Source organism: Pinus tabuliformis, chromosome 4_1 (assembly GCF_031772625.1).
Source record: "Pinus tabuliformis cultivar Carrire ecotype Pingquan chromosome 4_1, CPIR1, whole genome shotgun sequence".
NCBI classification, from domain to species: Eukaryota; Viridiplantae; Streptophyta; class Pinopsida; order Pinales; family Pinaceae; genus Pinus; species Pinus tabuliformis.
In genome coordinates this window covers 176,880,256-176,952,344 of record NC_142303.1, presented here as the reverse complement: position 1 = coordinate 176,952,344, position 72,089 = coordinate 176,880,256, and the positions used below count along the sequence as shown (strand labels likewise).

The 72,089-nt window shown below is 34.7% G+C and overlaps 1 protein-coding gene and 1 pseudogene across 2 annotated transcripts; one reads left to right on the top strand and one right to left on the bottom strand.

Moving 5' to 3' along the window:
- Positions 1-42,173: 42,173 nt before the first annotated feature.
- Positions 42,174-56,500, top strand: LOC149174763 (cysteine-rich receptor-like protein kinase 15). Of its 2 annotated transcripts, none has more exons than XM_089422686.1 (6): positions 42,174-43,244; positions 43,513-43,652; positions 43,861-44,071; positions 44,183-44,420; positions 55,600-55,750; positions 55,901-56,500. In XM_089422686.1, exons 1-6 carry the CDS (start codon positions 42,248-42,250, stop codon positions 56,249-56,251), a joined length of 2,088 nt encoding a protein of 695 aa, XP_089278812.1. In that variant the 5' UTR covers positions 42,174-42,247; the 3' UTR covers positions 56,252-56,500. The 2 variants fall into 2 exon arrangements, with proteins under 2 accessions (XP_089278812.1, XP_089278813.1); XM_089422687.1 differs by lacking the exons at positions 55,600-55,750; positions 55,901-56,500 and adding exons at positions 44,614-44,764; positions 44,915-45,500 and having other exon boundaries at positions 42,176-43,244.
- A 6,288-nt stretch (positions 56,501-62,788) lies between these two features.
- LOC149174762 (small ribosomal subunit protein uS13z/uS13y/uS13x pseudogene) lies at positions 62,789-63,320 on the bottom strand (annotated as a pseudogene).
- Between the last annotated feature and the right edge of the window lie 8,769 nt (positions 63,321-72,089).

Below are 72,089 nucleotides of genomic sequence, written 5' to 3'. Positions count from 1 at the left end.
CACCTTTCCCCAGTTTGAGGTAATGAAGTTGCTTGTGCTAAACTGCCTTCTGTAACTGTAAATTTCAGATCTCCAATCTCCACTTTGTTGTCTTTGAAAGAACGAGCAAAAGCCTTTGTGACTTCCTTATGGTATCCCTTGAATTTTTGAATGAACTGGAGCCAATTGGCCTTTTGCAAAGCGTCTTTAGTTTGGGGATAGCCCTCTAAAAATTTAGAGCCCTCAGGCTCTGCCCTCAATAGCTTACCCATCAGCTCTCTGGCTGCCTTAACAGCACTGTTTTAACACTTGGTGAAAGAGTTATACGGGAGAAAAGCTTTTGGACAGTGGGTTTACGGCTACAGCAAAATAGCCGTGATGCACTTACAACAGTGGTCAAGGTTTTAGTGGAGAAATGAGAAGAAAATGAAACAGAGAGTGCTTACGGTGGACAGAATAGTGAATAAGACAGAGCAGTGAAGAACAAAGGAAATGAGGGAGTGAATCAACAGCGGGAATGGAATTATGTATGCGTTGGAGGGTTACGCGTAATGGGTGAAAACGGTTAAATCCCATAGACATCGGTTATTGGTGTACATCTGGCTGCGGAATTATAACTCAGAGTGCCGTAGCACAGTTGTATACGTCACTCTGGTACGAGAGTTTTAATGAAAGAGCAGCCGTGTTTGGGTTTGAAACTGTAATGAGTAGGGACCGTTAAGGCTGAGAGATACGTGGATTTCCGGTCGAGTAATGGAAAGGATTGGTAATCATTACATTAGATGGCTAAAAACACAATCCGGAAACCATGCAAAATGTTATAACCGTAGGTTTAGAAATTAGATCATACCTTATGTATCCGCGCTTTGATTCCTTTTGCTCATATGACACTAACCTTTCATTTTTTATTGCTGCTACATGACCTTTTTTCAATTATTGCTGATGACTTTTGGACTGCAGACTCCTTCTTAAAACAGACTGTGTTTTTTTCTATGCAGGTGCAGAAAGTGTATCGGCTGCGGAATTGGGATGTTGGCTGCGGAATTGCTCCTTAGCTGCGGAAACTGCAGTGATACCCTCTGTCTGCACAAAACAACTTTAGCTGTGTGAAATAAATCTGACAATGACTTTATTGGTGAGATAGAATGTAATGGATGGATGGATGGAAAGAAATGAGGTGGAGTGAGAGTGATTGGATGAATGAGATGGTGAATGAAGTGGGCGAAATGAGATGGAACAAGGAGGAGAGAGAGATTTTTTTTATTATTTTTTTTTTTTTTTGGAAAATGTGAGGTGTCAGGTGACCCTGATTTTCACCTCAGATTTTCTGCATAGGACTGCCAATCAGAGACTGGTTTTCAGGCCTATACATTTGTATTTTTTATTTTTTTTTCTCTTTTTTTTTTTTTTTTTTTTCAAAAACCAAAGATTAGGCTGATGGAGGAGAAGAATCCTTCTCCACCAACCTGATTGCAAAATCTTCTTTAAACAACTTGACAAATTCCTCTTTTGAGAGTGGCTTCTGGTAGATCTTCAAGCGATGGCCATTCACAATAAGAGGAGTATGAAATTCATCAATAGTTTTCACTCGAACTGCTCCATTGCTAAAGACTTCATCAATCTCATATGGCCCAAGCCAATGAGTTTGAAATTTTCCTTTGAAGTCTTTAAACTTTGAATCAAACAATAGAGCCCAATCTCCTTTCTGAAACTTCTTCTCCTTGATGTATCTATCATGTCATTTTGTTCTTTGATGCTGAACTAGATCGGTCCTTAAAATGGCATCTTGTCTTATCTCATCTAGTTCATTTAACTGCTCCATTCTGTGCTTCTAGGCTTCTGAAAGATTCATCCCCAACTGGACTGCCATCTTGAAAGTTTTGACTTGGAACTCAATGGGGAGCAGGACTTCTTTCCCATAAACAAGTTCATAGGGAGAATATCCTGTAGTACTCCTCCATGTAGTTCTATAGGCCCATAAAGCTTCAGGTAACCTTTCAGCCCAATCTCTTCTATGCAGATGAACAGTCTTGGTGATGATATTCTCAAGGACTTTATTTGTAGATTCCACTTGACCATTTGCTTGCGGATGGTAAGGAGTAGATGTTCTATGCTTGATCTTGTATTCCTCCATCAGCTTCTCCATCAGATTAGATGTAAATTGGCTTCCTTGATCTGTTACAATTTCTCTTGGGACACCAAAACGGGTGAAAATATCCTCAAAAAGAAATTGAACAACTGAATTTTCAGTGGCAGAAGGCAAAGCTTTTGCTTCTACCCACTTAGTAACATAGTCAGTACAAACCAATATATACTTCTTTTGTTTAGATGGCGGATTAATGGGTCCAACGAAATCTAAAGCCCATTTTTCAAAAGGTTCGATGAGTACCTGTGGCTGCAATGGCATCTCACTTGAAAGAGTTGGTCTCCCAATTCTTTGGCAGCTGTCACACCTTCTGACATATTGCTTTGCATCTTTGAAAAGAGAAGGCCAATAATATCCCAAAGAAAGGATTTTATAGGCTGTTCTCTTGTCAGCGAAGTGTCCACCGCATGGCTCGTCATGGCATGCCTTAAGGATGTCAGGCATTTCATCCTCCCGAACACATCTTCTAATCACACAGTCTAGCCCTGTTTTGAACAATTCATTAGAAATCCATGAATAACTTGAACTCTGCTGAATAATCTTTCTCCTTTCACTAGGAAAAAGATGTGGAGGTAGTTTCCCTGTGACCAAATAATTAGCAATATCTGCATACCAAAGGGTTTTAGTAGTTATTGCAAACAAATACTCATCAGGAAACTTATCCTCTACAGGAGAATCTTCGTTAGTATTTTGGATTCTAGACAAGAAATCAGCTACTGTATTTTGTTTTCCTAGTCTATCTAACACAGTAATATTGAATTCTTGTAAAAGTAAGATCCATCTGGTGACTCTGCCATTAGTAACAGGTTTGTTCATTAAATATGTTATGGCAGAATGATCATTATGAACAAAAGTTTCATAGCCGGTTATGTAGTGTCTAAACTTATTGATCGCATGTACCACAGCTAAGAACTCTTTTTCTGTCACAGTATAATTTAACTCAGTGGGAGTCAAATTTTTACTGGTGTAATAAATGGCATAAGGGATCAAATCCTTTTGTCCCAAAACAGCTCCTAGAGCTGTATCTGAAGCATCTGTAGAAATATGGAAAGGAAGTTTCCAATTTGGCCCTCTTAGAGTGGGTGCTTCAGATATTCTCGTTTTTAAAGCTTCAAATGCAGATTGGCATTCAGGATCCCATTTGAATTCACAGTCCTTTGTAAGTAATTTGAAGAGAGGAGATGCTATCTTGGTGAAGTTTTCAATAAATCTTCTATAATATCCAGTAAACCCAAGAAAACTTCTAACATCTTTCTGGCAATTTGGAATCGGTAACTTAGAGATGACTTCAACTTTGGATCTATCAACCTTAATCCCATCTCCTGAAATATGATGTCCTAAAACAATCCCTTCAGTAAACATCATAAAACACTTTTCATGGCTTAAAGAAAGATTTGTTTCCTTACATCTTATCAGTACTTTTTCCAAATTTTCCAAAGCTTCTTCAAATGTATTACCGTAAACTGTAAAATCATCCATATAGACCTCTACACAATCATGGATTAGATCTGAAAAGATACCTAATACAGCCCTTTGAAAAGTAGCAGGTGCATTGCATAATCCAAAAGGGAGTACTCGGTAAGCAAAAGTTCCCCATGGATAGGTGAATGTGGTCTTATCTTGATCTTCAGGTGCTTCTTGAATTTGATTATACCCACTAAAACCATCCAAGAATGAGAAATACTTTTTACCTACTAAAGTGTCTAGTACCTGATCAATAAAAGGTAGAGGGAAATGATCCTTTAAGGTTGCCTTGTTCAATTCTCGATAATCAATGCAAACTCTCCATTTACCATTCTTTTTGGGCACTATAACCAAGGGAGAAACCCATTGGCTATCTGAAATGGGGTAAATGAAGTTTACCTTGAGTAATTTCTGGAGTTCTTCTTTCACGATTTCCCTAAGGTTTGGATTCATCCTTCTCTGCGGTTGCCTAATAGGTCTGTTGTTTTCTTCAATATAGATGTGATGAATACAAGTCTTAGGATCTATTCCTTTCATGTCAGTGTATTCCCATGCAAATGCAGTAGAATGTTTTTGCAAAAGTTTGGTTAATTTTTCTTGTTGTGGTCTTTCCAAGTTTCTATTAATGTTCAATGTTTTTCCTGGAAGGATTTCAACTGTAGAACTACCAAACTCTTCCATTGAGAAAAGAGACATCTGTCTAGAGGAGAGATATTCAATGTCCGCATCTAACTGAAACTATGTAGAGTCATATTCTAAAGATATTTCAAAATTTTCTAATGTATTTAGGATTTGACTGTCTTCACTGATCTCAGAGATGGTTAGAACAGGTTGTATAGTATCCTCATCATCGACCCACTCATCTTCTCCTATTTCTGTTATTGCCTTTGCTGGAGGATACAAGTTGAATTTCTTGGTGGAATTACCATCTGATATATACATGTCCCCAGACCTACAACTGATAAAAGCATCATCCGTTGCTAGCCAAGGTCTTCCTAAGATAAGAGGATGTCCTCCTAGATTGTTCTTGGGAGTTAAAATCATAAAATCAACTGGATATTCCCAAGGGTCTAGGGAGACTGGAATGTCTTCCAATACACCATCAGGTTTAATGATTGATCGATCTGCAAGTTGCAGTAAAGTAGGTGTAAAGAGAAGGTTAGGAAGCTTTAACTGATCCATGGTCTGTCTACTCATGATGTTGATAGCGGCTCCTAAGTCAATCAAAGTATTTGGGATTTCAACCCCATTAATATGAGTTTTGACAATAGGGCTACCGGGATCCACATACTTTTGCATGGTAGTCTGACCCATCATAATGTCTGCAATTTTTCCAACCAGATGTATCCTTTTGGTATCTCTGGTTCTCTTTCCTGTTTTCTTCAAAATCAACTCCTTTATTGTCTTTGCTAGAATGGGAATTTCCTTAATGGCTTGTAACAAGGGGATCTTGATACAAACATTCTTCAATCCATCTAGAAAATTATAGTCAGGCAACCAAATTTGCTTTTCCACTCCTTCGTCAATTTGTAATCTTTCAGGAAAAGGAGGTGTAGCTAAAGATGTAGGTTGCTCAACTATGGGAGTTGTGGGGGTTGATTCTTTTTCTTTTTCTTTTTGGATATTTTGGTTTTGAAGTGATACTTCAGAACCCTTATTGACTTTAAGAGATTCTTCCTCAGAAATGCTTGGCTGTTGAACATTTATAGAAGGTTGATCTAGGATTCTACCTGATCTGAGTTGTACTTCATTGAGAGGAACAATCATATAGGTAGGGAATGGTTGACCTTCCATCATGTAAGCATTTTGAGGGTTCCTATTATTGGGATTTGGTAATGGCTGAGAGGGAAGTTGATTTGACTTCTGTTGGGATTGAAGCAAGAGTTGAGAATTTTGATTTTGTGGAGGAGGTTGTTGTTGAGGGTATGGCAATGATAGTTGTTGACCTTGATTTGGAAGTTGTGGAGCTTGCTGGTTCTGAAAAGATGGAGGATATTGATAGAATTGAGCAAATCTCCCATAAGGATTTTGCATGCTTTGCATCCATGATTGAAAAGGATTTTGAGGTTGAGACCAGGGTTGTTGCCAAGGATTCCAATTTGGTTGGGGTTGAAAATTCATAGAGTTGTTAAACCCTTGATTCTATTGCCCTTGCCAAGGTCTCCTTGCAACAAAACAGAGAGATTCAAGTGTATTTGGATCTTCTTGAAAGACTGCTTTGAGGCCAGGAATTGAAGGACAATCCTTGGTCTCATGAGTTTCTGAGCAAATTACGCATGTTTCTACAACATCCAAGGGACATTCCCTTAAAGCATGTTTCTTTCTACATTTCGGGCAAAAAATGGCCAAAGCCTCAGCTTCTGCTTTTTGTTTATTGTGAATCTTAAGGGTATCTAATTGTTCACTAAGACTCCCTAAGATGTCAGTTTTGAATTCATCAAGCATATTGCCGATTTCAGCCCTACTTACTGATCCCGTTGCAGATTTATTTGCTCTAAGGAGAGAAGTATCTCTAGGCCCTTTTTGAGTTTTTGATTTGCCCCTTGAGAGATGGATACATATTTCTGCTATATCATTGAGTGAAAGTTGAGATATATCCCCTTTCCCCGTCATGTTCAAGATATCTATCCATTCATCTCTAATGGTTTTTAATAGGAGGGCTTTTAAGGTCTCTTCATCCAAGTTACTCATTTTTGCTCTTTTCAGGTTATATTGAAATCTTTCAAGTAAATCTTCTAAGCTCTCATCTTCTCTTTGTATCATTTTAAATACCTCGTCCTTGTGATTAGTAGGCATACAATAGTCCAGATACCTATCCAAAAATGTTTGTTTCATTTCATCCCAAGACCTAATGGATTGAGTGAGTAACCCCATGAACCATTTCAAAGCTTGATCTTTCAATGTTGAAGGGAACAATTTGAGTTTCTGAGAGTCATCCAGATAGTCATAAGTTCGACACACAACTTCAAACTCAAATAAAAATGTTTCAGGGTCCTCATTTCTTAACCCATGGAAATTTGGGAGGACAGATGGCGATATGTTTTTCATAGTAGCTCGGGAATCCTCATTAACAATAGGAAACCCAAATGAGTTATCCCCATCTCTATTTCCTCCTCCAAGGGGACCTCTACCTCCTCCATTGTTGTTTCCTCCTCCTCCTCTACCTCTACCTCTACCACCTCCTTCTTCCTCTGCCATGATGGTTCCCCTAGGGATTTCAAGATCTTCTGGTTCTTCTACAAAGGGTGAATGAGAAGAGATTTCTCCTTCTTCTTCAGATGATTCTACTTCCTCAATTACAATTGGTCTTTCTGTAGGAGAAAGAGAAGGGTCTCTTCCTGGTTCAAATTCAATAAAAGGTGCGGGAGAGTCAATTCTTGGCTCTTGAATTCCAGGAATTCTAGGGCTAGGAGTGTCGGTTGGAGATGAGAGAGGTGTCTCTTGTCTATTCCTTGAAGCAGATGGACTTGTAAAAATTGAACTTCGAGCTCTAGCTAAAAACCTTCCCCTAGAATCTCTAGCTCTATGCATGTCATTTTTTTTATTATTTTTCTTCAAGTCAAGTTAATAGTTCTTTTTCTGATCTTCCAAGTCACTCTAGGTGCAAGAAGAGAGCATACTCAAGAAACTACTAAATCAATAACTTTCTCTTTTCTGATCCTCCAGATCACTTTTAAGTGCAAGAGGAGAGCATACTTTGATAGGTTATCAACTTCTTTTCTTGAAATTTTATGCTTTTTTTTTAAGAATATGGCTACTTAATTTCACTTCCCCGGCAACGGTGCCAAAATGTTTAGTCAATTTAGTGTTGTCTAAATTGCTATCATAAATTGTCAACCCGGGGCTCGTAAGTTGATGAAGTGAAGGTGTATAGTATGTACTTAAGTAACCTCTTAGATCTTTTTGTCGTTTGGGGGTGTTGTGGTCAATTTAACTTCCTAAGATGGAGTGATGATTTTATAAACAAATGAGTGATTTGTGTGTGTATGGTGGTTTCTAAATGAGTGAGTGTGTGTAATTGGTGGTTTCTAACTATCTTCTAAACTTGCAAAGAAAGAGCTTGAAAGAAATAACTTGAAATGAAACTGAAAGCAAAGCATAAAAACCACTTTCTAATGGCACTAGTCACTACTCATGCTGCTACAATAAAAAGGTAAGAAAAAACCACTTTAAAGACCAATTATAATGTTCATCTCTTCCTAACACTCTGCTTCCAACATATAGTACTATGTGAAACACGATTAAGAAGTAGTTAGATATAAGTCTAAAAAGTAATCAAGCTCTAAGATGACAAATTATAACACCACTGTGCCTCTCTCCAACATTCTGCTTCCAACATACATTGTAATGTGTAACAAGTGAAGAAAGAGTTAGTGATATAAGTCAAAAGCTACTCAAAGCAAGCTGTGATTTATTAGTATTCTGATCTCTTAAAGATGAACAACTTATGATAAGGAGACCATCAATATGTTAGCATACAACTTGAGAAACTAAACTAGAAATCAAGCTAGAAAAACATAATAAAGGCAGCAACTATGAATATGACAACTGAAAATACCATTAGAGATAAAGCAAATACAACAAAGACACACAATCCCGGGCTAACACTTGCAGAAAACAATCATGATCAGTTAAAGTAAATGCTGGAAATGAGATGACAGTGAAAGTAATTCAAAACTGTACATGTATTAAAGAAAAGGAAAATTGTTGAATTCAAAAGAAGGAAATGGCAAGAACATAAAGGTAAATTTACTGTACAAAGGCTGTTATGAATGGGGGCCCTCCATCCACAAAACCCAAGGAAAGATCAGCTACTTGAAGGAGTCAAAGCAGCACCGTCTTCTATTAACTCATATGCAGAAATTACAGTAAAAAGTGTTGAAACAGCAGCTTCAAAACAGAGTTTCTGTACGCACTAAAATCGTAGCAATTACATAAACAAAGCAACTAAAAACTAATCCTTAAGCGTGCGCAGACGCTGGATTTTATAGGCGTATGAACGACTGCCTACTGCGTAAAACATGAAACTAGAAATTAACTGACAGTCATGCTAATTAAATGGTACAGCGACACGTAAACAGGTCTGTGTGTTATCTGGAGGGTACGATCGTCATGGAGGTTGAATCCAAGGTTGGATCCTGTCTCCCATAACCTGCATAGCGTGGAGGAATCGCCATCTGGAGTGACGCGACCTATCAGCTCACGCAGCACCGTTTGAGCTGGCTTTGTTGACCGAAGTTTGATCCACCTTGACCGGAGGTGTGCGTGGCGTTGCTGACCGAACCAATAGCATAGGAACCTTTAACACCTTCATTCCCATGTGCCCATGTGATTCGTTTTTCAAAATGACACGTGGAACATAGAGATCAATGAAAAGTCTACGGAATGACTAGATCGTTGCGGAATTGCTGAATGGCTGCGGAATTGCCAGACAGCTGCGAAATCTCTGTGCATATGTCAAAAATCTAGACAAACAGTCAAACATTAGCAAAGTTAACCAATCATGCTTAAAGACATCAAATGTAATGATCTGGATAGGTTTATGAGGAAAATAGGGCAAAAGAGAGGGATAAGTGAGGAAAAGCTGTAGGTAATGATAGATAATTAGGTGCAAGTTAGAGGCTCTACATACCATTTTGAGGAACAGCTGTGATGAGTGGTCTTATTAGCCAACCTTTTCCCAGAAACGACCATGTTTTGAGAAGTTCCAAGCTTACCCGGAACCAGTTGCTACCCTACACACCACTCGTTCCTCAAAACTGAGTCCCCGTTGAACTCTTTTTAGACTCATTAAATATGAAAAGATTGTCGAGTAATTGGCCTCTCCAGCTCGTTAAAGTGATTGGAAGCGCCATCCCTCCTGCATATTTTAATCTTTTTCGGACCCGAGGGAAAATCTCACGAAAAATTTCGAGTGCTTTTCTTTTTCGACTCATTAAAGTGATCGGAAAAGTCATCCCTTTTGTATTATTTTAATATTTTTCGGACCTAAGGGATTATCTTACGAAAAAGAACTTCTAGAGTTTCCTTTTCATCCCTTTTTGAACTCTCTAAACATGAAAAGGACTGAGTTATCCTTGTCGTTAAACTCGTTAAAACAATAGCGACAAACTTGTCCACCTAAACAAAAACAAGTTTCACTGTCACTAGACTCGTTAAAACATAGCGACAGGTTTGCTCGAAGGGAAAATTATAGAACAAGCATATGTTATCCTCCTCAAGCTTAACAAAAATAAAGAGGTATTGGTCAGCAATGACTGGGGAAAAAGGGAAGAAAACTTGAAAACTTTGTGGTAGCAGGTCGCTCTTGAACATGACACTATCACTTCATCTCCGTGATTGAGTTGCGTTGGGTCATTCCGTTCACCGGTCATCTCACCATTGGTCTTTCACACCATCCATGTTTTGGGGTTAACGCTACCAATTCATCTCAGTGTCGTCGATATGTTCAAGAGAAGTCATTCAATCGAGAATTCACCATCTAGTAAATGTCTCATCCACTACAATACCCTCAACCTTCATTTTTCATGACCACCATTCTTGATCCTTGTGTCTTCAAATCGTTTTCACCTCCAGAAAATCATTTGCTTCATTTCGTGTCGTAGATGTGGGATACATCAAGGCCCTCCTATGACGAGTCACTTCTTTTCGACATCAGATCATTATCCAAGAATTTGACTTAGAAACAACCCTTTTAGTGCTTTGAAGCTTGCATGCCTCAATGGCAAGTTTCTCGCTTCCGGCAACAGGTTGACATCAATGGCCTTCAACAGAAATATTTTGCGTGGTGTTCGACATCAAATCATATATTCACACCACATGAATTGTACTGTAGTACCTTGAGGGTCATCATCGTTATTGGTGATTCCTCTCGCGTCTGTTAACAACTCACATTATTGGCTAGTAATCAGACGATGTCTTTCCATGTTCGACTTCAGACCATATTTTCACATGGATTGACTTGTACATCGGGCAAAGATTGAACAAGTTTGAAGACCCCGGATCTAGTTTCATCCATCCGGGCTATGATATATTCAGGAATATAAAAACATCAAATTTACAAAGATGCTACAAAGATGGTCATCCAAACCAAGGACAATGACTCTACATCTGAAGAGTCACCAGTCAGCATCTGCCGACGACTATCTAATCTATGTACATGAAATGAATTTATAAATTTGAGCATGGGAATACCCGCCTCAGCTAGATCACGAAAATTATATTATGATGATGTATTGTATTGTATCTTATACAGGTCACCTTCCAGTTCGAAACCTCGGATCCTCATGATAAATCATTTCACCCGACATCAAGATTTACAACTTCATGCTTTAGGGGGCAACTGTTATAGACATATTTGGGCACTTCAACCCAAAAACTCATATGTCAATAAACTAGGGCTCATCAACCCCTAAATAGTTGTTTCAAACCCTAAAATAACATGGTCATCTGATTACATCATTCTCCAAAAGTTCCACCTGAAAAACCATTCAGAAATGGCCTAAACTGAACCATACTCACTGCTACACTAGCTAGGTGCAATGCATATTGAGTGATACACTGCTCAGATTCTATTCATACTATTTGGGCCTTCTATAGGGTGCGATGGGCGAGGATGGACAAATGTCCGAGACAATTTGCTAGGTGGTTGCTCATGGAATCTTCTAGAAACCTCTCCTATGACACTTGCCTCTCTGAATTCATCCAAGGATGAGTAAGAGATCTAAACTTTAGTTATCTCTCCTCTTGTGGAACCAATTGTAACAAGTGGAATGACACTAATCAAAACCCCAGAGATGACTCACACCCTTGCACACATCTATAAATGGACCCCTCATCTAAGAGATCCAGAGGCTGGAATGTTGTGAATTGCAAGGAAGTGCTGATAATTTGTATTTGAGGAAATAGCATTGTATTGTTGGTGTGATCTTGTTATTTCATGAAGTGAAGAGGGCTTGATGCTGGGAGGATGACGCTAGATCAGGCAACTAGGTTGTAATTATCCCTTCTATTTAATAAAGCTCTTCAAGTTTTCTTCCATATGATTTTGCAATTGTGAATGTTATCATTTGTGAATGCTATTGTATGTTCATTATATACCTGATTCTGTAATGTTTATGATATAATAGATCCAGATGCTTTTGTGGTTCTTTGCTACTGTGTTTCTACAGGTGCTCTCCAAGCGGGATAAGTACGAGGAGGAGTTGCAAGCTCTGTCAAGGGGGAGAGAGATCAAGCAAGGGATTAAGCGGAAGTTCCAGGTTGGTTCCATTGTGTTTCTCTTATCTATTATACGTATAACAAATCATGAATTGCTTTAAACTGTTGTTTCTAGGGTAGCTGCCAAACCTAGAGGGCTAGTTGCTCGAAAAGACACTATTTTCCCCAGAAACAGGTCGTTTGGTTGCAATTTCCTGTGGCCTGTGGGGCCTTTTCACTGTTTGATTTAGTTCATGCATTCAAAGAAGTAGACAATACGTTGAGTCTACGACTATTTAAATTTCCAGGGAGACAATTTGATCCCTTTGATGTCATTAAGAATTTTACTACAACTGTCAAGATAAAGGTATTTTCTAAAGAAGATGATCTCTTTGATGACATCTTCCAGCAGAAAATCACACTGAAAGACATTTTTCATATGGCTCAAATTCAATTTCCCCCAGCGGAATTCTAAGAATTCAAACTCTACAGAGAGAAGAGATTAGCAAACATCCCCTTGGATAAGTTGCACTTAGAACCAATAAGGGAGCCAACTCCCAGCGTCAGTTTAAGTGGAAGCTCGGGTACAGACAAGTCCAGGTCTAAGTCTAGGAAAGAATCACCAGAACGCTCTAAATGGTCCGAGAGCGACCATAATAAAAGTGAAGGGTCAGTCAAAGATACTGCCCAATCTAAAGAGCACCCAGAGCAACAAGTTTTGACAACACCATAGGTGAAGGTTCCCCCTCCCCTCATCCAACCACCAAAGCCAATGAGAACTAAGCTGGATAAAGAGTGGGAAACATTTAATGAATTGATTAATACTGAGGAGCAGAACACGAAGACACCTGAGAGTACAATGCAGACAATGATAGATATGGTCATTGGAACAGTCAGCAATGCTCCAGAAACGAAGCATATTCCCATAACCCCATCGTCTGAAATCATGCTGAAGATAGAGGAGATTCCTCCTCTAGATGTATTTTATAGTCTGCAGCACAAGGCAGTGGTAAGAAGACAAAGAAAGAAACAGAAATTGGACAACATGCTCTCACCTGAGGCAGAGCAGCTAGATGTCCTTTGGCGAGACCCTACCACTGACCCTACTGAAAATTTGACTAAGTTATCCCAGATCGCAGGAGCCTATGCTTCTGCTACCATTGATAAAGCATTCGAGGTACAGCTATTACTTAAGGATAGAGAGGAACAAATCCAAGTTTTGCAACAACAACTACAGCAGGCCAGTGCCAACTGAGAAGTAGAGGAGAAATTAGAAAAATTACAACAGAATTTTCAACAGATGCAGCTAGGGTATCAGAGCAATTTGGCCGAAAAGGAAAATCAATTACAGGCCATGCTAGAAATGCATAAAGATGACCCCAAAATTACAGAGTTTGTCTCAGAAGCCCTTGCCTTGAACGACCAACTCTTGCAACAGCAAGAGGCACTCTGCCAAAGAATATCGCAATGGAGCTCCCATTGCGAGATGAGCGATAAAATTACAAGTCAAGTCATGGATTTGCGACTCGATTATGATTTGATTGATAAAAGAATTTTTGATTATTTGATTTGGCAGGAATCAGAGGAAGGAAAGAAAGCAGGCTTGCTCAAAATCAATGAAGCCCACAAAGAAATGTTGTTCCATAAGTGGGATGCACAAATTAAAAAGGCAAAACAAGCAGCGGAAGAAGCAGCGACAACGACGAACAATGTCATTGACTGTGTTAATGAAAATCTGCATAGAGCAAAACTGATATCAAAAACTGCTCTGGGATTTCTCCCAAAGGCACAACAACTGCAGACAAACTAGAGACAGAAAGCTGAGGAGAAGGTAGAGTCCATTAAAAAATTAACCAAGTTGAATTGGGACACTTACCAGTAGTACTTGGTTAAACGACACAGTCAATGCATGACTCTCAAGTGCCTTACAAATTCTGCCGAGAAGATAGCACCATCACTTGCCGATTCTATTTTCATGGGACAACTAAAATGCGAGGTCGGCCAACCGACATTCCTCAAGCCGATGCTGAATGCTTGCGATCTCAGAGAACAGATACATAGATAGTTAATTTCCAGATACAGTTTTAGTTTTATTTTTTATTTATTTTTTCCTTAGATGAGGACGGTCATTTAAACCTCTTCATATATTTTTGTAATAAAATATTTTTAGTATTTAGTTAGTAGTATTTTAACCCCTCTCATGCATTTGGAGAGGGGTCTAGAAATTTGTCAAAAACGTTTCCTTAGAACATGCACTTCTGCACCCTCGGAGGAGGTTTTGATGAATGAATGGAACGAGATTTGTTGATATTTGTGTTTAATGTCTGCTACTGAAATGCATTTTTGTACTCTTAGTAGATATTGAATTAGGAAGAGATAAATCTATATTGCTGAAGCTCATGAGTAGGACTTGTTATCAATGGTACTTTTATCTCTTAATGATTTCTGCTTATGTGTCAAAGTAATATTTTATATTCAGTTGTTTATATATGAAAGCTTGAATGTTTGAGTTATCATTTGGCACTTTTGTACGGTGGTGACTATTTTGTTTATGCTTTAATGTATGAATGACTTATTATGCGATATGCTTCTCACAATTGTTTCGGCTAATTTCTTATACGAAACAATTCATTTTTAATGAATTCTTTTCTCGTAGCAATTGAATGATCTTTATTACCAATTGCTGTTAGAAACTATTTTAGATCGCATAAGTGAAAAGTTAAATCTTGGGTTAGTTTTAGAATTAGATGTTTCTGTTCATTAGAATATAATTGCATGTTTTAAATTAGACTTAGATTAAAAGCATTTTATTTAGAAATCTTTAGAAAGGGAAACATCAACTCTTATCATCACACACAAATTGGGAAACTGGTCCCATTATCCCCAGTCGGACCCACCATCCCAAACGGAAAAGGAGTTTCTTTCAAGGTCCAGACCGGGTGGGTATCCCCCTTGTTGTAGGCCTGATTTTCGGGGCCTTCAACATAACCCCAGAGGTGATAGTTAATTTCATGCTTCTAATGTACAATTATTATTTGTCATTTCTACAACCATGACACCTTTTATGTATTTGGGTGAGGTGTATAATTCAATTTCATATTTTATATGAATTTTCTACTAATTAGATTATTAAAACTACTTCCATCAACACTTAAAGTTCAACATATACTCCCTACATTACACTTGGTTTTAAATATACTCTTCCTCTACTCTCATTCTTTGTCAATCTCTTACTCTGGATGAAACAATATCCTTTTAAAGTATCATATTCTCCCCTTATTCATAATGTATTATTGTAACTGTCATCTTTGCTACTTTACACACAAAAAAAAATCTTTCTTGTTGTCTCCTTCATTCATTTCACAACTTTGACATCTATAGAATCTTTGTCTTTGAATTCCACATTTGAAAAAAAATATCTTCCTCTTGTTGATCCTCTTCCTCTATTAACATCATTTCTCATTTCAGTAGTTTGAACTAAACACTTAATCTTGTTCTATATATACTCTACCCCTCTTAGTTTTCAACTTCAAAATTATAGACCTCTTTTACCTTTAAAGACATTATATTCTCAACAAGTTCTCTTCAATCCTTATGGTTATCTTATACTGATGTACTCAAAAGTATATTGAGAAACTACTTGTTGAATGTAAAATTTAATTTTGCATCGAATGAGTATCTACCATCAAAGATTGAAATCATGGACTCTTTTTTGTCACCTTTTACTAATTTTTCCATCACACTTTCACAAACCTGCCTGCCATATTCACTGTCATATACTACATTATTATCATTTTGATAAAAAATCATGCTTTGAACAACGAGGATTAAACATGAGAAAAGCCCAAGGTAAAGTGTCCATTATTTTCATGTTTTCAAGCATTATTTTATAAGAAAAATGAAATTAAATGCTATACGCACAAAAACAATAGCTCTGTAGCCAGGTGCTAATTTTGTAGACGAGTCACAAGTATGTATGAATACAAACATACATAATAAGATTTTGAGTTTGAAGACGTGGAAAAATATAACGTCGAACTTTTCCACCCATCAGAGTTAAGCCATCCCCTACCAAATTAGCATAAGAGCAGAGTGAAAAGTATAATCAAATCAATATTAGAGTATGGTAGACTATGGCAGAGTCTGTGGGCCGATACAAAGCTGTTAGCGCAGGCTGCAAATCAAGATAAATCAAAGTCAATATCTTGTATAAAGAAATTTGAACATCTAAACATGAATTTCTCATATGTGGATCACAACCCTTACTCATTTTGTCATCATAAAATCTGGAAGCTTATATATGAAAACGATGGAAAACTATCTTGATTTTCCATGATAACATAATACAAAAGTTTTGTTGTTGTTTTAAATACTTGTCCTGTGCGTTTATATTGCATGAATGATTTCATAGTTTAGAAGCTTTTTTTACAATTAAAGCTTATAAGGACTTCTTCAACAACACATAACCAAGCCATGAGGGCCCACTGTGCAAGGTAAAGTATTGCTCTTCTTTTCTTCATTGTTTTTATAGTTGAATGCATGTAATTTGGATGTCGTTCATTGTTTGAGTGAGTGTGATTTCAATACTTTTTAATTGTTGTTCATGTGCGGTGTGCTAGCACAACAAAGGCTATTCATATGAATTGTTCAATTGAATAAAGAACTATGTATTTTAATTGCAGAATTTTATATAGAGCATTAATAAAATGAATGACTAAGTGATTATGTTATTTTTTATGGCAAATTTTACATGGTGATAGTTTAGAAGTGTTTAGAGCTATTGATCTATTATTCTTTTTAAATGCAATTTCTTTCAATAGTTTAAATTTTGCTTTCAAAAGTAAACAATAAGTAGCTTGCAAGTAATTTTCAATATATAAATTAGAAACCAAGTCCTATATATATTGTGCATTATACTTCACAAATTTACCAACTTAAAATGATAGATTAAATGTAACAAATTCTAATTCAAAAAGATTGAACGAACCTAAACATAAACAATATTCATTATTTGCATGTTAGATATGCTTCTGCGTGTAGCATCAACAATTGTATTGAATTTATAATCTTCAAAACTCTTTTCTTAGTTGCCTCCCTCAAAAATATCACAAAATTACAAGTATGGGGAGGCTCCAAATTAGTAATTGAAGTCAACAACATTTTCCTTCAATCTCTATTGGCGGACATTTAAGAGGCAATGTGTTCATATGAATGGTTATCTTTCAACTGCATTCTCAAAGAGCTTAACACTAAAGCAAGCACACTTTCAAAAGAGGCTTTGCAGCTTCCTTTTGGCTACTCTATGGCTACTCTAGGATCACTTAATTCCTAAATGAAAATGAAAATGAATTTGTAGAATTTGATCTCTAAATTTTTTTGGACTCTTTATTATGATTAATTGGATTGTTGTAATGTATACTTAATGATAAGTAGAAATCCATCTTATGAAATTTATTTGTTATAAAAAAATATTAAATTTTAAAATATTAATTAATAAATTTATAATCTAAATTTTTATATATTAAAACAATTTCTTCAACTAATTTTTTAGATTTAGCTCATTATAAATTTTTATTGCATATTCAAGTTATTAATATCTGTGCTAGGCATTCAGTGTTCTTTTGACTTTTTATTAGTTTGCCTTTGAACATAAATGTTTGCCTCTTATCCATAGTTTAACATTAGGAATTTAATTATTATTATTTATTATTATTATTAAATTTATTTATTTGTAAGATAGTTGGTTTGGGTCTTATTATGGGCTCTTTAATAACTTCCATTTCTATTTTTATTAGTTATTAATTTTTTTAGTTTTGTTTCATATTTATTTATTTATTTATTATTTTTCTATTATTTCTATTTTTATAAATTATGTTTTTATCCTTATTAATAATATATATTAAAATGTATATAAGTTATTATAAATGATATTAATTAATCATATTTCCTATTTTTGATAATCAAATAACTTTTTAATTATTTTACTTTTATAATAAAATTAATTTTTATTTAATTAAATTATATTTTTTAATTGTTTTACTTTTATAATAAAATTAGTTTTTATTTAATTAAATTATATTTAATCTAAAACCTAGTATGTAGCCTTATGTAACCAACCTTTAAATAAATTTAAAAATCAGTGGTGGCAGTTAAGTGTGGAACCAAAATAATTGGGTCCATTCAAAATAGAGTTGATGAGTCCACCATTATCCAAAATACTACGAGCATTGTTTTCTGCGTAACATCCAAAATTGCCAAAAGTCTAAAGTTTGACTCGTGGTATGCTTCCACGTTCCAACGATACCGTGTGGACCAAGTACAATTAGTCCATCTATACCGTGTGGTCGAAAGGAATATGATGTTGATATATTGATTAACCGATGTTAACAGAATTGAATAAAATTGTACCATTCCTGCTCTGTCTATACACTGCACATTAGGCCAGAGCTTGTTATTGGGCATTAAATATCTGATTATATGAGTTTTTGATAGCTTTATATATACACACTATTATTTTCGTTATTATTTTTTATTTATTTAATCACCACATGTGTGTTATTAGACTATCACATATAACCAGACATTTAATGCCCTATAACAAACTGATTAGCTTTTGCCTTGCACATTCTTCACCGGCAGATAGCCAACAAAATCCTAACGAATATGAACCTCCATAGAAGGGGTTCTGCATACTCTCTTTTCATTGCCCAAAATATTATTTTTGTTCCGGTGTTGATCATTACTCTTAATGGGCAGATTTGCAACGGAGAAATGTCGGAAATGCCAACATACAAGTGTAAAGCTGAACAACTTATTAGATTTTAAAAAATTAAAATAATTTAATTAAAAAAAAAAAAAATTAAATTCGTTACTTAAAGATAATTTTGATAAATATAATTTAATTTTTAGTCAAATGTGAAATTAATTAGGAGTCGAACAAATTTTGAACGCGCATAATAAGGTGGATAAGGGGGCGCGTAGATAAATTTAAATGGTCCAGGGAGCATAAATGCCTTTCATTTCATGGAATAGTCTGTATTGGACTTTTGGGAGATGATGTGACATCGCTATGTATGTCATACATGCCCATTGACATCGGGATGCAATCGGATTTTTCTAATTTCTGTTAAGTTAATATTCCCCGAACATTGTACTGTCTCCGTTTACTGGGCAGACTTGCTTATAGTTTAAACTGTTTAATAAAAATAATATATAGAAATGCTTATAACTTATTGATTTTGTTATCGATTTTGTTATCTTAATCTGTATAGTTTAACTCGTTTAATAATAATAAAAAAAAATTATTTTTTTAATTTATAGATTTAAATATATATGTTTTTAAAATTTTAATATTCAAATATTTACATAAAAATAAAAAATAATAATATTTTTATTAAATTAAAAATTACATAATAATAATAATAATATTTTATTATTATTTAAGTCTGATTTAGTCTATTTTAATTTGTTATATCGTGTAGAGTTGTTTTAATTATTTTTCAATTTCAGACTATTTAAAAATCAATGTGAAATAAAAACCATTGTTATTTACATAAGTTTACTTTTATAATATTTATTTAATATATAGTAATATATTTTATTTATGTTGATGTATCTTTAACTCAAACATGTATCAATTGTTATTTAATTATTATTTTTAAAATATGCGTGTTTGTTATTGGGGTGTTTAAAAAGTATAATAAAAAAATTATTTTTTATTAATGGTATTTAAATTAAAAAGTAATGGGATATGATATTAAGATATTTATTGTATTAAGATGAAGATTTCAAGTTTAAATTTTTTAATTTAAAATAGTTAAATATTTTGTATACATAAATTAAAAAATTAATAATAATAATAATATAATTATGTTTAATTTAAAATCTCTCTCAAATTTTTACATACCAATTTTAATAATTTTATACTTCTAAATTTTTAATTTAATTTTAAAATATAAAATATTGGGCATTACTTCATCGAACTTTTGAAATATAAATTTTAAGAAAATTTTAATTCAAGTTATTTTAAAAAGGAAAAACAATTAAGGAGAATATGATTTTAATATATTTTCAAATTATTTATTTATTTACTTGATAATACTTTTTCATTAGAATATAATGACTATTTTTTCCTTTTAAATTGAAGAAAATATTCATTTTTTATACACATTTAAGAATTTTCTAAGATTTGAGTATGATTGTTAATATTCACAAAATGAAAATCATGAAAAAAAAATTAAAAAAAAAAATCATTTATAATATTTAGGCATATAACAACTAGCAATATTTTGAGGAATTTCAAATCAATTTTGGAATTCATAACACAAGTTCAACTAGAATTATGGCATTCAGAATAAGATTATTAGAGTTTGGAAAGTTTATTATGGGTATCGAGGAAGTTTTGAAAAAGGATATAACAAATTAAAAAAAATCCAAATTAAAAGAAACATTTTATTTTAGTCTCTTTATGGAAGCAAATCATTTCCTCATTGAGAGCATGACTATGACTATGTATCTAATGTATAATAAAAGGTTAAGCCACATAGACAACAAGAGGCTTTATAAGATAGCTTCAAAGTCTAGCCACAACCACTTTTGAATCATTGTATAAGGAGACATTATTTTGGTTAGACCATGGAGGTGTAAAGGAAGACATCATTTTGCACATTAAAAAATAACATTAAAAATTATGGTGCCATGAGGAGTTAGAGATATTCACAATGTTAAAATTAAGAACAAATTTTCATGAGCTTAATTCTCAAAACCTTTGAATAAATCCAGAAAATTTTTCTCATGCTTTTAACCTTTTTAAGGTTTTAATTATGCAAAACTAAGGTGATGTTGAAATGTTTTTGAAATGTTTTTCGTGATGTATTTCGAGCATAGAAACAAAATTGTAAATAATTTCAAGTAATATTTTACTTGGATTAAATTTAAACCTCAAAATAATTGGCCTTTTAATTCAAATAACACTATAATGATCTTGAAACACTTTTGCTTAAAGTTTTTTAAGCATAGAAACAAAATTCTAAGAATTTCAAGTAAAAATTTACCTTCTTAAAATTCCATAAACCATTTTTTGTCTCAATGCATATTTATCACACTTTCTATCATATATATATTAGATTCATCTTAACTTGGATCTATCAAACAATGTGAAGAATATAACTTTTTAATCCAAAATCATTTAATTTTATGTTGCTTATTAAGAAATTTCGCTAGCTTCAATACTTAACAGATCAAGGTCTTAGTTAAATAGATTTAGGGTAATCTTTAATTATTTTAAATATTGTTACATATATTTTTAAAACAATGGGAAAACCTATCATAACTCAATTATCAAACCAACAGTGGGGACAACCATTATTGGCTATTATCCACAAATGTAAGTTGGCTCATCATTGTTGTTCAAGGAAAAACATGCCACTTGTATTAACTTGTTGGTGATCAGTAAGGGGGCATAGAGATGCCTCTAGGTCTTGGGTCAGTAACATGTTTCCTTATATTCAAGGAAGACAAAATCTAAACCAAGAAGAGGAAAATTAGGGCATGATCTAGGCCTATAATATTGTTACATCTATAATGATTTATTTATTTTTTATTTAATTTATATTTATTTTTTAAATATTTTCAATAAAAATTTACGGGACAACATATGCCCTATAATAAATGGTAAAACACCTCACCACTCTTAATGCAATATTTTTTAATTTAATAAGAATATAACTTAATGGTAAAACACCTCACCACCTCACCACTTAAATGTGTGTACATTAGAGTTCATTCGTATTTTAGTAGTGTTGATTTTCCTCTTTGTGTTGGTTAGTACTAAAAGATACTTTTAATATTTTGGATTATAGTTGACCACCTCTTTGTAGTATATTTTATGTTTTTCTCCTTTTGTAACTCTTTATTCTATTTAAATTTAGATATAATAATATTATTAATATCCCTTGTATCTTGTATGATGACACCTTCCTGAATCCCCATTGATTAAGCCAAGACTAGATGTCTTGATGACATCCTTGTGTTAGCCATCAATGGTTATTCGAAAGTGATTTTAAGAAACCTCTTGTCATGCATTTTGTTTATTTTATTATTCTACTTTAAGTATCTAACCATGGTCATGCACTTAGTGAGGGAGAAGCTCATTTTTATGAGGTGGGTAGGATAAGGTGTATTGATTTTAATATTAAGATTATAAGTTATAATCCCACACACAACTCATATGTATTGGATGCAGTGGGAGACTCATAGGGGGTACAATAGCCTTCCCTATCTACTTCCAACAATTTTTTTGGGTAATTTTTTGCATTCGGTTTTAATGGTTTTCAACACACGGTTTTGGCTTTTAGCATTTTTGTAATGCATAGTGTTTCATCCCATTGTTTTGTAATTTCAATTAAGGAACTACAATTGTATTTTAATATAGGATTAATAGATTGGGGGTTTATGGATGTTGTGAAATATACACACCACACAAATCTAAAATCTATTGATATACATATTGTGAAGTAAAATTGTATATAAATAACACATCGAAAAACATTTAAGTATTTTATTTTTTGTTTATGGATTTCCATGGTAAAATCTCAGTGTTAAATGTAACATCTCAGCTATACACAACATTGTTAGTTTCTAGGATCTAAAGGTTATAACCTTTCAAACCATCTTTATATCCAATAGAGCTACACTTCTCACCTTTATTATTCAACTTATTCCTATTTTTCTTTGGAATGTATACATAAGCATCATAGCCAAATACCTTGTGATGTTTAAGGGATGGTTTCTTTCCAATTTATATATCACATGGAACTTTTTCATCGAATGTTGGTGAGAGTGATCAACTTGCCAGATAACATGCAATATCCATTGCATCTACCCAAAATTCTTCTCCTAATGCTCGTTTTTTCGATCAATGTCCTATTCATCCTTTCTACAACTCCATTATGTTGAGGTGCATATGGAGTAGCTTTCTTCTTTTGTATATTGCATTTCTTATATAATTCATCAAATTAATCCTTCAAAATAATCTGCAGGCATCATTCCTCAACAACTCAATTATCTTCTTTGTCTGATTATACACAAAAGCCTCAAACTCTTTAAATTTGTCAAATAGTTTATATTTCTTCCTAATGCAATGAATCCATGTATTTCTTAAAAAATCATCTATAAATGAGATACAGTATATAGATTTACCCAATGACGGAACTGAAATAGGACTAAACATGTCATTTTGTACCAACTATAATATTCTTTTGTCCTCATAGCACCACATTATAATCTTACATGATTCAACATCCCATATAAATAATGTTAACATAAATACAAATGCAGAGAGCATTTAGGCATACCTTTAACCATACCTTTACCGTTGATTACTCAAGGGCCTTTCTCTATGATATTTCCTAGTTTTTCCTTCTACAAATTCATTGTACGAAACAATGAAACTATTGCACCCATCACTGATAATGTTTCCTAGCATCTGATATAGAGATCCAATATAAAATTTCCTCACACGCAACATTTCTCCTCAAACCATCCTATAGGTTTTTTTTCAAACCCCATTTTTACACCTGCATCATTCGTCTTGCTTACATAAATCAAATTCTTGATTAATTATGGGTTGTGAAAAACATTAACGAGTGTTCTAATCCTTCCTTACATGAGCTTCAACTTGACTTTTCTTCGCCTTATGATTTTGGTTATTGGGTCATCTCCTAGGAAAACATCACTGCCATCATACTTTTTTTGCCCCAAAATCACTCCCTATGAGGAGTCACATGAAAAGATGCACCTAAGTTGACTAGCCATGTCTTATGATTTACATGTGTGGTTTAAGAAGCCAAGTACACATCCTCTACTTCATCTAAAGAGGTTTTTACTTTTATAGGAGTATCATCAAAGCCCTTCCCTTTCTCAATAATTTTGGATCTATAATGTTTCTTGTAATGCCCTCTTTTCCACATCTCCAACACACATTTACGAATTTTCCAATAGATATAGGTCTTCCTCTATATTTCGATCTCCTACTTAAGGAATTATTTTTATTCCTATCCTTGGAGTGTCCTCTTCTATATAATGCATATGCATTCTGACTCTCTATGTTTTTCCATTTCACATTTTCAAATATGAAGGATGAGACTATTTCATCAAAGTTTAAAATAGTTGCATTACTACCTATGTCAGCAACTAAACTATCCAAATAGTCTAGCAAAGAACACAATATTGAAGATGTTAAAATGGTTTATCATTGAGTCTTCATCCTTCATTATCAAGGCATACAATATCTTCTGTGAGAACAATTTGTTCAATAGGAACACAAACTAATACAAAGCCCCTAACTTATTCCACAATTCCTTCATTGTAGCTTCTCTTGAAAAAATTAGTGATACTTAATTTGGGATACATAACTACATTGTGCTCTTCACCCTCTGATCCAACTTAATCCAATGTTTCATCGACATCTCCATCGATGTAGTATCTAAATATCCATTGATCTCTATCGAAGTATCTTCCATATTGAGCTTCCTATTAGATTAATTTTGAGGTATAAAATGGACTTCCTAAAGAATATAATAAAATAATAGTAAATATTATAAAATAAGAGTTATGTGTTTTTAAAGGAAGACAAATAATTTGTTTTTGTGGTATTTTTGTCTTATTTTCTTATGCATTTACTCAAATTTCAAGTGTTGGAACTATTTGGATGTATAATTAAATTATGCATCCAATGGGTACCCATTGCATATACTTTTGAGTAGATCCATATAGATTTTTTTTTGTAAGCTAATACTTTGTATTATAAAAAAATCATAATTACATTGTTGTAGCAACCATGACGCATCGATTCCAAATAGCAACAAAATTATTTCCTAACATAATCCATGGCCCCAAAACTCAAAATTACAACTAAATCCAAATAAAAATAGAGAATACTAAAAGCTATATTATTTGGCTATCCAAAAAAATAAACTAGATATACATAACAAAAAAACTAAAAGAACTGACAGACAAAATGAGTCATCCAGACTCTGAAGATGAGATAGTAGCTAGAGCTCTAACACTTGATCCTGGAGGTTCATCATTATCAAATTCATTATGGAAGTGTCCATCCACATGGGCAAGTTTTGCATCCAATTTATTCATGGTGAAATGTTTGTTCCTCAACATTCTCTTAATTTCTTCCAAGGTGGAAAATACATTTTGCCCCAACAAAGTTTTCATATGCATTTGTGAATCCACCGAGTTCAAATACTGCTTTCTTCCCCTAGTCTGTCTAGGGTTTGAAATCTAGGTAGACACTTTGTCCATGCTTTCAGAATCAAAGTAATGTTTCCTCTCCAACCCAGTTTCAGTTCCCAACTTACATATTTCTCTTCTTGCTTCTGGTGGCACTACATATATGTGGTAGAAACATATTGAGCGAAGAGCCTCACCCTCTAATATCCTTGCAAATTACTACCTCCCCCCCCGCACCGACAATGCATAAATTGCATGGGAAGCATGGTAGCAATAGAGTGGGTGAGCATGTGGAAGCTACTGAATCTTCCTCTACCTATAAAGAAACAAAAAATAACACCAAAAGTAGTCTCCCCTAGACTTAAAACACCATCCCACAACATCATCACCAACACTCATAACAAAAACCATGAAACAAGAAGAATTCCCAAGTAATTGCCCCCGAGATGCAGATAACCCTGCCACATAAACCTTATGCCCCAACACCTTTAACTATAAACAAAGCCACATGGTGCCCAACGACCACAAGTTTCAAATAACTCTTGAAACCGAAAGGAAAAATAACAAGAAAACACATATGCCCAAGACCATGCCCCCTTATGAACCACCAACAAGGTAATACAAGTGGCATGGTTTTCCTTGAACAACAATAATGGTTGTCCCCATTGTTAGGTTGACAAATGTTGAATTTGTGTTATGAATTCCAAAATATATTTGAAATTCATCAAAGTATTGTTAGTTGTTATATACCTAAGTATTATAAATTATTCTTTTAATTTTAATTTTCATGATTTTCATTTTGTGAATATTAGCAATCATACTCAAATTTTAGAAAATTCTTAAATATGCATAAAGATTGAAAATCCTCAATTTAAAGGGAAAAATAATCATTATATTTTAATGAAAAGGTATTATACTTAATAAATAAATAATATATCTGAAAATATTGTTAGCCTCACTCTCATGTGATGAAAACAATTATAAGTCCAAAACAATTAAATTAATTAAAATCAAGAAAGTTGGATTTAATCCTATCTTTCTAGATTGAGTTTGTTCCTCATGATTAGGTGTCAGTTTAGGCTTAGTTGGTTGAGAGATTCTCTCCAACTAGTTAGGCTCCTAGATTAGTATTTGGTTGAGAGATTTACTCAACCATAGTGTCCAAGATAGACGTACTATCTTGAGACAAACTTCCTCATGTATTTATTTGTACTATTATCATTATTGGTACATTGAGATTACATTGAGAGTGTGAGGAATATAATACAGTGAGCCTCGTAGGCCTTTTCCACCATGTCTGATTTGTGTATATGTCTGCTGTTTATTTTATTAATGTTTTATTAGTTGATTTAATTCCCTTCATGTGGTATCAGAGCCTATGGTTTCCTCTTTGGGATTGAGAGAGTGATAATATTTGTTTGCAATCGCGTTGTTGAATATATGAGAAAATTGTTGTGTGGTAGAGCTATCTTGTCCAAGCAAGAGGAAAAATTCGCGGGTTCTTGGTGTAGTAGGAGGAAATTTCTACTAAAATTGGTCACCCACCAATCTATGCAGAAGCTAAAAAATGACGAGTATTATGTTGTAAGAAAAGCCGAACTTCTCACCCATCCTATGTTGTTAACGTGGAAGATGAGTTTGATGACAATTTTGGTTCTAACACAACAAAAGGATCTTCGACAGGCTTTCGGGGAGAAGCAGTAGGCACACGATGCTTTGCCCTACTCTCTCCTGCTGACATATTGCAGTGTTGAAATCAGGGCCCGCAAATTTCCCTCTTTCCTTATTGCCCACCGCTTTATTTCAGCATCCAATGTTTCTGCTAGTCTATTTTTCTTTGCTTGCTCTCTTTGTGCTTGCAAATCACGGTCATTCTTTTGTGCTAATGCTTTCGCCGCGAGTTCAAGGGTACGTTGATGTCATTCCAGCCTAGCTCTTCTCCTTTCCGCAAGACTGGCTGAGTTCTATGCCTTGGGGAGGTTGAGGTATTTGATATAGAGTTCAAGTGGAATTGATACAAGAAAGGGTCAAATTATATGTGCACGTAACTTGCGGATAGCACTGCATGCACATGTTATTTTTTCCATTGGCATTTGAATCATTGAAACGAAGGTCGTAGCCTAGGTAGATTGAAGACCAAGCCAAATATTTTGTGTCTGTACAGTGGATTTTTAAGACCAATCTTGGCAAGTTAATTAGGAGATCGATCAACAGACCAAGATAACATCATTTTTTCCAAGATATTGAGGGTACCAGCATTATCTCTCCACATATTTCTCTCAGTATGTTGTTCAACAAGGAGACCGAGTAATTTGACATTAGAAGTAATCTTTGGAGGCTAAATTATTACACTAAAAGGAGGTCCTGAATTCCTTGGCTGATTCAACTTATTCACGGGCAACATTCAACCTTGCTTCAATAGAGCTACACCTGGTCTTTAGCGAGGCCATTTTTGCATCAAATATTTCTTTCCTTTTTAAAGATCAGAGTGTTATATTGCAGAGCTGATGACCAAGAGGTGGTGGTCAACAACAAGTTCTTGAGAGAAAATTACCCATTGTTGTTGATAGACTTTTATGAGAAACATCTTCGGTATAGCACTGCATAGTACAGATATAAGATATACAAAGCAACCTGATCAAAGCAAAAAAGTATAATTGTTTCGTGAGTATCTTTTAGGAATTCTAGGTTCCTGCCTTCTTGTCCTATAGTTAGTGTTATTTAAAGAAAATTTCTCAAAATTGCTCTCAGTTCCTTCTATAGAGAACTATGGGAGATGTTAGTGTTCTATTCTGGAAAATCTGTGGTCACATTTTTACCATAAGCTGAAGGTCACCAAATCATGATTTCAAACAATAAACAAGTCAATTCTATCATGTATTTACTTTGAACTTTCATGATGTTTGATGCATATAATGGATTTATGGATGTAGCGTGTAATTGATCTCTCCAACAAGTTTTTGTGGGAACAATTTTAGAATCATCAGAAAAGAGGTTGGAGATTCTCTAATTCTGCTTTTAAAAAAGTTTTTTAAAGATTTAGTGACGCTGGACTGGAGGCAGAACCACCGTCCACCTCTGACTTCGAAGCGAGGAAGCAAATTTAAAGGATCTACGTGGATTCCAGAACCTGTGGGGAGTGGCCAACATCGTGAAGCCTGAGGAAGCCACCTACAAAAACTAGCCTTAAGAAGATGCATTAGGGAGAGCGTTGATTATGCTCAAGAGAAAAACTTGTAGAGTGTTGATAGCATCAACCCGCCAGTTCCTTGGAGTAATGCAACCACAACCACCCAAGATAACAACTTTACGTGGAGTACATGTGGTTGAAAAGTTTTTTCATTGGTAGAATTGGGTTGAGGTTGTTGAAAAGTCTCTCCAACGAATTATATTTTATGGTGCATAAGCATATGATGGTGTGTGATTTATAGTTTTTACATGCACATTTGAAATGTCAAGTCACTTTTTTATAAAGTGATTTTAGAAAACCCATAAAATTATTTTTTAATGGAAAGTATGTAAAAGCATGATCATAAAGGCTTTTTAAAGAGTGATCTTAATTTTTTTATGGAGGGATAAGAGTGGTATGTAATAGTGTGAGCATATTTTGTATTTGGAGTGATAAGTGAATTTTTTTTTAGAGACAGTCATTGTTGCACTCAAAAGTAATATTTTACTTTGAGAGAGATTAAGTGAACATCCAGATTTTGAAGACAATTTGCCTCAAAGAAGAAAGGTTGATGTACTCAAATACTTAAAAAATACATATTTTTTGTGGTGTTGAAGTGTCCTAAATCTGCGCAAAATTGAATAAGGGGATCTTAGGTACACCTTGCGTAGTGATTGATTGTGCATGTTTTGTGTCTAGTTTTGACACTACAATTATCTTATTTAACACACACAAGGAGTCTAAAGTAAGTGAATGTAACAAGCACAATAATCAAAGCACCTGAAATTAAGAAGTTGCAACGAGCATCCAATCAAGCACAAACATTTGCGCAACTACAACACATAATTAAAATTGGCAACATCAACATTCTACATCAACAAGCAAATTCACGCAAGGAAATCAAGTTAACCAAACACATGCATTTCAAAAGACTACATAAACATTCAACGACAATTGGTCATTGTGTAACTTGCAAAATCATAATTTGTAAGTTGGCTTGTAATCAAAGTCAAATTAAGTTGAATTGTAAGGGTGCATTCTCGGTCTAAACCGACACCCAAATTGTGAATTTATAGGAGGTAAAGTGAGTCAATTCTCTTCAAGTGAGTCAGTATCATTTGAACTTGTCATTGTAAACATTGGGTGCATTTCCGGTGGTATCCAACACCCTCATCCTTGTACAAAATTAAAGCGAGTGTGAAGTTAATTAAAGCAAATCAAGTGAGCGTGAAATTTGTTAAAGCAATTTCAAGCGAGCGTGTCAAAGATCAACATGGGTAAAGGAGGAAAACTTCTTCAAAGTGCAAAACTGGAGATTAAAGATTTGAAAGATTGCAATCATGAGTTACAGAACACGGTTGAAATACTGGAATGGAAGCTGAAGCAGAATCAAACTTTAATCAATCAAATGACCAGTACATTAGAAGCAGCGAAAGACTTTCAAATTGAGCTCGAAGTGAAAGAAAAACTCATTCATGCACTCCAAATTAAGTTAAGTGAAAAGCAAGATTTACTTGATGCAGAATGTGTAGAGAAGACATATGCAAGTTGTGACACATAAGACCTCATCACAACAACAAATGAAAGTTGTGATACAAGTGATCTTATTCAGCATATTAATGAAGGTTGCAACATAGATAATCTAAGAAAACAAGTTTATATAAGTTGTGACACAAGTGATCTCATCCAATCAGTTGTGCTACTAAATGATGCAATAAGTAGTATCAAAGATCAAATTGATCAGTTCGATGCAGCATGTCAAACAGATGAACTGTAATGCTTGATGCCCAATGTGATACAAAGGGTTTAATAAATCAACGACAAAATGTTAGCAACAACCACAAGTATGAAGAACAACAACAGGATAGTCTTTCCAAGAAAGTGATCAGACCTTGGGAAGAAATCTCCTTCAATAAAGATCGACATGGACTAGGATACAACAAAGAAAACACTTAGTTTGTTCTAGATTTCTCAAAGCCAATTTAGTTTGTATGCTGGTTTTCTAGACAGTGATAAGAATATGGTTAAGTGTAACCATTGTAAGCAAAATGGCCCGATGGAGAGTAAATGCTTTGACCTCCATCCTTGTCACAATTGTGGCAAGAAAAATCATTCATCCGAAAGATGCTGCAAGTGAAATCAACCACCCAGAGTGAAGATCAATTACTCATGGATTGATCCTTGGAAGTGGTCATATTCATTCAAACATTTGTTTATGTGTTACCGAAGGATTCAGTCTCACATCAAGACCAATTCTACAGTAAAATGAAGATGGTGAAACTCTCCTACACTTGACGGGGAGGAGTTCAGAATCAAGTGAAAATAATTGTCTCTCTTTTCAGCTGACAAAGGGGGGAAATGATAATGGAATTGAAGGTGGTTGTCAGACTGAAAGTCTCGACAACATCATCAAAAAATCAGCCAGTGGGCGTTCAGCAACAAAAGCAGTAGTGAGTAGTTTTCAACAAACAACAGTGAGCAGTTTTGACATCAACAAATTCTCCAGTGGGCGTTATCAATATTTTGTTAGTGGACAAAGCAAATTCACCAGTGGGTGTCATCAACATTTTGTCAGCGGACAAAGGATGCTGATTGAAAGCAAAGGATAAATGGATCCTTTTTTATCTTGGAACATGATGGAGTCGTCAAGCAAATTTCAAAGATGAATCAAACTTGCAGTTGATTCATGTTCTCTTCAGATTTGAGTTTTTTCAGCATCGAGCTTTGGCATTTTTCAGGCAGCGTTTTTGAGGATCAACAGTTTTAGCATGAGAACTTGGAAGATGGTTCCTGGTTCTTATTTTGGACCTATCATTGAGGGGGGGAATGTTAGCCTCACTCTCATGTGATGAAAACAATTATAAGTCCAAAACAATTAAATTAATTAAAATCAAGAAAGTTGGATTTAATCCTACCTTTTTAGATTGAGTTTGTTCCTCATGGTTAGGAGTCAATTTGGGCTTAGTTGGTTGAGAGATTCTCTCCAACTAGTTAGGCTCCTAGATTAGTGTTTGGTTGAGAGATTTTCTCAACCATAGTGTCCAAGATAGACATACTATCTTGAGACAAACTTTCTCATGTATTTATTTGTACTATTATCATTATTTGTACATTGAGATTACATTGAGAGTGTGAGGAATATAATACGCTCTCGGGCCTTTTCCGCCATGTTTGATTTGTGTATATGTCTGTTGTTTATTTTATTAATGTTTTATTAGTTGATTTAATTCCCTTCAAATATATTAAAATCACATTTTTTTGGATTGTTTTTCCTTTTTCTTTTAAAATAATTTGAATTAAAAATTTCCGACAATAAATTTCTTACCATTTATATTTTAGAACTTATGAAGTAATGCCCAATATTTTATATATTCATGAAATAAATCACAAATTTTAAAGTATAAAATTATTACAATTGATAAGTCAAAATTAGATAATATTTTAAGTTAAATATAAATATATTATTATTATTATTATTATTATTATTATTATTATTATATATAAAAATATTTAATTGTTTTAATTTAAAAAATTTAAATTTTAAATCTTCATCTTAATAGAATAAATATTTTAATATCATATCCTATTACTTTTTAATTTATATACCATTAATAATAATAAAAAATTGATAAAAAAAATATTATTTATTTATTATATTATTTATTTCAAAAACACCCTATAACAAATTCAAATATTTCTTAAAAAATAATTAAATAACAAATGATACATATTTGAGTTAAATACAACAACCTAAAAATATTCATAAAATATAAAACTATATATATTAAATAAATATTATAAAAATATTCATAAAATATAAAACTATATATATTAAATAAATATTATGAAAGTAAAATTATGTGCATACTTATTATGTTTATTCTACATTAGTTTTTAAATTGTGAAAATTTGAAAAATAATTAAAATAACTTCACATGATATAACACATAAAAGTAAACTAAATAATATTTAAATAATAATAAAATATTAAAATTATTACTATTTCATATTTCATTTTTTTTTAACAAGTTTGGATAGATGTTATATTACCAAAAAAAAGTCTTGGAGCAAGCTCCTATTACATTCCACTATTCTGATATGATGGACTGAGTAGTAAGATAGGCACGCAGACCTTTCTCCTGTGCTTAGTGTCAAAACTTCAGAAGTTTTTTTAGCTATTCTAGAATACTGCTTGAAATATTGACCAACTAAGAAAACAAATTTGCATAACATATATTCACTGAGCTTTATGGTTTATAAACTGAGTAGTCCTGGGCTGCTTGCTACATGTTGTTGTTGTTAACTAAGTTCTCCCCTTCACTGCTAGTGGCTTTGCTTTTATAGTAGTCCACTGCTTCCTCTAAGTGCTTGCACTTAGATTTCAGAGCCATGATCTCTTCTTTATGAACTGCCATATTGCGCTTCTAGAAACTGTACTCCATCCGCATTTCACTTCGGAGATCCTTTAATGACTGTTGCAGCCAGTGTATCATGATCTTATTTCCCTTGCACGCTGGGCAAGAGTCATTCCTTGCTGCCTTATCAATGGGATTGAGCTCCATTTTATTGCTCCTTCCTCTTGCTTTGCTTGTCTCCCTGATTCTTGTTTTTTCTGTTGTAGCTTTCCTTCTACTGCTGCTTGCTAGCCTTTGAGCCTGTGCAGTCCTGCCTTGTTGAGCAATGTTCTGGCTTGATTGAAAGATAGCAGAGGCCTGGATGACGAGCTTGGGGGTGAGCATGTTAATAAAACTCTTTTGAAAAATGACATCGGTGACAATTTGGAGAGAGGCAAGGGACTGATGGCCAACAATGTGGCCAAGATTACAATGAGGCTGGGGGATGGTCTGCGGAAATGGAGGAGTGAAGATAATACAGAGATCAATTGCTACGATGGGAGGGTGCTGGGCATGCTGAGGTGAGCCAGAGGCAAGGGACTGTATGCCTGTGGTGCGACTGAGAATACAATGGGACCGGGGGATGATCAGCGAAGATGGAGGAGTGGAAATGAAATTGAGATCAATAACTGCAATGAGAGGATGCAGGGCATGCTGAGGTGGGACAGAGAGTTGTGCGATGGAGAAAACAATGTTCTAAGAGCTAATAGAAATGGATTTAAGATACAAGAAGGGACTGAAGGAAAAATCTTTGCGCTCGACAAAGGTCTTTCTGAGGACACACTCATACTTGCTAATGGAAACCTTACCATTTCTCTTATAGCCCGTTCTGCCTTCCCTGAGTCTGCAGTTGGAGGTTGTCGCTTGTGAGCGATCGTCCTTCCTAGATTTTCTACCACGCTTTTTCCCAGTGCATCTGATTTTTCTCTCATGAAACTTGTGATCCAGGATGCCTTCACTGACATCATTCATGTGCGACTCCCTGCTATCATGATTTTTCCTTTGACTGTCCGAGTTTTTTTGGTTTTCTCGTTGGCTGTGGATTCTTTGAATTGCTTTGCTTTCTATACTTTGATTTTTCCCTTTTATCCGCCTGCTTTGTCCCTTGGTATTCCAGAACTTTGGGCTTATCATTTTTCGATGGTGGTTATGGCACAGTGTGATGATATTCTTCTTGATTCTCTCTGACTATTCCTTCTTCTTTCTCCACAGCTTGATTTGCATGGTGGTCCGCTTGCTGATTATGTATCCTCAGGACATGCTTGAAGGTTGCATTTCCGGAGCCTGCTAAATTCCTTCTGATTCTTCTGATGATTCTACTCATAAACTCATTGCTTGGGTTCTTGTTTTGAACCATTACCTCAACTATGATGGCTGAGTCTCCTATAATTATAGGATTTTGGATTTCTCTTTTTTTAATCAGTCTTGTTCCCATCAGTAAATTGTATGCTTCCGCCTAATTATTTGACATTTGTCCTAGTCCCCATTCATAAGTGACTATTTTTCCCCATTTGGATCATAAATTATTCCACCAGCTCCTGCCTTTCCCAGATTATTCTTTGAGGCTCCATCAAAATGCATACAATGTCTGTTCTAAAGTTTTTTCCAGCTTTCCAGCTCCTCTTCAGTCATTCTTAATTTCTAGGTTTTTTTTAGTTTTCTTTTCTCTGTCCTTTTTTATCATTGTTTCTAATATGGCTTTGCTAAGCCAGTCCCTTTCCTCTTGTTGGAGAATATTGTAATCCATTGGTGCAGTTCCTTTTGCGTTGAGAATTTCGGAAGTCAGTCCCCAAGTTTTTGAGAGTGTTTTCCCAATTCTTGGGTTTTGGTTTTTGAAAATGCACTTATTTTGAGTCAGCTAGATTTGCCAACATAGGATTGTTGGGATACATTTCCATATTCTTAGAATTGTGGCTTTCTTCTTTGTTGCATAAGGGTAAACTTCTCAAGAGTTTCGAGAAATTCCGGCAATGGTTTTTTGAAGTTTATGTTCATTTCCAGTGGTTGTATAAGCTACTCCCAGCACTCTTTTGAGAAATTTGCACTCTTGGAATAAGTGTTGAATGCTTTATTCTGCTTGTTGGCATAAAGGGCATCGTGATGGCCCTTGGAAGCCCCATTTTTTTAAATTTTCATTGGTCAAAATCTTCCCTTTTAAAAGCGTCCATATGAAAATTTTTATCTTTGGCAAACTTTCAGATTTCCAAGCTAGTTTCCAGAAGTCCCATTCCTGATGATCAATCTGCTCTTGGAGGATATTATATCCAGATTTAACTGTGTACTGCCCATTGCTTGGATCCCATAGATAGTTATCTTCCTCATCATAGTGAATTGGAGCTGCCCCTTTTAAATGTTGTTTGATTTTTGTCCATTGTCCTTCCAGATTTGCTGGTATGGCTGGGATTTTCCACTCCTTCCATTCCTTTTGATTCCACAACGAGATTGAATGTAGAGTGTTGAATCCTTCTCCTTTTAGCCATTCTTGTATGCCTTCAACTTCCGGGTAATTCTAAATTTGGTCTTTTCCCATGACCCTATCCTCCCAAATCGAAATTGTTTTTCCGTTACCTAGAATTTTTGAGATGTGGCTGCTCATTCATGGGATTACTTTTTTGACTAACTTTCATACTTGGGTGCTTTTTCTGCTTGGGATGTTTCCCTTAAGCAATTTTTCCTTGGATCCATCCATGTATTTGTTAATGAGGGTTTTTTTCCACTAGTTGTCTTTACCTGTAATGAGTCTCCACACTATTTTCATTCCAAGAGCTGCATTCATGAGTCCAGACAGTCGGATGGATAGCCCTCCTTTTTCATATGGTAACACTACTTGTTCCCACCTGACCAAGCTGAACTTCTTGTTTTCTTGCTTCCCACCTTGCCATAGGAAGCTTCTTAAGATTAACTCCATCTGTTTGTGGGCGCTTGCTGGTGCCATGATTATAGCATATTGATAAATCGGTAGTACAGCAAGGAGAGTTTTAATTAGTATCACCCTTCTAGACATGTTTAACCACATCATCCCCGAATTCTTTATCTTAGTTTGCATTTTTTCAATATGTTTTGTCCATATTTCTGCTTTCATGCTTCCTTTTGAGATTGGGAGTCCCAAGTAGAGGAAATGGCTCCATTTTTCTTGTGCTGCGATTTCCATGATTTAGGATATCCTTTGCATGATTCTAGGCAGAATATTCCAGCCATAGATCCTGTATTTTGTGTTGTTTAATAGCCCACCTGACACCTGAACAAATTTATCTAGAGTTTTTTTTAATCTTCTGGCTATTATTGTTGATGCTCCTCCCAGCAACAAAGTATCATTCGCAAACAAGGAATGGTTTATAGTTTTTATTCCTTTTGCTATTCTCAGCCCTGTTATAGTTCTTTCTTTCCTCTGGGCTTCCAAAGCTCTGCTTAAGGTCTCTGCCATTATTATGTAAAGAAAAGGGGAGAGAGGGCAGCCTTGCCTTAGACCTCTAGTGCTTTGGAAGAAGTCACTGGGTCTTCCATTTATGAGTGGGGCTATCCATGGGGTGGAGATGCATTCCTGTATCACTCCTGTTATTTCTTTAGAGAAGCCAAGTTTCTGGAGGACAACCATTAGATATGGGTGGATGACTCTATCAAAGGCATTTTCCATGTCTAATTTGATTATCATACCCTTTTCTTGCTTTTGAATACTGGAGTGGACAACTTCCTGGACAATTATGACATTATCAATAATTTTTCGGTTTGGCACAAACCCTCCTTGATTTTTTGATATGATTAGGGGCAGCACTTTCTTAATCCTATTTGCCACTATTTTTGTTATTATCTTATAAGAGGAATTACAGAGAGAGATAGGCCTGAACCTATTAAAAGTGGTGGGATTTGACTCTTTTGGGACAAGGGCCAGATAGGAGGATTTTGTGTTGCCTCCCATCTTTTTTTTTTGAAAACATTCTTCACCATTCTTATGAAGTCCTTTCTGATTGTATACCAGTGATTTCTAAAGAAGGCTATGGTGAAACCGTCTGGACCTGGTGCTTTATCCGGATGCAGGCTCCATATGGCCTCCACTATCTCTTCCTCTGTTGGTTCTTTGCACAAATCTGCATTTTGTTCTTTTTTTATTTTCTTTTTTGTGTGCTGCAAAATTTCTTCATACTCAGCCGTTTCTTCTGTGGCTGACAGTAGATCTTTGAAGTGCTTATGAGCTGCTTTTTTTATTTCTTCCGCTCCTTTAACTTCTTGATTTTCCACTTGGATCTTTTCTATCTGATTTCTAGCTCTTCTAATTTTCATAGTATTATGAAAAAAAGAAGTGTTCTTGTCACCTGCCTTGAGCCATAAACTTCTGGACTTCAGTTTGGCCTCTTCTTCTTCTTTCCTGTTTTCCCTGTAAATCTCCCAAAAGATTTCTTTCTCTTTTAAGTAGTCCTACTTGATTTCTTCTTTGCCCTCTTTCTCCACTTGCATGCTGTCCATTTTCTGTTGGAGCTTTTTTCTTTCGTTTGATCTTGCCCATTCTTTTAACTTGACTCTTACATTTTTATTTTTTGTCTCCCATATGTAGTGAGGTGAACCTGTTACTCTTGGTTCCCATACTGTTTTTACTAACTCGCTGATTTCTGTGCTACTGTCCCAGGTTGAGTGGTATCTAAAGGGGAGGGGACCTTGGTTCTCCATTTTACCCAATATTATTGCTACTGGTTTATGATCTGATGCCGTGGTGTGAATGATTTTTTACTTGATAGAGCTATAACCTGCTGTTATACTTTCGTGGATTAATATTCTATCCAGCCTTTCTTTAATATTGCTTTTACCTACTCTTTTATTGTTCCAAGTGTATTTCCCATCGTTTGGGGGAATGTCCAGAAGGCTATGCTACTCCATAATTTCTTCTAGAGAGTTCCTGGAGGGATCCGTTTGATAAACTCCTCCAAATTTTTCCTCAATACTTCTTACCAGATTTAAATCTCCTCCTAAAATCACCTTCCCAGCTTGTGTTTCCTTTAATATTTCCTTCAATGTGGCCCAACACTGTTCTTTATCCTTATAGTGGTTGGGGGCATATATATTTATGACCCTGTATCTCTCTTTTGTGCTGGTTTGCCTGAGGTCCGTTATTATCCAATGCTGATCTGTTTTCTTTTGGGTTAATTCCCATATATCTTTTTTTCCATATTGTGCATATACCCCCTGACGCTCCTGTTGCCTGTATAGCTTCCCCTTCGTAGTTTCTAAACTTTTTTTTAAGATTTTCAGTGTCTTGATTGCCTGCCTTTGTCTCATGGATCATTAAAATATCTGGGTTTTCATTTAATAATATATCTCTTGCTACATTTTCTTTAATAGGTGTCCCCATTCCTCTACAGTTCCAGGAGACTATTATCATTATTTACCTATTAGGTGGTACATGGTTCCCTTCCCCTTTTGATATCTTTTCTCATTGTTCCCTGTGCTTTTTCCTAGGAAAGTATCCATAGGTTGTTGCATTCCTAGAGCCATTTCTTTTGCTGCTGCTTCGTCCCTTAGTTCCTTGTTTGTCTTCCTTCCCATTATATATATATATATATATATATATATATATATATATATATATATATATATCTATATATCTATATATATATATATATATATATATATATATATATATATATATATAATTTATTTTTCAGTGTTTGGGAATGCTTCCTTTGCTTACTTTCTGGTTAATATTCTGTCTACTGAGGGAGGTAGAGAGTGGTGGGGGTTTGAGGTTCTAGGGAAGTGAGGAGATTGAGAAGGATTGGGGGAGTGAGGGGTTTTGGATCTAAATCTAGATCTAGATTTAGGTCCAGGGGATGAGGGAGCAGAGGGATCCAGTGGATCGAATGGATTAGTAGTGGCCAGGTCTGCATTTGGCGAGAGAGGTTGAACTTTAGTGGATGCTGAGGGCTGCGAAGGAGGCTGCATTGGTTGTTTGTTTGTTTTTTTTTTTTTTTTTCCGTTGACCTGTTCCTATTTACTTTCCAGATCCTTCGTTTTTCACTTTAATTTTCTTTTCTTTTAGTACTTCTATTTGCGAAATGACCATATTCATGACATACCTTGCATTTGAAGGGAATCTGCTCGTAGTCTAGTTGTTGTATTTGCGTCCATTGGTCCACTTTGATTTTGATGGCTTCAGGGAGTCCTCTCCCTAGATCCACTTCAACACATATTTGGGCGCATGCATGCATATTTTCCTTTGGCTCGCATCTGTCAGTGTACTTCCCCACTGCATTTCCTATGGCTTTAACTGAATCGTCTCCCCAGCAGTAGGGAGGGAGATGTGGCAATCTAACCCAGACAGGTACAACACTTGGGACATTCATTTCTGGATCAAAGCCCAATGTCCATCTATTCAGATACAGCCCCCTTGTATCCATAAAATATGGCCCATTCCTGAATATCAAGTCTCGATCCTCCTTGGTCTTGAAATGAAAGGTGTAATATCCTCTACCACAGAACCTGATCGAAATTTTCCCATTTATTGAAGCTGAGTAGTTTCTTTCTACCCATTTTTGGACAGTCTTGGGTGATGGCCACAACCTAGTGAGCTGCCTACTAAGCCTCGTTCTGCCAGGGAGTGTGCTACTTTTCGTGGGAGAGCCGGAGGGAGTGATATCTTTGGTATTTCTTCCATTCTTTTAACAAACTTTGAGATTGTTGATCTATTCTTTGCCGACCCCATTACCAAAATGAGGGAGGCAAAAGATTTGGCTGTTTGTTCCAATTCCTGGTGGTGATCTGTGTGATGATCTTCGTTCTCTGATGGATCCATATTGCTCGAACCTCAGCAGCAGAAGGCCGCTGAGGGCAGCTGCAGACGGATGCGTGCTTGCTGAAGAAAGGGTTTACGATCTCTCCTTACAAGGTGAAGTCGAGCCTCAGCAGCAGGAGGCCGCTGAGGAGCGGTAGGGGCTGCGGCGCTGAGTGCTGCAACAACAGTTAGGGCTACGCACGGGCATCCTTGGCAGCCCTCATCGCAGATCTTTTTTTTCAAAACCCTCATATTTCATTTTTAATGTAATAAAATTATTATAATTTTTTTTAATGTAAATATTTGAATATTAAAATTTTAAAAAATATACATATTTAATATATAAATTAAAATACAAATATTTTTGATTATTAAATTGTTTAAACTATATATACATTAAAAAAAAAACTATTATTAAATTAAACTATATACGTTTAAATAAGAAAATGAATATAGTCGTTGGAATATCTGCTCTCCTTATCTTCAACTTATCATGAGGATAAACCACATTGATTGGTTCGAAAGGCGTTTTTTTTTTGACAAAAATATTATAATGTGATCTCCGCCCAAAAATCTTCTCATAAAATCAATAAATTATAAACATTTATATATCATACTATATGTAATTATATTTTAAGAATTTATTTTCAATAAAATAAGTTAAATTTACAATTACCCACATTCCTTACTCCATAATGAGACAAAAAAATGATGATGGAAAACCTATTTTCCTATGTAAATATATTTTAGTGAATTTTAAATTTATAACTAAACACATCCTTAATAATATAATGTGAAATGGCGAAAATTGTTCGTCACAAATTTAAAAAAATTCAAAAGTTAGACGAGGGAGGAGGAATGCGGTAAAGCAAGTTTATGAAGTTTTAAAAAATTACACGCCCGAAGAATGAAGTACTTGGATCATTGAAGTGTAGATGTACCCTTTCTTTTCAGTGTCAATGTCGGCTGATTACCAGGCACGAAGTGCAGCTGGACGGATGGGACCGTTAAGTCGGCGCAGGAAACTGAGACGGTACAATGTTCGAAGAAAATTAACTTAACGGAAATTAGAAAAATCCGACTGCATGGCGATGTCAATGGGCATGTATGAAGACATACATAGCGATGTCACATCATCTCAGAAAAGTCGCAATATAGACTAACACGCTTTTTAATTGTCAATTTAATCCGCATTTAATTGTCAATTTCCAACTAACACGCTTTTTCATGACCTTTCATTTAATTAACCACTGGAAAATTACTTTGAGAATGATTGACGTGAGAATAAATGCCTTGCATTTAATTGTCAATTTCCAAGTAATACGCTTTTTCATGATCCTTTATTTAATTGCCCACCACGAAATTACTTTGAAAATGATTGATTTTATTGCCCCCGAATAATTTACATTGCAAATGATTGATTATGAATTTTTGAAAGCAATCAATTAGATATTATAAATATTAAATATTAAATAAGGAATGGTTTGAATTATAGATAAACTTATAATTGAATTATTTAGTAAAATATAAATAAAATAGGTGTTAAATAGTTAATAAGTATTCTATTAAAATATTTATTTCATAATTATATTATTAAAATTAAAATAATTTAAAATAATTATTTTATTTTATTTTAAAGGGGAAATTAAACTAAATGAGATTTATTTTAATTTTAGATTTATTAAATGTCTTGAGAGATCAAATCTCTTGAGATGCAAATTTTGTTAATAATAAAAAATCTTTGATCTTTCTAGGTTTGATGAAAAGAAGTTAAATGGATCTAAATAGATTTAAATTAAACAATTTAATTAAAAAGATAAGAAAAACATAAGTATTTTGAAAATAAATCTCAATTTTTGAATTATACATAATACTATTCTAAAATATTTTATAGAATTTAAATACCTACTATTTACCTAATAATTATTAATAACTAAATTAAAATTATAAAATCTTATTACAAAATAAACATATATAACTTTATAAATTACATATTTTAAAAATAAAATGATAAAATTATTACTGTAATTTTGTAATTTTATTTTTATCGTTCACACTTTTTATAATAATTATTAATAATTAAATTAATATTATAAAATCTTATTTCAAAATAAATATACATATCTTTTTAAATTATATATTTTAAAAATAAAATGATAAATTTATTACCCGTAATTTTATCGTTCATATTTTTCATAATAATTATTAATAATTAAATTAAAGTTATGAAATAAAATTTCAAAATAAAACTGTATATTTTAAAAATAAAATGATAGATTTATTATCTATAACTTTATCGTTCACACTTTTCACGGGCATTGTTATTAGTCTCCTTTAATTTGGATATTTTTTCGAAGGTATATATTTTAAATACGGGTAGTCTGGTAGAGATTTCATTTTTATCTTATCTTTCATTTAATTAACTTAGGAATATCTAATTGTCATTGAATTAACTAGTAGGGTACATGAATGCACATTCCCATTGCCTCTATGGTATTCACAAACATTAAAATAAATTTATGAGACGGAAGTTTGGCTTGTTAATTGGCAATTGACGTTGGGGCTGTAATAAGTGCATTGAAAATATACATTCAAACGAATGGGTAGACTTGTTCCTTTATTAACTTGCTGTGAGTATTCAAACTATTCATGAATTTGCCAATTTATGGAATATTCAAATAGTTATTCGGATAACATTTAAAATCTCAATCCAGTGGTCCGACTTGTCAATTTTTCCGAGAGTCGTTTCAAACGCCAACACCGTGTGGACGAAGTTAAATAAGTCAAACAAGCTATTCAGCTGATGTCGTTTATATTGATTAACCATGTAAAAGAATTGAATAAAGTTGTAGCATTATTGCTGTGTCTATAAACTGCACATTCTCCACTGTGCGATGCGGAACAGAGTCCTAACGAATATGAACCACCATGGAAGGGGTTCTGCATACTCTCGCTCCATTGCCCAAATTATTACGATATTCTACACAATTGTTGTTGTTCCGGCGTTGATCATTACTCTTTATGGACAGATTTGCAACGGAGAAGTGCAAGAAAGCCCGACATATAGCTGTGACACGAGCTCTACCTATGCAGAGGGCAGTACGTTTGAGAGCAATCTGAATATTTTATTGGATAGTCTTGGTCAAGGTGTGAACCAAACTGAGTTTAATATCTCTTCCTATGGCCAAAGTACCGACAAAGTATATGGTCTCCTCCAATGCAGGGAAGACATAACAGTCGACCAGTGCTACACTTGCTGGGAACTGGCGAAGACCAACCTTCTACAAAATTGTTCGAACCCCCGTGGTGGTAGTATCTGGCCTTTTCACTGCTTCCTACGTTATGAGGACTTTGATTTCACGGGAATGCTTGACACAGAACTAGGGTCGAATTACAGTGAGAGCTTCCGCGGGGACACGGGTGTCTTTATCCCGACTGGCTTCCAGTCGTCTGTTGAGAATCTCTTAAATAATCTATCAGTGGAAGCAGCACCTGAAACGAAAAGATGTGCTTGGGGTACAGCTGTAGAGTCGTCTCAAACGATCTACGGTCTGGTCCAGTGTACCAGGGATTTATCTAGTCACAACTGCTCCGCATGTCTAACCTACGCACTCAATGCAATATTCACGTCTCTTTCTGGAAGTGGAGGAGTTCAGTATTGGAGCCAAAGCTGCATAGTTCGTTATGAAATATATCTTTTTTTTAATATGAGTGCAGTTTCACTGGCCACTGCGGAAAGACCAGTGAATAAACCGCCGAAACAGATCAGGCACTCAAATAAAACACCCATAATTTTAGATGTTGTGGGTGGTTTGATTCTCGTGTTAATCATATGCGCGCTCGCAACAGGGAGAAAACTGAGGTCTGCCCTATTTCGAAGGGGATCCGAAGGTATGACTGCCACATGACAATTGTTTTTCAAATTTTATAATATTTTTCCATAGATCAATTGAATTTTTATTACAGTTAAATGAGATATCTATAAAATTTATTTTTATTTTAGATTAAAAAGTTTAAAATAAACTTTTTTTAATAAAAAGATAAAACACTTTTTGGACAAACACATATTATTATAATTTTTTGAAATATATCAAGCTATGCAATTCGGCTTTTGTTCCATATATATTTTCTGATATGGTTGCTTATTTCCATAATACAGATGATGCACAAATCGAAGAAGGCACACTCATCGAGAACGACCGACCAGTAATATTTACAATGGGAACATTACTCGCTGCTACTAAAAACTTTCATGATGATAACAAGCTCGGACAGGGAGGATTTGGCCCTGTATACAAGGTAACATAAGCTAAGGAACCTTCTGGTATTTCTGGTTTTTACAATCTTAAATTATTATATTATGCAGACTGCTCTGATCGCACAATTGACAGTTGGATGTAGGAAGGCCATTAATCTTAAATGCTTTACAAAATTTTCATAGGAATCTTTTTGTTTGAATCATTCCAGGAATCAAGCTTAAATGTTTACAAATTTTTCTATCTTTCAGGGAATCACTGCTGATGGAAAAGAAATAGCCGTGAAAAAACTGTCATTGAGATCTATGCAAGGAAGGAAAGAATTTATGAATGAAGTTAAATTTCTAGCCAAAATTCAACATCGAAATCTTGTGAACCTACTAGGCTGTTGCGTAGACGGATCAGAAAGGTTGCTTGTTTATGAATACTTACCCAATAAGAGCCTTGATAGAATCCTATTCGGTGAGTGACTTCGGCCCCCATTTTAATCTGGTGGGATAGAAAACATTACTGTTTCGAGAAATTTATTCAATCATAATAATTAAATATTGTTCTGAATATGTACGGATACAGATCCAAACAAACGCAACCAGCTTGACTGGCCAAAGCGTTACAACATCATAATGGGAGTTGCTCGCGGCCTTCTCTATCTTCACCAGGATTCTCCACTGAGGATTATTCATCGTGATATTAAAGCAAGCAATGTGTTATTGGACAGGGAACTAAATCCTAAAATAGCAGATTTCGGCCTAGCAAGACTTTTTCCTGAAGAGGAAACCCACATCAGCACAAGAGTTATTGCTGGAACATAGTAAGATTTCAATCTAATCAAATATGTTTTACTCTGCTGATTTTATTTCAAGAGTCTGGTTAGTATTGTAAATGTAATTTATTCCACCTTTATTCCATTCTTCATTTAACCTTTTACTTTCTAGGATCTAGAACAGTTTTCTTTGCAAATAAGGAATCATTGCCCAATTCTTATATTTGGCCTCATTATGCAGCGGGTACATGCCACCGGAGTATGCCATGCAGGGGCAATTATCTGTTAAAACTGATGTTTATAGCTTTGGCATTCTTCTCCTAGAACTTATTGCAGGAAGAAAAAACACTGATTACAATTTGTCAACTGAAATACAGGTTCTTCTAGGATCGGTGAGATACTGTATCCGTTGTATCCTAGATTGAGCATACCTACTTTAACTCACCTTTGCTATTTAGTTCATCCATAAACAGCGAAGCATGGTATCATGGAATTCACTGCCTATCTTATGAATCTTTCCTTCTCCTGGTGTGGCTATGCAGGTTTGGAGATCATACCAGAGAGGAAATGTTGCGCACATGATTGATCCAACAATAATTGAAACATGCGATAAGGCGGAAGTATTGAGATGCATTCATGTTGGTCTTTTGTGCACACAGGCCGAACCATCACTTCGTCCACCAATGTCTACAATCACTTTGATGCTTTCAAGTGATTCTGTGACGTCCTTACCAGATCCCACAAAACCTGCTTTTGTGAGTTTTCTTGATTCCCAAAACACCAAGTCCACCAGATCTGGCTCTGGGTTGTCACTTGCCTCAGCGAACGCATCTTCTGCGAGGGCACGTTCTGTGTCATCAGTTCACACTCCTCCCGCTCCTGCGTCTTAACGCTGATGCTTCCGTTACCGACTTGGTACCCAGATAATACTCAATCTGCAGCTGAAAAGAAACAGATTTCGGTTAATGTTGTTACATTAATTTCTCATTCAGGGTTTAGCAAAGCGACCAATGACACAGATCTGCGTGAGCCTAATGGCAAAAACATAAAGAAATTGGAGATTTTTGTAATAATCATTAATTTATAAGAGTTGGGATATGGAATCTCTCATTTAATTTAATTTGTGGAGAGTTCTTTTACATTTAATGAAGTTGGGTTTTTCCTATTATAAGAATACCATTCATAATGTAAAAAGGAAAGCATTTTTCTTTAATATAATTTTTTAAAAATTACTCTGATTTTCTTAAATTCATATATATATATATATATAAAAAGATGTATAGCTTTTTATTATTTTATTATGGTGAAAATGCATAGGTTAAAGTTCTTTTATATTATTATATAGAGAATAGGGCATTTTAAAATCAAATGATATTTATTTGAAGTAAACTTTAGACATTGCACTTATAAATATTAATTTGTGTATCACTCTTAGATGTAGATTGTGGGAGGCTCCTCATCCCTCCACCACTTGTAAAATATCCATGCTATGCATTAGGATTTGGTGGAGATATAAGTTTTTAGTTAGAAGATGATGTGGGATGCAAGGGGCTTCGTACTTTGCATCTGCTTCTCTTCTTTGCAGGAGGCTCCTCATCCCTCCACCACTTGTAAAGTATCCTTGCTATGCATTAGGATTTGGTGGAGATACAATTTTTTAGTTAGAAGATGATGTGGGATGCAAGGGGCTTCACAGTTTGCATTTGCTTCTTTTCTTTGCAGGAGGCTACTCATCCCTCCACCACTTGTAAAATATCTATGCATTAGGATTTGGTGGAGATACAAGTTTTTAGTTAGAAGATGATGTGGGATGCAAGGGGCTTCACACTTTGCATTTGCTTCTCTTTTTTGTAGTTGATTGGAGACATTTTTTCTAATGGGAATTTGCATGATTATCAAAGGTTGACCTCTATATTTATTTTCGAAGACTCTTTATCAATGAATAGTTTACACGTCTTTAAAACAAGGTCTTATCAAGCCCTGGGATATCTTCTTTGCTTGAAAAGAAAGAAATTGGTTTGTGGGACAAGATATTCATAAGGAAAATTCATTTATGAAAGATAAGATGGATATTTGTAGCTGCAAACCTTTAAAATATAGAAATCTAATTGAACTAACCCTAAGGATGCTCTTCCAATAGATGTCCCTCCTTAAAAATTTACTGACATCTTGCTAAAAAGGACAACGTCATTAATATATCAACAACCATTCGCTGCCTGATTTTTTTCTTCATTTTCTTATTTCCTCTTTTTTCTCTAAACTTCATTTTATTAACATGTTTATCTCTTTTTTCCTCCTCATATTTAGCTTCCTCTCCTTATCTCTTCTAGCCATCTTTTTTATCTCACATTACAACTCAAGCCCAATGGAATTTGTTGCCTCATTTTCCTCTCGATTATGATTTACTATTTTCTCTCTTGTAATATATTATCCTCTATAACATAAATTGGTGCAACTCTTCAACTATAGACTATTCCCTCCCTTGATGTTTCTACTCCACAAGCTCCTTCAACTCAATATCCTCATTGCAATTCTCCTCAACGATGTTGTTTCTTTCACTATACCATTATAGCGATCCCTTTATTTTGCCCCTTTTTTTACACATGCTAGAATTGGGCTTAACCATCATCCTCTCAGTCTCTTCTCCTTCTTTTTGATGGTTCAATTGACATTTATTACGTCCTTTCCACTTGGTATGTATTTTCCTTATCATCATGTGTAATAGTCTTATTATACCAACATGGTCACTCTAATAAGATATAACAAGCATCAATGGGAAATAGGTGATGCATCTTATCCATATAACCCCAAATGTGATAGTTAATTTCATGCTTCTAATGTACAATTATATTTGTCATTTCTACAACCATGACATCTTTTACATATTTGTGTGAGGTGTATAATTCCATTTAGTATTTTATATAAATTTTGTAGTCATTATATTTTTAAAAGTACTTCCATCAACACTTAAAGTTTAGCACATACTCCCTACGTTGAACTTGGTTTTAAAGATACTCTTCCTCTCCTCTCATTCTTTGTCAATCTCTTACTCTAGATGAAACAATATCCTTCTAAGTACCATATTCTCCCCTTACTCATAATATATTATTGTAACCTCCACCTCTGCTACTTTACAAAAAATTTGTTCTTTCTTGTTGTCTCCTTCATTCATTTCACAACTTTGACATTCGTAGAATCTACGTCTTTGAGCTCCACATTTGAATTTTTTTTTATCTTCCTCTTGTTGATCCTCTTCCTCTATTAGCATCATTTTTCATTTCAGTTTTTTGATCTCAACACTTAATCTTGTTCCATTTATACTCTTCCCCCTCTTAGTTGTCAACTTCCAAATTCTAGACCTCTTTTATCTTTAAAGGCATATTGTATCCTCAACAAGTTCTCTTCAATCCTTATAGTTATGTTATGCAGGTGTAGTCAAAATTATATAGAGCAACTACTTGTTGGATGTAAAATTTAATTTTACATCCAATGAGTGTCTATGGTTGAAGATTGAGTAAACCTACAAGGAGATAAGTTAAAAACACAATTAAAAAAAATATTCTTCTTTTCCTTGCAAACATATTTACCCCTAGAGGTAATTCATCCTCTTGAATCCTATTGGTTGTTTTAAAGTTGATTTTGTTAGTATATTTTTTTATTTCAAGATGCATTTTTTACCTCAAATTTCTTCTTATAATTGAAATCAAATAAAATTAAATTTTGGAAAAGGCAATACTCCAAGATGATTAAAAAATAGAAAATAAGTTTCAAGGAAAATATATTGGATGTAAAGTAACTATATGAAAAAGAGGAAGCATGCTAGACTATTGGGTCCTTCATTTTTGTGAGCAATTTTGACCATTTTTCACAGAAAAGAGTTGTAGGAATATGAAGCACAAGTGGAAAAGAAAATGGTCAAACAAGATGGAAAGCGACAACAAAAAGAAGAAAGTGACAAGCAAGGAAAGGGAACAGCTATGTTGGAATCCGTCGAAATTTCAGAAGAAGGATCAAGATGCTGAGTTTGAAGAAATCAAGCAAAAGTGGACCTAGCAAACAAATTTAGTCAATCTAGCTAAGTTAGACCATCTCAAGTGAGTGCATGCAAGATCCAAGGAGTGAAATCTATATATAGTCACATGTATCAAGCTACAAAGAGAGAGATGATGAGAAGGGTCATCATGCTGTTGGAATGAGAACTTTGATTATATGGCTATATTATTTTTTTCTTTTGATGTAATGTGATTCTGTAGTGAGAATTGGGATGAAGTTCTGGAAAGATACTACAGAGTCTTTGTGGATATATGATGTAATGATTGAATTTCTCTGAATATAATATAAAACAAGTTTGTTGTGGGGATATATGTGAGAGTTTATAATTAAATGTGATTGCATTGTATAACCCTTTTAAAAATGTAAAAATTCTCTATTAAATTCATTGTTATGCATTCATTTAATTTTGTGCAAGATTTGTTCCAAAGAACTGTGAATGTTTTTGGGTTCAATGTGTATTTTAGTTGATGGGGAATCTTGTTACCTTCTAAATTCACAACACATCGGTTGTAAGTCTCAACACGCATTGGCTGAGACCATCTTCCGTTATGGAGGATTGAAAATTCCATTGACATGCTAGACAATCATGGGCCCTCTATTAGCACCCTGTTGTCGAATTGTGGGTCAACACAGTAAAACTTTTCACCAACAAATGGTTATGTTGCTAGGGAACGAAGATTAATTGGGGATTATGGATAATGCTGACAAGGATTCTCAAGAGAAATATTTGGGAATGGTGGGAAGAGAAGCTTGATTTATTTGTTCATCAATAAGTTGAGCCATGGTAGAAAAACCTAGATTGGGTTAGGTAAGAGATTCTTTTCGCAGAGCCTGTATGCGATTAATATGAAATCTTCTGGTGAAAATTTACCAAAGAATTGTATCATTGGATGAGTAGGTTGAAGCATACCTCAGGAGTTGGTAGTGCTAGGTGAATATTCAAAACCTAGACCGCAACTGACTTGGCTACCTTACATTGACTAGATAACAAAATAACTAGGGTTTTGATTTTTGGGTTTAAGACATGTTGGAAGGCTATATTATTGATTTTGTTGTGGAGAATCATCTGTCATTTTCTAAGGCTGAAGCAATGTTCAAGTATGGTTTGAGAGGTAAATTGCTAAAAGAAATTCCTTTGTGGATTGAAGTTCTTATGGTGGAAGAAGGATTTTGTTGTTCCAACAAACCAATATGGCATCATAAAATAATTATATTGGGGGTAGGGTATGTGGGAAAGATGTCGGCTAGCTGCAAAATATGAGAGGAAGTTGTGATGGAAAGAGAGGAGTTGTGGAAGGCACAGGAATTTAGAGCACTTAGAAAGGAATGACTAGTTGGTGAATGGAGGGAATAGAAGTTGTGTGAGATTAGGAGAAGACAAAGAGAGTTACAACATATAGGTGAAGTGTTGAGAAATCCGAGGTTGTGGATAGGAGGAATGGGATGCCCAAAGTTGTGGAATGAGGAAGTAGGCGAAGGACCAAGTTCTAGCGTAATAGGAGGAGCTAGAAGGGATGAGGTTGGGGATCCAAAAAGGGATAATGGATCTTAATAGAAATCATAGAGGATCTAAATGTTAGAAACGCCAAGACAGACAGTTCCGATGATTAATCAAAATACTCTCATGGATGAGAAGATGCATTTCATTATGAGAAATTTATTTCATGAGGATGATTCTTTCTCCGCTAGTAGTATTATACCAGACAACAACGTGGTTGTTTCTCTCCCTAACCTCCCCCTCGTACTTTATCAAAATCCTTTCAGTTTTATTTCAAATTTAGTCAAAAGATTGAAGTTTCAGAAATTTCATAAGGTGTATGCAACATGTAATTTTGGTAGTAGTACTTAGTCACATTCTATAAATTTTATGCAACCTAGTTCGTAAGACTTTATTCTAGTTTCGCTTAGTCATACATCAATGGATGGGAATGTGGCAGGATAGTTTAATTAGTATCGTGGGTTTTCAGGCCAAGGAGATGAAGGTCTAAAGCAACATTGGTACCCATGTGAAGCTATTTGGAGGGCTAGACAAACTCCAGATGATTCTAAAATCATTAAGTTCCAGATGACCTTGTGGGATAAAGCTCTTCAGTGGTTTGTCAAGTGGCCAGCGACAAACCAAAATCCAACTCTAGATACATTCAAACAAGAGTTTATTCAGGAGCACAAACTTCCTCAAACGTAGCACTAAGGCTTAGCTAAATTATGGGATAAAATAGCGAGAGGGAGAAATTGCATGGGAATGCATGCAATAGTTTAAAGATGTAGTTGAAAATTTGAATTATCATATTCATCCACATCACCAAAATACTGGTTCATCAAAGCATTGTTACCACTAACCAAAATTCCTCTAACAAAATAGAAGATTGACACTATACAATGTTCACACCTAATCCTCAGCGGTTGGGTAAACTGGAACGTGAATAGTCATCAAGAAGATGAACTGATCCATCTCATTTATGTATATAAACAATAGTTCTCTAATGAAATAATCAATCAGTTTTCTTCTGCCCATTTCGGAGTTACCCTGGCCTGACATGGTATCAGAGCGCAGGTCCCAGATTCCTTGTAACTCCCTTACCTCTGTCCTGAGCGCTGCTCTGTCCTGAGCGCTCCTCTGTCCTGAGCGCTGCTCTGTCCTGAGCGCTCCTCTGTCATGCGTGTCATTAATTCTCTGAGCATCGGTTAACAGTCATTGATTGTCCTGCGTTTCATCCGTTTCGCTGCCTCTCCACCGCTGCCTCTCATTGATTGTCCTGCGCATCTGCGGAGTAAACGTTTCCAAGCAAGTCTTTCTTGCTGTCCGAAGAATCACCAGAAAAAAAAAAAGGCCTCTGTCATTTTCCCTGAGGCCGAGGCCGGACTGTATTTTCCTCACTGGTCCTTAGCTGTCTCTGGCTGTGGAGGCTCGTCCAAGTATCTAAATACATCGACTGTGTGAAATTCCATTTTTTCCATTCAATACGCCCAAGAGTCCACAGTCTTTATCTCTGCTGTATAGTCACTATAGTCTAGTGAGATAATCTTATCATTTATCGCCGCCATGGTTGTTGTATAGCTCATCTCTCCATTTGGTTCTGGGCGGCCAAGCTTGCTCGAATCCTGATAAAACCTGAATACCATTTGGTGGCGCCACTCCGATCTATCTATGCTCAACGCTTTTTTGAGACACCAACAGTCTTTCCCCTGCGATTAGTGGTCTTTGTGTGCTGTCCATGCATCCAAAGGCCCCAGTAGTGACGAAGACCGTGGTGGTTCCTGATCTTCTTCAAGCGTTCCAAGTCATCCCTGAGTTTCATGTCAAGAGCATTAGATACCACCTGAGTGGTTCGGCCATCCTTGATATCTTTCTGTCAGTTAATTTATTCTTATAGTCCTAAAGCAGGACAACAAGAAAAGGGGCAGGTCAAGAGTCATCGACTTCCAAAAGAGACATCCCAACCTATCATGGAATGGTTCAAGACATTTTTTCATATTATGAATGATGAGCAGTTATTTGGTCAGTTGCGTAAGAAATTGAGGAGTGTTGTAAAATATTAATATTTTCAGAGCGACTTATTTCTACTAACTTGCTAGAGCTACATTCTAGACATGTTCACCGCAACAAGCATAGAATAGGTAAGGAGTTTTATATTAATGCCTAGATCGCTAGATACCAGATTAAAGACACTATGTTAGATTTGGGTTTCGATGTGAATATCTTGTCGAGGAAGACTTGGGAAGCATTATGGAAGGCCTAAACTAGTATTCTCTTTGATCCAATTGTGTATGGCCAACCAATACTGCATTCTCCCAATTAGCCAATTGGGGGATGTAGAAGTTGATATTTATGTAGTGAAGACATATGAGAACTTTGATTTCATTCATATTATTAGCGATAATGATCCCTATCCAAATTTGTTGGGAGTAGACCGGGCATTTGAAAATTATGTTGTCATTGATCTCAAGCGATAAGATATGACCTTTGAGGTGGCTAGCGTTAGGGTCATACAACCATTGGATCCTTACCAGGGTCCTAGGTTCACAGAGCCCATTGATGATGCAGAGAAGTCTAATGTTTTGGATCATCTATGTCAGTTAATTGCAGGGAAGAGATGATTATATTAATCCTACAATAGATGGTTCTCTTAGTTGGAGGAGTGTTCAACATGCTGAGGCTGGTTCAGAAGCTACATTGGAAAAATGGTAATTAGGAGACCATGAGCTATACTCTAGACGTTGTGCAACCATTCATTGTACTAGATGGATCAGTACATAGGTAAGGAATTATCCTACTTTTAATGGCCTTGGTCTTGTTGTTAATTTCATTAAAGAATTTGAGTTACACATTGAAGAAAATCAGATAATTCTGCTAATGGGTGTTTCTTTAAAAGAAACCCTTGCACGATGGTGGGGGGCTCATCACAACCAGTTCCAAAATTGGGACTCGAATAAAAAGTTACCAATAAAATGGGAACTGTGACCTCAAAATGAGAACTCTAGCAAAAAAACCCCCAAAAAACATGAAAAAATAGCCGAAAAATGAAAATGTGTATTGGTGAAACAATACTTTTTTTTTAGGGTAAATTTTTAACGTTTTTCAAAAATGCTAGTGAAAATCAAATTTTTAACATGAAAAAACTCCCTAAAAGAAAATGTGTTGATGCTAAAACAACACTTTTTTTTGGGGTAAATTTTCAACATTTTTTAGTAATGACGTTAAACATAAAATATCATGACTTCAAAAAACCTTAAAATTCCAATAAATTTCAAGCATAACATTAAAGGTAAAATATCACGTCTCTAAAAAGCCTTAAAATTTCAACAATTTTAATGATAAAATATCATGACTCTGAAAAACCTTAAAATTCCAACAATTTTCAGACATGGTGTTAAAGATAAAAATAACACGTTTATGAAGCCTTAAAATTCCAACAATTTTCAAACATGGCGTTAAAGATAAAATATCACGTTTATGAAGCCTTAAAATTCCAACAATTTTTGACCACTATGTTAAAGGTAAAATACTTATAACTTCTTTCGACCATAACATTAAAGATAAAATACCATGACTCGAAAAAGCCTTTAAATTTTGGAAAATTTTCAACCATGGAATTTAAACCAAATATCATGACTACAAAAAACCTTAAATTTTCAACATATTTCAACCATGGTATTATTGAAAAATTATATGACTAAAAAAACTTTAAATGAACACCGGAATGAAAGACTCATTATACGAAGAATAATTTCTTTTTTAAATGCTAAAATTATAGCTATTTTAAAATCTTAGACTAAGACAACTTGGCACATTGCAACGGAAATTTAAAAATCAACCATCAAATTGACACGCAATGGAGACAAACTCCACCTATTACAATGGAAACTTAAAAGTCAACGATGAATTTGACACACAATGAGGACATAATTGATCCATTATAACGAAAACTTTAAAATAATTTATGAAATTGACACATAATGGGGTCCAGATGTTAGTCGAGGATCGACACAAACCTTGCACAAAAAGAAATAAATTAATAATAAATAAATACATAAATAAATAAAAATGAAAAATACAAAAAAAAAACAAGTAAACAAAAATATATATTAAAACATTAAAGGAACATATTTAAAAAAAAAGTCAAACATAAAAATAAATATTAAAAACACAAGAAAAACATAAAAAATGTAAAAAACCAAAATTAACTGAATATATATATATATATAGATATGAAAAAAAAACAACAAATAAATAAAGGAAAATTAGATAATTAAAAATAAACAAATTAATAATAATAATAATAAAATTGATTTAAATCATAATAACTATTACGTTAAGAAGAAAAAATTACATATAAAAAAACACTAAAAAAACAAACAAACAAACAAACATTAAAAAAAATTAAAAGACAAAACATTAAAAGATTATAAAAGAAAAACCATTAAAAAATATTTAAATTGGAAAAAATAATTATTTTTTTAAAAGAAAATAAAAAAAGGAAAAGAATTGATTAAAAAAATTAATTTATAAAAAGAAAATTAAAATTATAAAATTATAAAAAAACATTAAATTAAAATTAAAATTTAAAATTTAAAACAAATTAGGGAAAAAAACAACCCTGCCAGCCTTGGTCAAAAGATTGCCAGCCCTGTGGTGGCCTTTTGGCCATGAAGAGGGGAATTTGTTTTTTATGTTTTAACTTTTCTTCTTTTTAACATTTTTTTGTTATTTTTCCTTAAAAAATTTGTGGATCATTTTTTTTGGAAAAAAGAAAAATTTCAATGTCATAATCTTTGGATATAAAATTCATAAAATTTCATAAATTTTGTTACTTTTCCAAATTTTTAATTCATTTTTTAATAAAAATCTTTTATCTAACATGTCATTTTCAACGAAAAGATTCCAAAATACATATTTTTTTAATTATATCTATATGTGAAATGTGTATTTTTTGTCATGTGTTTAGAATTAATAATTTTTAGTAACAATTATGTGTATTGAGGTATTAATTAATGATATATAAATATATAAAAAATCCTAACTTCGAAATACCAATTTTATTATCTTTTTAAACTTTGCAAAAAAAAAAAATCATTATAAAAAATCATTTCAAAGAAAAACAAAGACACAAGTTTGGAAAACCATTAAAAACAAACATATTAGGATGAAAAATAAGAAGAGGAATAAGACAACTTGAAAAATAGTTAAATAATCAACATTTAAAAATTTTTATGCATACTCAGGACATAAGAAAATTTAAAGTGTTAAAAATATGTCTAGAAAAAAGGTTGGTGCTTTTCAAAATTTGCATGAAAATGACCAACATTTAAAAAAATTTATCCATACATAATACATCAAAAAATTTTAAGTGTCAAAAATAAGCCACCCAATAAAAGGGTTGTTGTTGCATCAATGCTTTTCAAAATTGGTATGTATTAGGCCAGGAGGTAACTCCTCAAACGAGATTATGTTTATTCATTTGGGTTGTTCATAGTTATATACATGAGGCAGTGACTGTTGAGTTTCATCCCCCGATAACTTTTCATTTCCTCTTATTAATTATTTGCACTATTTACAATTGTTCACCCAATCCCTATGATTAGGTGTCAACCTTTTACTTTCTAAGATCTAGAACAGTTTTCTTTGCAAATAAGGAATCATTGCCCAATTCTTATATTTGGCCTCATTATGCAGCGGGTGCATGCCACCGGAGTATGCCATGCAGGGGCAATTATCTGTTAAAACTGATGTTTATAGCTTTGGCATTCTTCTCCTAGAACTTATTGCAGGAAGAAAAAACACTGATTACAATTTGTCAACTGAAATACAGGTTCTTCTAGGATCGGTGAGATACTGTATCCGTTGTATCCTAGATTGAGCATACCTACTTTAACTCACCTTTGCTATTTAGTTCATCCATAAACAGCGAAGCATGGTATCATGGAATTCACTGCCTATCTTATGAATCTTTCCTTCTCCTGGTGTGGCTATGCAGGTTTGGAGATCATACCACAGAGGAAATGTTGCGCACATGATTGATCCAACAATAATTGAAACATGCGATGAGGCGGAAGTGTTGAGATGCATTCATGTTGGTCTTTTGTGCACACAGGCCGAACCATCACTTCGTCCACCAATGTCTACAATCACTTTGATGCTTTCAAGTGATTCTGTGACGTTCTTACCAGATCCCACAAAACCTGCTTTTGTGAGTTCTCGTGATTCCCAAAACACCAAGTCCACCAGATCTGGCTCTGGGTTGTCACTTGCCTCAGCGAACGCATCTTCTGCGAGGGCACGTTCTTCTGTATCATCAGTTCACACTTCTCCCGCTCCTGCGTCTTAACGCTGATGCTTCCGTTACCGACTTGGTACCCAGATAATACTCAATCTGCAGCTGAAAAGAAACAGATTTCGGTTAATGTTGTTACATTAATTTCTCATTGAGGGTTTAGCAAAGCGACCAATGACACAGATCTGCGTGAGCCTCATGGCAAAAACATAAAGAAATTGGAGGTTTTTGTAATAATCATTAATTTATAAGAGTTGGGATATGGAATCTCTCATTTAATTTAATTTGTGGAGAGTTCTTTTACATTTAATGAAGTTGGGTTTTTCAAATTAAGTAAAATAATTTCAAAATAGATTAAATATTTTAGAAGAATATAATTTTATAACGTAAAAAAGGAAAGCAATTTTTTTTAATATAATTTTTTAAACATTATTCTAATTTTTTTAAATTCAAAAATAATTTATATATTTTTTCTCAATTTAAATATTATTAACCATGTTTTTTGAATTTAAATACTATGAACATAAAGTTCTTTATGTTTAATGAAGTTGGGTTTTTCTTATTAAAGTAAAATAATTTAAAAGTAGATTAAATATTTTATAAGAATATCATTCATAATGTAAAAAAGGAAAGCATTTTTCTTTAATGATTTTCTTAAATTCAATAATATAGATATATATATTATGAACATAAAGATGTATAGCTTTTTATTATTTTATTATGGTGAAAATGCATAGGTTAAAGTTCTTTTATATTATTATATAGAGAATAGGGTATTTTAAAATCAAATGATATTTATTTGAAGTAAACTTTAGACATTACACTTATAAATATTAATTTGTGTATCACTCTTAGATGTAGACTGTGGGAGGCTCCTCATCCCTCCACCACTTATAAAATATCCATGCTATGCATTAGGATTTGGTGGAGATACAAGTTTTTAGTTAGAAGATGATGTGGGATGCAAGGGGCTTCGTACTTTGCATTTGCTTCTCTTCTTTGCAGGATTCTCCTCATCCCTCCACCACTTGTAAACTATCCTTGCTATGCATTAGGATTTGGTGGAGCTACAAGTTTTTAGTTAGAAGATGATGTGGGATGCAAGGGGCTTCACACTTTGCATTTGCTTCTTTTCTTTGCAGGAGGATACTCATCCCTCCACCACTTGTAAAATATCTATGCATTAGGATTTGGTGGAGATACAAGTTTTTAGTTAGAAGATGATGTGGGATGCAAGGGGCTTCACACTTTGCATTTTCTTCTCTTCTTTGTAGTTGATTGCAGACATTTTTTCTAATGGGAATTTGCATGATTATCAAAGGTTGACCTCTATATTTATTTTCGAAGACTCTTTATCAATGAATAGTTTACACGTCTTTAAAACAAGGTCTTATCAAACCCTGGGATATCTTCTTTGCTTGAAAAGAAAAATTGGTTTGTGGGACAGGATATTCATAAGGAAAATTCATTTATGAAAGATAAGATGGATATTTGTAGCTGCAAACCTTTAAAATATAGAAATCTAATTGAACTAACCCTAAGGATGCTCTTCCAATAAATGTCCCTCGTTAAAAATTTACTGACATCTTGCTAAAAAAGACAAGGTCATTAATATATCAACAACCATTCGCTGCCTAATTTTTTTCTTCATTTTCTTATTTCCTCTTTTTTCTCTAAACTTCATTTTATTAACATGTTTATCTCTTTTTTCCTCCTCATATTTAGCTTTCTCTCCTTGTCTCTTCTAGCCATCTTTTTTTATCTCACATTACAACTCAAGCCCAATGGAATTTGTTGCCTAATTTTCCTCTCGATTATGATTTACTATTTTCTCTCTTGTAATATATTGTCCTCTATAACATAAATTGGTGCAACTCTTCAACTATGGACTATTCCCTCCCTTGATGTTTCTACTCCACAAGCTCCTTCAACTCAATATCCTCATTGCAATTCTCCTCAACGATGTTGTTTCTTTCACTATACCATTATAGTGATCCCTTTATTTTGCCCCTTTGTTTACACATGCTAGAATTGGGCTTAACCATCATCCTCTCAGTCTCTTCTCCTTCTTTTAGATGGTGCAATTTACATTTATTACGTCCTTTCCACTTGGTATGTATTTTCCTTATCATCATGTGTAATAGTCTTATTATACCAACATGGTCACTCTAATAAGATATAACAAGCATCAATGGGAAATAGGTGATGCATCTTATCCATATAACCCCAAATGTGATAGTTAATTTCATGCTTCTAATGTACAATTATTATTTGTCATTTCTACAACCATGAAATCTTTTATGTATTTGTGTGAGATGTATAATTCCATTTAGTATTTTATATAAATTTTGTAGTAATTATATTTTTAAAAGTACTTCCATCAACACTTAAAGTTTAGCACATACTCCCTACATTGAACTTGGTTTTAAAGATACTCTTCCTCTCCTCTCATTCTTTGTCAATCTCTTACTCTAGATGAAACAATATCCTTTTAAAGTATCATATTCTCCCCTTACTCATAATATATTATTGTAACCTCCACCTCTGCTACTTTACAAAAAATTTGTTCTTTCTTGTTGTCTCCTTCATTCATTTCACACCTTTGACATTCGTAGAATCTACGTCTTTGAGCTCCACATTTGAAAAAAAATTATCTTCCTCTTGTTGATCCTCTTCCTCTATTAGCATCATTTTTCATTTCAATTTTTTGATCTCAACACTTAATCTTGTTCCATTTATACTCTTCCCCCTCTTAGTTGTCAACTTCCAAATTCTAGACCTCTTTTATCTTTAAAGGCATATTGTATCCTCAACAAGTTCTCTTCAATCCTTATAGTTATGTTATGTGGGTGTAGTCAAAATTATATAGAGCAACTACTTGTTGGATGTAGAATTTAATTTTACATCCAATGAGTGTCTATGGTTGAAGATTGAGTAAACCTACAAGGAGATAAGTTAAAAACACAATTAAAAAAAATATTCTTCTTTTCCTTGCAAACATATTTACCCCTAGAGGTAATTCATCCTCTTGAATCCTATTGGTTGTTTTAAAGTTGATTTTGTTAGTATATTTTTTTATTTCAAGATGCATTTTTTACCTCAAATTTCTTCTTATAATTGAAATCAAATAAAATTAAATTTTGGAAAAGGCAATACTCCAAGATGATTAAAATATAGAAAATAAGTTTCAAGGAAAATATATTGGATGTAAAGTAACTATATGAAAAAGAGGAAACATGTTAGACTATTGGGTCCTTCGTTTTTGTGAGCAATTTTGACCATTTTTCACAGAAAAGAGTTGTAGGAATATGAAGCACAAGTGGAAAAGAAAATGGTCAAACATGATGGAAAGCGACAACAAAAAGAAGAAAGTGACAAGCAAGGAAAGAGAACAGCTATGTTGGAATCCGTCGAAGTTGCAGAAGAAGGATCAAGATGCTGAGTTTGAAGAAATCAAGCAAAAGTGGACCTAGCAAACAAATTTAGTCAATCTAGCTAAGTTAGACCATCTCAAGTGAGTGCATGCAAGATCCAAGGAGTGAAATCTGTATATAGTCACATGTATCAAGCTACAAAGGGAGAGATGATGAGAAGGGTCATCATGCTGCTGGAATGAGAACTTCGATTATATGGCTATATTATTTTTTCCTTTTGATGTAATGTGCTTCTATAGTGAGAGTTGGGATGAAGTTCTGGAAAGATACTACAGAGTCTTTGTGGATCTATGATGTAATGATTGAATTTCTCTGAATATAATATAAAACGAGTTTGTTGTGGGGATATATGTGAGAGTTTATAATTAAATGTGATTGCATTGTATAACCCTTTTAAAAATTTAAAAATTCTCTATTAAATTCACTGTTATGCATTCATTTAATTTTGTGCAAGATCTATCCCAAAGAACTGTGAATGTTTTTGGGTTCAATGTGTATTTTAGTTGATGGGGAATCTTGTTACCTTCTAAATTCACAACACATCAGTTGTAAGTCTCAACACGCCTTGGCTGAGACCATCTTCCGTTATGGAGGATTGAAAATTCCATTGACATGCTAGACAATCATGGACCCTCTATTGGCACCCTGTTGTCGAATTGTGGGTCAACACAGTAAAACTTTTCACCAACAAATGGTTATGTTGCTAGGGAACGAAGATTAATTGGGGATTATGGATAATGTTGACAAGGATTCTCAAGAGAAATATTTGGGAATGGTGGGAAGATAAGCTTGATTTATTTGTTCATCAATAAGTTGAACTATGGTAGAAAAACCTAGATTGGGTTAGGTAAGAGATTCTTTTCGCAGAGCCTGCATGCGATTAACATGAAATCTTCTGGTGAAAATTTACCAAAGAATTGTATCATTGGATGAGTAGGTTGAAGCATACCTCAGGAGTTGGTAGTGCTAGGTGAATATTCAAAACCTAGACCGCAACTGACTTGGCTACCTTACATTGACTAGATAACAAAATAACTAGGGTTTTGATTTTTGGGCTTAAGACATGTTGGAAGGCTATATTATTGAGTTTGTTGTGGAGAATCATCTGTCATTTTCTAAGGTTGAAGAAATGTTCAAGTATGGTTTGAGAGATAAATTGCTAAAAGAAATTCCTTTGTGGATTGAAGTTCTTATGGTGGAAGAAGGACTTTGTTGTTCCAACAAACCAATATGGCATCATAAAATAATTATATTGGGGGTAGGGTATGTGGGAAAGATGTCGGCTAGCTGCAAAATATGAGAGGAAGTTGTGATCGAAAGAGAGGAGTTGTGGAAGGCACGGGAATTTAGATCACTTAGAAAGGAATGACTAGTTGGTGAATGGAGGGAATAGAAGTTGTGTGAGATTAGGAGAAGACAAAGAGAGTTACAACATATAGGTGAAGTGTTGAGAAATCCGAGGTTGTGGATAGGAGGAATGGGATGCCCAAAGTTGTGGAATGAGGAAGCAGGCGAAGGACCAAGTTCTAGCGTAATAGGAGGAGCTAGAAGGGATGAGGTTGGGGAACCAAATAGGGATAATGGATCCCGCTAGAAATCATAGAGGATCTAAATGTTAGAAACGCCAAGACAGACAGTTCTGATGACTAATCAAAATACTCTCATGGATGAGAAGATGCATTTCATTATGAGAAATTTATTTCATGAGGATGATTCTTTCTCCGCAAGTAGTATTATACAAGACAACAACGTGGTTAGTTCTCTCCCTAACCTCCCCCTCGAACTTTATCAAAATCCTTTCAGTTTTATTTCAAAGTTAGTCAAAAGATTGAAGTTTTAGAAATTTCATAAGGTGTATGCAACATGTAATTTTGGTAGTAGTACTCAGTCACATTCTATAAATTTTATGCAACCTAGTTCATAAGACTTTATTCTAGTTTCGCTTAGTCATACATCAATGGATGGGAATGTGGCAGGATAGTTTAATCAGTATCGTGAGTTTTCAGGCCAAGGAGATCAAGGTCTAAAGCAACATTGGTACCTGTGTGAAGCTATTTGGAGGGCTAGACAAACTCCATATGATTCTAAAATCATTAATTTCCAGATGACCTTGTGGGATAAAGCTCTTCAGTGGTTCGTCAAGTGGTCAGCGACAAACCAAAATCCAACTCTAGATACATTCAAACAAGAGTTTATTTAGGAGCACAAACTTCCTCAAACATAGCACTAAGGCTTAGCTAAATTATGGGATAAAATAGCGAGAGGGAGAAATTGCATGGGAATGCATGCAACAGTTTAAAGATGCAGTTGAAAAATTGAATTATCATATTCATCCACATCATCAAAATACTGGTTCATCAAAGCATTGTTACCACTAACCAAAATTCCTCTAACAAAATAGAAGATTAACACTATACAATGTTCACACCTAATCCTCAGCGGTTGGGTAAACTGGAACGTGAATAGTCATCAAGAAGATGAACTGATCCATCTCATTTATGTATATAAACAATAGTTCTCTAATGAAATAATCAATCAGTTTTCTTCTGCCCATTTCGGAGTTACCCTGGCCTGACATGGTATCAGAGCGCAGGTCCCAGATTCCTTGTAACTCCCTTACCTCTGTCCTGAGCGCTGCTCTGTCCTGAGCGCTCCTCTGTCATGCGTGTCATTAATTCTCTGAGCATCGGTTAACAGTCATTGATTGTCCTGCGTTTCATCCGTTTCGCTGCCTCTCCACCGCTGCCTCTCATTGATTGTCCTGCGCATCTGCGGAGTAAACGTTTCCAAGCAAGTCTTTCTTGCTGTCCGAAGAATCACCAGAAAAAAAAAAAAGCCTCTGTCATTTTCCCTGAGGCCGAGGCCGGACTGTATTTTCCTCACTGGTCCTTAGCTGTCTCTGGCTGTGGAGGCTCGTCCAAGTATCTAAATACATCGACTGTGTGAAATTCCGTCTTTTCCATTCAATACGCCCGAGAGTCCACAGTCTTTATCTCTGCTGTATAGTCACTATAGTCTAGTGAGATAATCTTATCATTTATCGCCGCCATGGTTGTTGTACAGCTCATCTCTCCATTTGGTTCTGGGCGGCCAAGCTTGCTCGAATCCTGATAAAACCTGAATACCATTTGGTGGCGCCACTCCGATCTATCTATGCTCAACGCTTTTTTGAGACACCAACAGTCTTTCCCCTGCGACCAGTGGTCTTTGTGTGCTGTCCACGCATCCGAAGGCCCCAGTAGTGACGAAGACCGCGGTGGTTCCTGATCTTCTTCAAGCGTTCCAAGTCATCCCTGAGTTTCATGTCAAGAGCATTGGATACCACCTGAGTGGTTCGGCCATCCTTGATATCTTTCTGTCTGTTTAAAAAAAACAATCTGGGATCTTGAATTGTTTAGGATTCGCGACAATTATCATCAGGTTCTCAAGCTCAAGTGCAGAAAGTTCACCAGCTCTCTTGTTCATATCAACATCGGCCTTCTTGCATACAAGGTTGGCCAAACGCCGACCAATTCCCTTGATAGAAGTCAGGGCAAACATGATCTTCTGTCGCCCATCAACATTGGTGTTGAGGACACGAAGAATGTGTTGAAACTCCTCATTTGCAATCAAAGACATTTTCGCAGAACGCGAGAGCCTCAACAGTCGCCAGTAACGCTGGGTATTACGAAGACTGCTAGGGCTTTAGTATTATGCAGTTGATTTTTAACTTTAGTATGGCGGTTTTTGTATAGCGTTGAGCAGTTTGTTGAATTCATGATATACGCAGTTTATATGATTCAAAGCGTTCAAAATATTGCGGTGTTTCCAGAATGTTTTGTAGTATTGCATGATATATTGAAGTGATCCCTTGCGCATTTTTCAAACATAGTAGTATTGCAGTGATATGTACAATGAAATGCTGTTGCTTTTAGCAAATATTAGAGGGATTTGAAGGCTGTAACGTAAGGATTTTTTTTAGCAGAAGTAATTTTTTTACAGAATGCATTCAATCATCTCTATGGTAGGAATAGTTCTCACTAGCAAGGAGAACTATTCTGAATGGTCTCGGATGGTAAAACACACCCTCATCTACAATGAGTTGTGGAAAGGAGTGTGTGTCAGAGAAGAAGACAAAGACCCTGTGCAGCCTACATCAGATAAAGAACTTGTCATTTGGGAAAACAAGAACAGCAAAGCCTATGCATTGATCGCAGCATCTGTAAATGAAGAAGTAAGTCGTCATATTTCATCTTATTCCACTGCCTTTGAAGCTTTACAAAAGCTGAAAGAACTCTATGATTCACATTCTGCACTTGAAGTTGTTCAGCTCATGATTAAACTCTTCACTCTTGAACTGAAAAATAATGATCCTCTTGCTCTTGCATCTGAAGTAAAGTCTATAATGTATGATATTAAATCCACTAAGGTTGAGCTGGATATCCCTCTTATTGCCTTTCTCAAAGCACTCTATCCTACCTACTCCAATTATCTTGAGTCATTACAAGCAAATGGAAATCTTAAAGATATAACCTTTGACTCTCTTGTGAAAAAGTTTGCTGAAAGAGAGAAAGCCTTTGGAAAGAAGACAGTCCCTGAATCTTCTGAAGAGATTGTTTGCCTTGCTCATAAAGAAAAGCATCCTGCTCAAGATTCTACAAGAGGAAGAGGTGGAGGAAGAGGAAGAGGAAGATACTTCAGAGGCAGGGGGGCAGACATTCTCAAGGAGAAAAGGCAGATCTGCATTGCATTCGCTGCAAACGAAATGGATCACATGATGCTTCTACATGCAAGCTACCATGGGACAAAATTGAGCAGAGAATAAATCAGCAGAAAGGTAAAACTGATGATACAGACAAAGGTAAAACACCTGAATCGGCTCACTATATTGAGGCACAATGTAACATTGGATTAAATGAAGATTTGTTTAATGCTTCACTTGCTTCTTCGAAAAATGATTGGTTGCTTGATTCAGGAGCAACCTGTCATATGACTCATAGGAAAGATTTTTTTGAAGATTTCACTGACAATGTTGATGGAGCAGTATACTTTGCAGATCAGTCAAAAATCAAGCCATCAGGGCTTGGCACAATCAGGCTTAAACTGCCTGGTCTTCCAGACTTTCTTCTGGATCATGTTCTATATCTCCCACAGCTCAAGAGAAACTTGCTGTCCCTGGTCCACATCCGCTAGCAAGGTCACTCCATTCATATGTTTGATGGCAAGCTTGAGGTAATAAACGCATCTGACCACTCACTTGTCATGAGGGGTATAGAAGCAGAAAGACTTCTTAAACTGCAAGGAACCTCTGCTCATGCACAACATTTCTCATATATTTCTCATCATGAAGAAGGTACACTTCCGTCAAGTTTATTATGGCATGCTAGATTTGGACATTTAAACTATGATAGTCTCCGCTTGTTGAAGAAAAATGGTGTTGCTGGTTTGCCTACAATTCCTAGAAAACATAAGCAATGTGATGCTTGCATTCTAGGAAAGCATAGCAAACAGTGTTTTCATGATTCACATTCAAGAGCACATAGGAAGCTTGAACTCATTCATTCAGATTTATGTGGTCCAATGCCTGTTCCTTCTGCAAATGGAAATAAATATATCATGACATTTATTGATGATTACACCAGAATGTGTTGGGTTTATTTATTGAAGAACAAATCTGATGCTTTTCAAACATTCAAGAATTTTCATAAGTGGATTAAAAATGATGCACAATCTCATATTGGGTCTATTCGCACTGATAATGGAAAAGAATATACATCAAATGAATTTGAAAATTATCTTCGCCAACATGGGATCAAGCATCAAACAACTGTACCTTATAATCCCCAACAGAATGGTGTAGCAGAAAGAATGAATAGAACAATCTTGAATATGGTACGATCCATGCTTTTCTTCAAAAATGTAAAGATAATGTTTTGGGCTGATGTTGTTCTATGTGCTTCATATATAAATAATAGATGTCCATCTAGTGCTATAAGAAACAAGACTCCTTATGAATTGTGGTATGGACATGTTCCTTCGGTAAAACACCTCAGGATTTTTGGTTCAACCTGTTATGCTTTAATACCAAAGGTACATAGAAACAAACTTGGTGCTAGAAGTCGTAAGTGTATCTTCCTGGGGTATTAAAACACCTCTAAAGCATACCGTCTCTATGATGAAGTAAATAAAAAGTTTGCTGTATCTAGAGATGCCATTTTTCTTGAATCATCCAAATCTGACAGTGTTGTTGAGCGGCAACTTGATCGCTTGGATAGATTCACAAAAACGAAATCATTCCAAGAGTTTGATAATCAGATTCCACATATTGAAGGGGGGATTCCTATACTAGATCAACATGTGGAATCTTCTTCTGAAGAACAATCTCCCTTGCATGAAACTCCAACACCGGATGATCCTTTAAGTGATGTAATTGATAGAATTGGGAGACTCAATCTTGATTCAGTCCCAACTCAATCAACAGAGTAGCCTGGACCATCTCAGAAAGGTCCCCCAAAGTGGCTGACAAAGACACTTGAAAGTGTTCATCCTGATGAAATTGGAAAAATAGGAACCAGAAATACAAACCAACAAGATGGAGGTGATGTAGATAACTCTAATTCACCTGTTGATATGGATGTTACTTATGATTGTGAATTGAACTTGTCTACATATTTTGAACCAACTTCCTTCAAAGAAGATGCTTCTCATGATGAATCGAAAGAAGCGATGCAGAAGGAGTATGATGTCCTCATAAAGAATGGCACTTGGAAGCTAGTTGATCCTCCATTTGGAACCAAACCAATTGGCTGCAAGTGGGTCTACAAGAACAAATACAAAGCTGATGGCTCACTTGACAAGCACAAAGCTAGGCTTGTGGCAAAAGGTTTTGCACAGAAGGAAGGGGTCGATTATGAGGAAACTTTTGCCCCCACAGAAAAATGGGCCACCATCTGGACACTCTTTGCACTAGCTGCTCAGAACGGTTGGCAAGTCCATCAAATGGATGTGAAAACTACATTCTTGAATGGAGATCTAAAAGAGAATGTTTTTATGTCCCAGCCTGAAGGATTTGCTGTGAAAGGACATGAACATAAAGTATGCAAACTTGTGAAGTCCTTGTATGGCCTCAAACAAGCACCACGAGCCTGGTATGAAAAACTAACTGAGCATCTTCTGAAACTCAACTTCAAAAATTTTGATCTTGATGATGCAACTTTATTTGTCAAGAAAGTTGGCAAAACAGTTGTATATCTTGTGGTATATGTAGATGATCTTTTAATGACAGGGAACGATGAAAGCTATATTGCATCCATAAAGAAAGAATTAGGAAAAAGTTTTGAAATGACTGATTTGGGCTATGTTCATTACTATCTTGGCATTGAAGTAACCCAACATCCAAAATCCATATTTCTTTCTCAAAGGAAATACATTGGAGATTTGTTAAACAGATTTGGCATGACAGAGTGCAATCCTCTTTCTACTCCAATGGAACAAAACTTGAAGCTCACATCTATTGAAGGAAAGGAATTTGAGGATGCAACAAAGTATAGACAGCTTGTAGGAAGTCTCATCTACCTCACTACTACCAGACTAGACATTTCATTTGCTGTTGGAATCCTCTCCAGGTTTATACAAAAAACTTGTGAGGGACATTGGTCTGCTGTAAAAAGAGTTCTAAGGTACTTGAAGGGAACTCAAGACCTTGGAATCAAGTATACACAGGTGGACGACTTCAGCTTGATTGGATACTCTGATTCAGACTTCGATGGAGACAAAGAAACTGGGGTATCTACTTCAGGATATGCTACGAGTCTTGGATTAGGAGCTGTCTCCTGGAGATCACGCAAACAATCAGTTCCAGCAGATTCCACAACAGAAGCAGAATACGTGGCAGCAGCTGAAGCAACGAAAGAAATTGTGTGGCTCAGGAAAATTCTTGAAGATTTGCAGGTAAAAAAAGTACAATCAACTCCACTCATGATTGATAACACCTCTGCAATAAAGTTGGCCAAGAACCCAAAGTTCCATGATCGTACCAAGCACATCAATACTAAATATCATCTGATCCGACATCATGTTAAGGCCAAAACAATCCATCTCCGTCATTGTTCCACAAATGAGAAAATTGCAAACATCTTCACCAAAGCGCTTGGAAGAGAAAAGCTTGAAAGATTCAGAACGATGCTTGGACTCACCAACATCCCTTCAGATTAAAGGGGGGAATGTTCACACCTAATCCTTAGCGGTTGGGTAAATTGGAACGTGAACAATCATCAAGAAGATGAACTGATCCGTCTCATTTATGTATATAAACAATAGTTCTCTAATGAAATAATCAATCAGTTTTCTTCTGCCCATTCCGTAGTTACCCTGGCCTGACATACAAGATGTGTTGGAGCAGGCTATAAAGATTGAGGTAATGATAGGGCATACTCATGACTGTGAGTAGCTTCTACTTCCAGTGGCCCTGCTATCATTGGTTTAAAACATCAGATCATTATTCTAATTGAGACATTGAAGGATATGAATGTTGCTAGACCAAGTCATCTACAATTTGGGTGTATTATTTGTCATGTTGAAGGGCATCATGCTATAGAATTCTCGAGGTTGCAAAGTGAAAGACCTTCTGCCACACTTGTGGGACCACCTTCACCACCGCCAAGACCTTTTGGAGGGGTCACAAAAGTTTCAACAAGTGTTCCTTACCAGGGGCATACCTAGTAGCACTCATTCCCTAATCAGTAAGGTGAATCTACTAATGAATATTGTGAAATATGTCGCACTTATGTCCATGCACCTGTAATTTTCCCTGTGTTGTAGAAATATTCCAATTTTTCAAATAACATGTTTTGTGAGTTTTGTGGAGCTCTGACTCACCATACTGACCAACATAGAGCCTTGGATGCTCTAGATGATCATCTAGACCATACCACATTTTAGGTCAATGAGACACCTCGAGGAAGATGAGGATACAAATACATAGCATGAAGTGTTAGAGGTAGAAGTTTGATTTGGTGCTATAATTTTGATCAAGAAGGTCATGTTGCTTGAGACTGCCCATTGCCAAGGAGGCCTTGATGTTCTCATTACTCATTGAATACTCATGCCATTGACGATTGTCCAGAGTTGGTTGCTCATTGGGAAGAGCACATCAGACAGAGAGGTGCTAACTTGATTAATACATAACCAAGGGAACCTAATCCATCTCTGTAGCATAATATTAATATTGTTACCAAGCGGGCAAGTGCACTAGAGCTGACAAGGAGGTGCTTGAAACACACACTATTATGAAAAATTCATCTCCAAAGAAGCGGTATGATCATATTAAGCAGAAGGTGTATTACAAGGATGTTGCTGAAATTTTCTAGTAGTTAATTTATTCTTATAGTCCTAAAGCAGGACAACACGAAAAGGGGCAGGTCAAGAGTCATCGACTTCCAAAAGAGACATCCCAACCTATCATGGAATGGTTCAAGCTATTTTTTCATATTATGAATGATGAGCAGTTATTTGGTCAGTTGCGTAAGAAATTGAGGACTGTTGTAAAATATTAATATTTTCAGAGCGACCTATTTCTACTAACTTGCTAGAGCTACATTCTAGACATGTTCACCGCAACAAGCATAAAATAGGTAAGGAGTTTTATATTAATGCCCAGACCGCTAGATACCAGATTAAAGACACTATGTTAGATCTGGGTTTCGATGTGAATATCTTGTCGAGGAAGACTTGGGAAGCATTATGGAAGGCCTAAACTAGTATTCTCTTTTATCCAATTGTGTATGGCCAACCAATACTACATTCTCCCAATTAACCAATTGGGGGATGTAGAAGTTGATATTTATGTAGTGAAGACATATGAGAACTTTGATTTCATTCATATTATTGGAGATAACGATCCATATCCAACTTTGTTGGGAGTAGACTGGGCATTTGAAAATTATGTTGTCATTGATCTCAAGCGATAAGATATGACCTTTGAGGTGGCTAGAGTTAGGGTCATACAACCTTTGGATCCTTACCAGTGTCCTAGGTTCACAGAGCCCATTGATGATGCAGAGAAGTCTAATGTTTTGGATCATCTATGTCAGTTAATTGTAGGGAAGAGAGATGATTATATTAATCCTACAATAGATGGTTCTCTTAGTTGGAGGAGTGTTTAGCATGTTGAGGCTAGTTTAGAAGCTACGTTGGAAAAATGGTAATTGGGAGACCACGAGCTATACTCTACACGTTGTGCAACCATTCATTGTACTAGATGATCAGTACATAGGTAAGGAATTATCCTACTTTTAATGGCCTTGGTCTTGTTGTTAATTTAATTAAAGAATTTGAGTTACACATTGAAGAAAATCAGATAATTCTGCTAATGGGTGTTTCTTTAAAAGAAACCCTTGCACGATGGTGGGGGGCTCATCACAACCAGTTCCAAAATTGGGACTCGAATAACAAAGTTACCAATAAAATGGGAACTGTGATCTCAAAATGAGAACTCTAGCCAAAAAACCCCTAAAAAACATGAAAAAATAGCCGAAAAACAAAAATGTGTATTGGTGAAACAATACTTTTTTTTAGGGTAAATTTTTAATGTTTTTCAAAAATGCTAGTGAAAATCAATTTTTTAACATGAAAAAACTCCCTAAAAGAAAAAGTGTTAATGCTAAAACAACGCTTTTTTTGGGGTAAATTTTCAACATTTTTTAGTAATGACGTTAAACATAAAATATCATGACTTCGAAAAACCTTAAAATTCCAATAACTTTCAAGCATAACATTAAAGGTACAATATCACGTCTCTGAAAAGCGTTAAAATTTCAACAATTTTAATGATAAAATATCATGACTCTGAAAAACCTTAAAATTCCAACAATTTTCAGACATGGCGTTAAAGATAAAATATCACGTTTATGAAGCCTTAAAATTCCAACAATTTTCAGACATGGCGTTAAAGCTAAAATATCACGTTTATGAAGCCTTAAAATTCCAACAATTTTTGGCCACTATGTTAAAGGTAAAATACTTATAACTTCTTTCAACCATAACATTAAAGATAAAATACCATGACTCAAAAAAGCCTTTAAATTTTGGAAAATTTTCAACCATGGAATTTAAACCAAATATCATGACTACAAAAAACCTTAAATTTTCAACATATTTCAACCATGGTATTATTGAAAAATTATATGACTAAAAAAACTTTAAATGAACACCAGAATGAAAGGTTCATTATACGAAGAATAATTTCTTTGTTAAATGCTAAAATTATAGCTATTTTAAAATCTTAGACTAAGACAACTTGACACATTGCAACGGAAATTTAAAAATCAACCATCAAATTGACACGCAATGGAGACAAACTCCATTCATTACAATGGAAACTTAAAAGTCAACTATGAATTTGACACACAATGAGGACATAATTGATCCATTATAACGAAAACTTTAAAATAATCTATGAAATTGACACATAATGGGGTCGGGATGCTAGTCGAGGATCGACATAGACCTTGCACAAAAATAAATAAATTAATACATAAATAAATAAAAATGAAAAATACAAATAACTATTACATTAAAAAGAAAAAAATACATATAAAAAAACAATTAAAAAAAAATTAAAAGACAAAACATTAAAAGATTATTAAAAATAAACCATTAAAAAAATATCTAAATTGGAAAAAAAAATATTTTTTTAAAAGAAAATTAAAAAAAATGAAAAGAACCGATTAAAAAAATTAATTTAAACGAAAATAAAAAAAATAAAATTATAAAATTATAAAAAATCATTAAATTAAAATTAAAATTTAAAATTTAAAACAAATTAGGGAAAAAAAACAACCCTGCCACCCTTGGTCAAAAGATTGCCAGCGCTGTGGTGGCCTTTTGGCCGCGAAGAGGGGAATTTGTTTTTTATGTTTTAACTTTTCTTCTTTTTAACATTTTTTTGTTATTTTTCCTTAAAAAATGTGTGGATCATATTTTTTTTTGGAAAAAAAAACTTCAATGTCATAATCTTTGGATATAAAATTCATAAATTTTGTTACTTTTCCAATTTTTTTTATTCATTTTTTAATAAAAATCTTTTATCTAACATGTCATTTTCAACGAAAAGATTCCAAAATACATATTATTTTAATTATAACTACATGTGAAATGTGTATTTTTTGTCGTGTGTTTAAAATTAATAATTTTTAGTAACAATTATGTGTATTGAGGTATTAATTAACGATATATAAATATATAAAAAATCCTAACTTCAAAATATCAATTTTATTATCTTTTTAAACTTTGCAAAAAAATAAAAAATTTCATTATAAAAAATCATTTCAAAGAAAAACAAAGACACAAGTTTGGAAAACCATTAAAAACAAACATATTAGGATGAAAAATAAGAAGATGAATAAGACAACTTGAAAAATAGTTAAATAATCAACATTTAAAAAAATTTATGCATACTCAAGACATAAGAAAATTTAAAG

What these genes read in the sequence shown, in the direction of transcription:
- LOC149174763 (XM_089422686.1), top strand. Translation starts at nt 42,248, where the DNA reads ATGCGGAACAGAGTCCTAACGAATATGAACCACCATGGAAGGGGTTCT. An exon ending in ATTTCGAAGGGGATCCGAAG is followed by an intron (nt 43,245 to 43,512) that starts GTATGACTGCCA and finishes TCCATAATACAG; the next exon opens with ATGATGCACAAATCGAAGAA. An exon ending in CCTTGATAGAATCCTATTCG is followed by an intron (nt 44,072 to 44,182) that starts GTGAGTGACTTC and finishes GTACGGATACAG; the next exon opens with ATCCAAACAAACGCAACCAG.